Source organism: Ictidomys tridecemlineatus, chromosome 12, assembly GCF_052094955.1.
Source record: "Ictidomys tridecemlineatus isolate mIctTri1 chromosome 12, mIctTri1.hap1, whole genome shotgun sequence".
NCBI lineage: Eukaryota > Metazoa > Chordata > Mammalia > Rodentia > Sciuridae > Ictidomys > Ictidomys tridecemlineatus.
The window spans coordinates 35,610,969-35,671,916 of record NC_135488.1 but is presented as its reverse complement, the minus strand read 5'-3'; the positions used below and the strand labels follow the sequence as shown (position 1 = coordinate 35,671,916).

The 60,948-nt window shown below is 46.6% G+C and overlaps 1 protein-coding gene and 1 pseudogene across 3 annotated transcripts; both read right to left on the bottom strand.

The window, feature by feature from the left end:
* Positions 1-7,597: 7,597 nt before the first annotated feature.
* On the bottom strand, positions 7,598-28,843 carry LOC144369235 (small ribosomal subunit protein uS5m-like; annotated as a pseudogene). The gene is made up of 12 exons (XR_013428709.1): positions 28,694-28,843; positions 24,533-24,613; positions 20,311-20,448; positions 19,573-19,698; positions 17,303-17,536; positions 15,681-15,715; positions 13,798-13,888; positions 11,480-11,526; positions 11,176-11,233; positions 10,833-10,897; positions 8,978-9,114; positions 7,598-7,974 (listed from the first exon to the last, which is right to left on the bottom strand). The product of XR_013428709.1 is annotated as a small ribosomal subunit protein uS5m-like (transcript).
* Positions 28,844-48,923: 20,080 nt separating this feature from the next.
* On the bottom strand, positions 48,924-55,722 carry LOC144369234 (ral guanine nucleotide dissociation stimulator-like). Of its 2 annotated transcripts, XM_078028436.1 has the most exons (5): positions 54,964-55,710; positions 52,561-52,661; positions 52,278-52,394; positions 51,190-51,304; positions 48,924-49,295 (listed from the first exon to the last, which is right to left on the bottom strand). In XM_078028436.1, exons 1-5 carry the CDS (start codon positions 54,980-54,982, stop codon positions 49,090-49,092), a joined length of 558 nt encoding a protein of 185 aa, XP_077884562.1. In that variant the 5' UTR covers positions 54,983-55,710; the 3' UTR covers positions 48,924-49,089. The 2 variants fall into 2 exon arrangements, with proteins under 2 accessions (XP_077884562.1, XP_077884563.1); XM_078028437.1 differs by lacking the exon at positions 52,278-52,394 and having other exon boundaries at positions 54,964-55,722.
* Between the last annotated feature and the right edge of the window lie 5,226 nt (positions 55,723-60,948).

Sequence of the window (60,948 nt, the reverse complement as noted above, 5' to 3'; positions counted from 1 at the left end):
TGGGTTTGAGGCCAGGTTTAGCAACTTATTGAGGCACTGTCTTAAGATAAAGAATTAAAAGGGCTGAGGATGTAGCTCAGTGGCAGAGCCCCTGGTCCAATCCCCAGTACCAAGAGGAGGTGGAGATACCAGAGATGGGAACTTCTGAGTTGGGTCAATGATAACTCCAAGTCCAATGACACTGAATGCACAGGGGAAGCTTTAACCCGCAAAAGAAAAGGAGGAAGGGAGCTTCAGCTCCAGGTAAAGGACTAGGAATTGAACCCGGGTGCCTTACCACTGAGCACACCCCAATCCTTTTTATTCTTGTTTTGAGAAGGGGTCTTGCTACATTGCTGAGGGTCTCACAAAATCACCAAGGTTGACCTCAAGTGATCTTCCTGCCTCAGCCTCCCGAGAATCTCTGGGATTGCAGGCATGCACCACCATGCCCAGCAAGAAAGGAACTTTTATCAGTGCAGCCACACGGGGAAGGCAGGGGACCCACATCTTAGCTTGTTTTCAGGGGGTGACAATGACTTGGAGCTTTTATAGAGAGGGGAATGAGGGCAAGGGCTTGGGCTTTGCACAGCTGCCAAAGCAGGTGGTCCTGACCAGTTGAGGTCTGTCCATCTTCCCAGGATTGGCCAGGTGGTGCCTTGTCAGGAGAGCTGTGTCACCTGCTTTGGCTCTCAGATGCACATCAATCAGACCTTGTTCCTGGGACATGAAACAGACTGCATGGGGGTGGGGGTCTGGATTCTGAATTAAGAGCAACTTTCTTCTGCTGAAAATAGAGACGGGCTGCAACCCTACTCCCACCTCAGGAGCCAGGAAAGCTAAGATGGGTCCTGGCCTTCCTCAGGCCTGGGCACAGGCCATCTGCCTAGGCATTTTCTGTGTTTTTCCCATTTTTGCTTTTCTTCAGGCCAAGGAAATTCACGTATGTAGATCACTTGGGTTTTGTTTCTATAAACTGTAACCACTTCTGTGGGTCAGGGGCTTCTTCCAAGCCTTCTGGCTGCTTCTCCCCAGTTTGATCAAAGTTCTTGATTTTTTCCTTTTTCTTTCTTTTTTTTTTTTTTTTTCCTGTTCCTTGTGCTGGTGGGCACTGATGAAGCCAGCAGGGTCCAGTAACAAATCCAAGGTGACTCAGGCAAAGGGGATGGATGGGCCATATATTGAGGCAGAGATGCTGCCCTTCTAATTCTGCCTTTAGCCATCCATTGGATGTCGGTGGGTAGAGGTGGAGGGCTGGAGTCCTCCTTACAAACTCCCCAAGACTCAAGTCAGCAAACACTGAAAGCCCTGTGGCCCTCAGGGACAGGGCCCCAGACAGTTCCTCGGTGCCTCCCAAAGGCTGCCAAGGGAGAAGTCACTTGGGGCCCGACTCCAGGAGGATCATCAAGGGGCGGGACAGGGGGACTTCAGGTAAAAAGCTGCAGCCAGCTCGCCCTAGGACCCCAGCTCTCACCAGCCCCACCCCGTTCCTGGACAGAAAGGTTTCCTCGAGCATCCTCACTGGGTGTCCCTGCAGCAGGGCCCCAAGACTGCCCTGGAAAGGGATCAGTCAGGTGGGAGCGACCGATTTCCCTGATATATGCTGCTCAGCACCAGTATCCCCTTCTCTAGGCTCGGCAGAGTCCCCTGAACCTGCAATGTTCCCAGATGTGCCTGGCCTGCAGCCCTGGCTCTGAACCAGCCTCGTGGAACACTGGGTGCACAGTGGAGGCCCGTGTGGAGTGTCCTCCTCCCAGTGCGCACCTCCTACTCATCCCTTGGCACATCCCCAACCCTCTTTGCTCCCAGGACCCCTCAACTTTCTTTCCAAAGGCCTTGGAATCCCCAAAGGATTGATGCATCAGGGAAGGGACCTGCATCTGGGGGCACAGACCTCGCTTTGGCATCATGTTGCCTACGTGGTACTTACACCCCTGAAGATCTCGCCCAGCATTTGAAGCAGGATCGATTTAGCCACGCAGCAGGTAAGCACTGATAAGCTCAAAACATTGCATGGACAGGAAAGAGATTTCTTCTGCAATCAATTTCTACATCATAGTCTTCAGTAAAGGAAGAGACCACTTGGGGGCTTCTCTGTCCCCTGTTGGTTGTAGCTAATTTCAAAAAACAGTTTCAATGAAGGGCAGCAACCTGCACATTTCAAGCACACTCTGCTGAGTTCCAATACTATGCATCAGCTGTGAGGGCACCACAATCAATGTAAACAACATGTCTATCACCCTAAAAGTTTCCTCCTGCCTCTCTGCAATCCCTTCACACCTCCACCATCCCCCCTCACATCTCCAGGTGACCCCTGATCTGCTTTTTGTTACTATATACTTTCTAGAAGTTTCAATAAACGGAATCATACAGCATGTTTTATTTTTTTTTTTTTAAATCTGGCTTCTTTCAACATAATTATTTTGAGCATCATCAAGGTTAAGTGCCAATAGCTCACCCTTTCCTATTTTTGAGTGATCAACTGTCTCATAAGGTGGGCCTGGGGAGTCTGCATCCACTCACCTGCTGATAGACATCTACACTGTTTCCAGTTCTTGTCTATAAACAAAGCTGCTATGAAAATGTGTATACTAGTCTTGGCAAAGGCAGGTTGTAATTGATGGATTTCTGGAGGCTCAGTAGGCAAGTTGAATATTGAAAACTCCAGGGAGGGAACCCAGTGGGCAGAGCTTGTTCTGCAGAGTGATGTCCTGAGTTTAACCCCCAGTACCAAAAAAAAAAAAAAAAAAAAGAAAAGAAAAAAGAAAGAAACAGAAAAAAGAAAAAGAAAAACTCAGAACCACCGCCAGATCACAGGGGCCCTCCACCTTTGTGGGTTTCAGCTGCAGGAGTTCAGTGTTCCCACTGAGACTGTCTCCAGGTTCCTCATGTTTCTGGACCTTTCTGACATATGCCAGAGCATTCTGTTCCTAACAAGGCTGCCCTCTAGAGAAACTGCTTTATCAGAGTCTAAACAACTGGGAATCACCAGAGCCTGTGTCACCTGGGGGAAGGCAGGCAACCAGCTCCAGCACCCTGAGTCCTGCTGTTCCACCTAAGAGGGCAACAGGGAGAAGCACTAGGGACATTCCCAGCCCAGGATGCAGGCTCAGGAGACAGGGACCCGCTGGAGGGGCCACAGAAAGCTTGCCTCCCACTCCTGGACACTCCTCAAGGCCTATTTCCACGAGCTCCCTTCCCCAGTGCTAGAGTTACAAGGCAGACTAAAAGGCAAAGGCCTGAGAGAGGAGCAAGCACGGACACTAGACTCCCACCAGGAGGGATGCTGGGACCCTCAGACCAGGAACCCCTCAAACAACCACGACTAACCTGCCAAGGGCTCTCATGGAAAGACAGAGAACAGGCACCAGCAGAGGGGACAAGGCAGAAAGAGATGGAGACACAAAATGGTGGGACACAAATGAGGAAGAGCTTTGATGAGCTCATTAACATACTGGACTCCACTGAGCAAAGAATGTCTCAGCTTCCAAAACACGAAAGCAAAGCAAGATAGGGAGAGGGAGAGGGAGAAGAGGGAGAGGGAGAGGGAGAGGGAGATGAGGGAGACAGGGAGAGGGAGATGGAGAGGGAGAGGGAAAGAGAGAGAGAGAAGGAGGGGGCAACAAGGGAGAGGGAGACAGGGAGAGAGAAAGGGAGACAAGCAGAGGAGTGGGGGAGGAGAAGGGAGAGGTAGAGGGGGAGAGGGGGAGATGGAGAGGGAAAGGAGGAGAGGGAGAGGGAGAGGGCGAGAGGCTGAGGGGGAGGGAGACAGGGAGAGAAAGAACCAACATCTAAGAACTGTGGGAAGATAAGAGGTGTCATGTAGACAAGATGGGAATCCACGGAAGAGGAGAACTTCCCAAATTAGTACCAAATCAAAGTGGCTCAGAGAACTTCAAGCAGAAGGAACAACAAAACAACTCCACCCAGCCTCAGCCTCCAGGAATCCAAACTGCAGCACCAAGAGAAAGCCAAGCCAACACCAAAACAGAACCACCATCAAACACACACACCCTAAAGGGGCCAGTGGAAGAAGCCCTGCCTCTGGGAACAGAGACACAATATATCCAACTGCTCAGAAAGTATTCAAGGAAGAGCGTGGAGCAAAACACTTAGAAGTGTTGAGGTGAAAGCCCCCCAACCTACAGCCATGTCCTGAAAACTCAGCCTCAGAGTGAAGAGAAATAGAGACTCTCAGACACACCACGGAGGGACTGTGTCACCAGGAAGCTGCCTGGCAAGAAATGATAAAAGAAGTCCTTTAAAAGAAAAGGACCATGATCCCGGCCAGAAAGAGACTTACATAGAAAAGAATAACAACTTAAGTTTTCTTGGATAAGTTTGTTCAGAACAAAATTAACAAATGTCCTCGATGAGAACTGTATATGTACATGTGAGATGACAGTGTGACGCGGGGTGGCAGAAGCACCAGGAATGCTTTGTTGCTGTGAGGTACTGACACCAGTCTTGACCCGGCAGTGTCATCCGAAAGTGGACCTGGGTTAGTTATCAGTATACACTACAACCACTAAAAAAGGTTTTTAAAAAGAAGTATAACAGGTGTGCTGAGAAATGTGAGTAGATGGAATCAAAAGGCAGGAAAAGAAGAGACAGACAAAAACAGGCACAAAGAACCAGGGCAATTACACAGAACGGTACCAAGCACAGCAGATGCTATTTCAACTGGATCAATAATCACATTATACGTCAGGGGCCTAAACGTACCAATTATCAGAGATTATCAGAGGGGTTCAAAAAACAGGTTCCAACCCTTTGGTGTCTAGAAGTCCACTTAAAATATACAGTAGTACCCCCACCCAGGGATACATCCCGAGACTCCCAGTGGATGCCTGAGCTGCAGATGGCACTGAGCCCTATATACACTGTTTCCCCCTATATCTACATTCTTATGACTGTTATAAATTAGGCACAGGAGGAGATTGACAATGGTAACTAATAGTAAAATAGAATAATTTTAACATAATTCAATAAACTTCCCACCATCGCTCCCCTTAAGTTTTAAGTAAAATCAGGGGTATGTGAGTGTCAGCACTGATACTGCAACAGTCCATCTGATAACCAAGATGGCTACCAAGAGTGAGTAACAGGCAGGGAGCGTATACAGTGTTGACACACTGGACAAAGGGACGATTCATACCTCAGGGGGACAGTGCGAGACTTCATAGCATTACACACAATGAAATATAATTTAAAACTTAGGAAATTTTTTTATTTCTGGAATTTTCCACTTAACAGTTTGGGACTGCAGTTGACCACAAGTACCTGAAACCTTGGCGAGCTGAACCGTGGGTACGAGGGGACCACCGTAGATTAAGAGTGAAGTGTTGAAGAGGGAAACACGGGACCAACTCTAGTGAAGGAAAGCAGTAGTCACTGTATGAAGCTCAGACTATATTAACTACGTGCAAGGAAAACTGCCAATCATATAGAGGGACACCACCTGAATGATGATGGGACAGTTCTCCAAGATGTACCATACTCAGGGAGCACGCACTGTACGGCAGAACATTAAAATACTTGAGAACTGCGGGGAGAGGTGGAGACGGGACCAGCCTGCTGCCAGAAGTGGACAGACCCTGAAGGGGAACACCAGGAGGACAAAGTTAAGCTCAACAGAACACAGCACAGTGCGCTGACAGGATGTGCACAGGTGTTCAGAGGGCTTGCACTTAGTGCGGTCTAGGAACGGCTGCTTTGAACTTCCCAGGCTTCTCTTTGGGGCCGCCTGTTCCTTGTTCCCCTTCTCCTCTTTTTCTGCCTTCTCTTGGATTGAGGGTTTTTTGAGTTTGTTCTGTGGTGCGGGGGATGGAACCCATAGCTTCCCACATCGATGCAAGCAATCCACCACTGAGCTGGGTCCCAAGCCTTTTTTTTTTCCCCCCAAGAAAACCATGTCTTTAAAAGCTTTAAAAACAAATAATGCTATTTTGCAAATATGACTTTGCTTAACGAGGGCCACCAACTTACAGCACTGTGATGTCAGGAACACAGAGTGTGCAGGGAAACTAACTAATGCTGCTACAGTTGGGAGATTGGCTGCTGTTGCTGACTGAAGTGTGGGTGATACACATTGGGACTTGTGACCCATCAGATCAGCATAAGTTAATGGTCACCCAACTCCCTGCACAGGCTTGGGTCTGATCACATATTCTGCCTGGATAGATATTTCAGCCTCTTTTGTATATAAAAGACACACACATACTCTCTCTCTCTCTCTCTCTCTCTCTCTCTCTCTCACTCACACACACACACACTCTCACACACTCTCTCTCTCTCTCACACACACACACACACACACACACACACACACTCACACTCACACATACATGTATGTCCTGTCATACAAACATGTAAAATTGTCTGCAAGGGCACACATTAAATAAACAAGTATTACGCGCCTCAGGCAATCCTATTCACTATAAATACATACACATTTTTTTGCATTTTGTTTTTTTTGTACCAAATTTCTACATTATCTAGCAACTTGCAAAAGAAAAGTTTATTTTTTTCTGATACAAAATGTCTCTAAAGACTCGTTATGTTTGGACTTTAATCAAAGGATATGTATAATCAACAAATCAAGAGCATTGTATGTTTGCCCAGCCCTTTCTGAGACAGGGTCCTGCTAAGTTGCTGAGGCTGCACTTGAACTTGGGAAACTCCTGCACAGCCTCCTGAGCAGCTAGGATTACAGGTGTGTGCCACTGCACCAGCACAATGAGTTATTTTTAAGATTGCACCTCATTCTCTTTGCTGGCTTAATAGCTACAGCTCTGTGTCACGCTAGTGACTCCTTTACAATAGGGTTTAAGTGCACATCTTTACCTTAACCAGTCCACCTTCAAATGACCCCTTGAGAGAACCAGGTGACAGCATATTTCCAGGACTCCTGCCTGGTCTCTGTGTTGTTATCATACATTGCACATCTACATGTGTAAAAAAAATGTTGGCATTAATTGTGCTTTAACTACTCTATTGTCTTAAAGGCAATAAACTGGGGGACTGTGACAAGGGCCTACCTGGGTAGGCAGAGGATTGGGGGAGGATGGGGGCAGAGAAAGTATTCAAAGAAACAGGAAATGATGATCTGCCCACGGAGGAGGAACATGGTGGGTCACACCCCTTACAGGGGCCTGTGTCCACAATACTAAAGCATCTTTACAACTCAATGATAAAAACACAAATAACTCAATTTTTCAAATGGGCAAAAAGAGGTGAAGAGACATTTCTCCAGACACCACACAAGAGGTGTCAAGCGTGTGACAAGAGGTTCCTGCTGCTGGCACTTGATGTTCAAGTTGGAACAATGAGGCACTTCCTGCCACCAGGGCAGCCTGGGCCCTGCTGGAGGTGGGTGCAGCTGTGAGGGACAGGGCAGGAGGTCACCTCCCAGGGATGGGTCAGCCCGAGCGGGCGTCGGGCACAGCCACCACAGCCCTTCATGTCCCTGTGCACATTACCCCTGGGTGGGTCTTTTCCTGTCTCCCTGCTCCATTTGCTTTTGCTGGTTTCATGGAGTATTTAAAGTAGTCTTGAACTGAGGTCAGTACATAATGTCCCTGTCACACTGCCTGGCACAGATCACGTGATCAATAAATCAAAACTAGAATTATTTATTTGTAAATAAAGAAGGTTGAAATTACCTCAAAAAAGAAAAAAGAGGTGACACAGCAAGATGTGACGGGGGAGTCCCAGGCGCCTAGGGCAGCAGGCACGGTGTTGCAGTAGGGGAGCCAGGTGGCAGGAAGGTCAGGTGGAGGCCCTCTTGAGACCTGACCAAATAGAGCGCTTCATTCCCTGTGCAGCCTTCACCTCTTCCCAGTCCAGCCTGATGTCGGGAACCTCCTCTTCTGGCTCAGGATCCTTCCTCAAGGCCCCCCGGGGGGAGGCGACCAGGATGGGCAGGGGGCCACATTCCTCCCGGAATTCCACCACATGGAGACCTTTCTTGTCGGCCAGCTGTTGGTGGGTTTCCTGGGCAAGACCAAAGTGAGAACAGCAGTTAGGTCTCCGAGGGTCCCTGTGGCTATAGGAGTGAGAGGCACCACCACAGGGGTGGGGTGGGGGTGGGAGTGCAGAACCCACCAGAGAGCTTGGGGGAAAGAGCAGTGCCAGCTGATTCTGGGTGGTTAAACCACAGTGGCTGTCACAGGGGGATGCCTCAGCCCACCTTCCCACCCCAAACTGGGGTACGCCAGGCCTCGCCTTCCAAACTCCCTAAGCACGTGCTTGCCGGGCCAAGCACCAAGCCTGAACCTGGTGGAGCCCTGAGATCTAACAACCAAATCACAGGAGGTCCAGGGGGGAAAGGACATCAAGGACTCCACGGGTGCTCAACCCTGGAAACACTATGGGACAAAACACCTGACTTCTTCAACATAACAGCAGCAAGGGGGGAAGAGAGAGGGACAGACCAAGAGAGACTTAAAAGACACAGGAGAAACTTTAGAAGTGCTGACATCTTCTCAACTGGATTGAATCAAATCAATGGGATTGAATCAAAAACTGTGTAAAAAAAAAAGTTTTTAAATCAGACGAATGGATAGATTTGAATGAACAGATTCGATACTTGATAATACTGAGTCATGATATTTAGGAATGGTAAGGGTACCATGACATTTTTTTTTCCCCAGTGCTGGGGATCAAACCTGGGCCTTAAGTGTTCCTAGCAAGCGTTCTACCATAGAAGTAAACGGATCCTTTAGATCCTCTAAAGGATCAGAATCCGAAACCACTTCTCAGGTTTCTGATTCTGATCCTTTAGAAATACACTGAAATATTTACGAATGAAATAAAATGGGACCTGAGATTTGGTTCAAAACGACTCGGTGAGGTGATGTTGAGAAACAAGATTAGCTCTGGTTGGGCAGCAGAGCCCTGGGGTCACTGCAGCAGGTGGCCGTGGGAGCCCCTAGGAGACCCTCAGCACCTTGGTCTGCAGCATAGCCAGACCTGCTCAAACCCCAGGGAAGGTTACCTGGCGGGAGAGCCCATGGAAGAGGCCCCGGGTGAGGTTGAGCATGTTGACGGACCCAGAGACCTCGGCATACATGTCCTTGATGCCAATGAGCCGGCAGATGGTAATGATGGCCCTGTGGCAGCGCAGGCCGTATCCTAGGAGACAGGAAATGGACTGAGCACCTGCCAGCATGCTGTCTTTCGTGTGGCTCTGGGTTTAGGGAATGACATTTTGGCTTCACCACCCCCAGCTAGTGTGACTTCTAGGACGACATTTATTCAATGGTATGTACAAAAATTAAACAGAATATCTACCTTAAACGTAGTGGGGGGGAAACCACGATGTTACTTACATTAAAACTTTAGTGCCTGAAAACTCTTGGCCCTCTGCCCAGGCCAGCTCCCGTGTCCATGCCTGGTTACCATCAAGGGAGACGCCTGTCCTCACCCTCCTAGACCACTCAGCTGCCCTGGCAGCGACACCACTTCCCTCTCCTGGGAACACCTTCTGGCCTAAGTGGCAGCGTCTCCTGAATTGGTGGCTCCTGGAGTGCTTTCTCACCTCCCTGATGGCCTTCAGTGCTGGGGTGGTCTCCTCCCCTCTAGCCACGTGCCCTGCTCTTGGCCACCGGCAATCCCTCCTCCAGAAGAGCATCAAAAACACAAGCCAGGGCTGGGGCTATAGAGCAGAGCGCTTGCCCGGCATGTGTGAGGCACTGGGTTTGATCCTCAGCAAATCAAGGCTCCGGGGCACAACCTCTCACTGGCCATTGCTCTCTGAATTAAACAAAGACATCTGCAGGATCTTCCCCCCACAATATCATTATCACACACACACACACACACACACACACACACACACACACACACACACCGTGCCCGACCCCACTTACTGCACTGTCCTCACATGGCCTGTGCAGGAGGGCACACTGTACCTGGGGCACGCACCAGCCTGGAACGTTCTCCCAGACCTGCCCCTCTGCTCCTCTTCCTTCAGGATCTCACTCACACTGCCCCTGCTCAGAGGCCACCTCTGGCCACCCTGATGAAGGTGGCCCTCCTCCTCCTCTTGACAGCACTGAGGAAGGCACAAGGCAGTAGCTCAGTTGCTTAGGGCCTCACTAAGTTGCTGAGGCTGGCCTGGAACTTGCAATCCTCCTATCTCAGCCTTCTGAGTGTCACTGGGATTACAGGTGTGCACCACTGCGCCCAGCTCCTGACCTGAACTCCTGAGATTTAAAAAACTACAGTCAAATGAAACAGGTTCTTACTACAGAACTGCAAGCAAAATGCAAATCCAAATGTTTAAGAATTCTGCACCAAGAGTGCACTGGGTGTGACTGTCCCCATAACCAACACTGCCTGTGGCCTGTCCACAAGACAAGAAAGGCCATTTCTGCTCACCCAGTGCCTCAATGAATAGAGATCATAGAAGTTCAACAGTACTCAATGGTGAGGGGCTGGGGGAGCTCCGTGACAGCACGTGCTTCACAGGTGTGGGGCTCTGCTTTAATCCCCAGCACCAAATAACAAGCCTAACACCACGACACTTGTAGAGGAACAGCACGTGACTGGCAGGAAAAAACACCGTCCAGCTGGGTGAAGGCTCCAGGAGGAACCACGTGCCCACTCATCCAACCGGACCACCACCACCTGCTCTGCATGCCTCAGCCACTCCAGGAACAGGCCTGGGCCTGTGCAGCCCGACCTTGGCTTCTTCCCCAGGAGCCTGGCCTTCCTCAGCCTAATTCAGGACTTCCATCTGTCACTCTCAGGATGAGTTCAAGGAGAGGCGAACAACCCCAGGGGGGAGGGTGGGACTGTGGTGCTTTCTCTGCTTTATGTTCAACAGAGAGTCAGAGCTTTCCAGTTACCTCTGGGCTATTTCTTCATCTTGATGTGTGTGTCCTCTTATATCTCAACGAGATGTCATGGAATACTGGGGGGTAAAGCAGACACAGGAGGGTCAGGCATGTGGCTTTAATGTCTGCAAAAGCCACAGAGCACTGGGTGCTGCCCTAAGAAGCCAGCCCACAGGACACACAGACGCTGACCCCACTCATTCTCCTGCCACCCCCCGAGGCCAGGCTGTTTCCTCATTTTGCACATTTGTAAGAATGCAGTCAGAGCAACACAAAGACACCCATTGGGCATGTCACAGACACACCAGGACACAGTGGCATTCTGCAAATCTTACAAGAAAAGACCCACACTCACTTGTATGGTCTTCATACCGCTCTATGTAATGCAAATAGTGGATGGCTTTGTTCTTTGCCTGAAGAAAGGAAGGAACAAATTCTCCTAAATCTCTCGCTGGGTTTCAAAACTATTTTATAAAGTATTTTATTATAAAAAATTCCACCTATGCACCTTAAAACATAAGGACTTAGCCACAATATCATTATCACACATACACTGACGATTCCTTCATGATACGTGACTGTGTGCCTGCAGTGCCCCCATGTGAACACAGAGCTTTTCATCTTCTACTAAATGTTAACAAAGAAAAACATGCACGTACTTTCCTGAAAGCATCCACCCGCTCAGTGGCCTTCCCAATGGCAAAACCTTCAAAAGAAAAAGCAAAACTTATGAAAAGGAAAGCTACTCTGACCCAGCCTGTGCCTCTCCCCAGCTCCCAGTTTGGGCTCTACAGCATTTCACGCCCTTCTTTCAACTGCCCACAGAACACCTGCTCTGCACAACCAGCCATGAAGAAAGCCAGAGATGTGCTCATCTGTTCTGAGGCATTCGACAGACTTGACATTGAGATACATAACATTACCTTTTATAAATCTCTAATAAAATGAAATATACTCAATTTTTAAAATTAAGTATGCTCTATATTTATAAAAGGCAAATGTTTTGGGGCACTTGTGCAAAGAGATTAAAATGACAAGAAGGGATAGGGGAAAAATACATTGTTATAGAGTAAAACTATGATTTCAGTAGAATTTCAATTTTAATTAACCAGAAAAATAAACCTAATAGTTTCCAATTTGTAAATGCTTTACCCTAGGAAATGAGGTCTATCACAAGTTGCAGAAATGCTTCCATTATTTGCTGCCACCATTTATTATTTAATTTGAAAAAAGTACTTTGTTTTAAAATTACACACAGGAAAATAAAATAGGCAAGACATCTGAGGCCTGGGATGAAAAGGGCTTCAATTCCAGTTCCTAGTTTAAACAGAACAAAGTAAACCATGGAAGTCCTAGAGGGAAATATGAGTGCACTTACTTATAATCTTCAAAAGGAGACTTTCTAAGCAAAACACAAACCAGAAGTGACCTAGGACTGATAAATTTGCTATGTTAAGGTTTAAAACTTCTGTGGATTTTAAAGCTTCGATGTGGAAAAAAATTCAAAACTAAGTCAAAAGATGATAAGACAAAAAAGGCTCATGTCCTTAACTTACAAGAAGCTAATCCCAATCAATAAAGACAAGAAAACCACCCAATTAAAACAATAGGCAAAGCACCTGGACTGACAGATGTCCAAAGGGAAAGCGCAACGGCCAATGAACACGCAAAATGGCGTCGGCACTCTCCTAACTTAGAAAGTACAGGTGTAAACTGGGAGAGACGTTTCAGGGATCATACTGACAATCAGTAAAGTCTGATACTACTCAGGGCAAGGATGGGTGGTACAGAGGGACATAAACTGATGCAACCTTTGAGGAGGAGATCTGGCAATACTTGACATTTACACCCAGTGCGGCAGCAATTTCAAGACATTTCTCCTATTTCTATATTTCCAAAAGTTCAACAAGCTCCATGTACAAAAAGGTCAATGTTATTGTTGTTGTTTGTAATAAATGATACAAATTTGGAAACAATAGGGATTGGGTCAAAAATCATGTCTATGCACACACTGGAACACTATGAAACCAATACCAGAAATCTGCTTATGCTAACAGAAGACCTCTCAGGGCAAAACCAAGCAAGAAGAGCAAGGTGCAAATTCATGGCTATAATAAGATCTCTGCTAAGCTTTTGATAAAAAGGTAAAGGGAGGTAACATGGACACAAAATTTCAGAAAAGATATTTTTGAAAAGAGACAACACTAACTGCTAACCATGGTCTCTTACAGCAAAGCACTATCATGTCTTTTGCTTTTGCTTTGAAATTTTCAAAAGGAAGCAACAAACAGTTTTTCAGTTCTATGTGAACACATTTCAAAAACAAGATGTTCAGTAGGGAAACTTTAAAAGTCTAAAGAAGAAAATTTAAATGACTGACAAACCTGCTAACCCAAGTGAACACTTATCAGTCAGTGTACAGTCTTCTAGTTTTTTTCCTTGCATAGAAATGACTTTAAAAAAAAATCATGATTACATGACAAATTTTTAACCAAAATTACTTATTGTGTAAGTAATTTTTCACAATTCTTTAATGGCTATAGAATATTACTTTGGAGGCCTGTGGTTGTGGCTCAGAGGGAGAGCACTCGCCTGGCATGCGTGAGGCACTGGGTTTGATCCCTAGCACCACATAAAAAATAAAGATCTTGTGTCCACCTATAACTAAAAATAAATATTAAAAAAAAGAATATTATATTGGACAGCTATCCTGTAACCAGGCCCGATTGAACTTGTTCTAAGTTTTCACTATTATGCACCATACAATAGTGTCTTAAGCCCTTTAAAATACCCAGTCCTCAGATGTAGGCCTTAAGAGCTTTTCTTTCTTTCTCTGAGAAGCTTCGTGGTTTACCACCAGGTTTGTGAGCCCAGACCTCTAGGCGGCTCTATTAGTAGAAAAAGTGAGACTGGCAGCAGGGCCCTGGCTTCCAGCCGGGCAGCCAGGCCTCTTTGTGTCCAGCGTCACCCCACTCACCTGCAGCTCCCTGCCCATTCCCCACAGCCACCAGGACACGGACTGATCTCTTCCTTCCCTCTTTGGCTGTCATATTGAAAACATTTCTGACCTAAAAGACAAAATGCTTCATCAATAGGACAGCTGAAGAAAACTCTGAGGTAGAGGACGAGGACCTGCTGGCTCAGCCACACAAGGCTTGGTGCAGGACCCAGCACCTCCTCCAGTCTGTAGGCACAAAAGCAAACTTCCCAAACAAACCCTCCCTCTGAAGCATTTCGGGAACACAATGGAAATAAGACTTTCTCTTCCTATTTCATTGGGTTATTAGGAGAGTTAACTAAGATAATCTTTAAAGGAATTTACAACTACACAACTCAATGTACCCCATCTTAATAAATGTACACAGGAAAGAAAACACTATGGATTAAACTTTGAAATAGTTTAACACTGATTATAAGACAAATTCCAGTATCAAAGGTACTAAAATATCTTAGAAATGATGAAATGCAACGTAAGGAAAAAACTTCGCAGGACTGGACTGCTATGTTAAGGATCAGGCTTAAACAAGAATACAGAATTTGGAAACACCTATTCATTATAAACTTCAGGAAAATCTCCCATTTTTTCAGCCTATTTTAAAGGCCAGGAATTATGAAACTATTAACTAAACTGCTTAAATGACAGTTGTCCCCTTTCCTTCCTAGGAAGAAGTTTAAGGAAAAGGGAGGCTGAGGCCACACTTTTGAATGATCTTATAGGAAACAACCTACATATGAAAGACTCTTTCAGTGGGATTAACTTTCAAAAGCTATGAACTGGGGTGTGTGTAGGGGCACACGCCTGTAATCCATGTGACTCAGGAGACTGAAGCAGGAAGAAGGCAAAGTCAAGGCCAGCCTGGGCAACTTAGCGAGACCCTTCTCAAAATAAAAAGTTAAAAGGGCTGGGGATGTGGTTTGGTGGCAGAGTGCGTGCCTAGCAATGCACAAAGCCCTGGGTTCAATCTCTAGAATTGGGGTGGGGGGAATAACACACAATGGGATACCAACATTAAACACTTGTAAACATATTTTAAAAATTCCATAATATAACTGATATTGAAGAAATAATATACATATTCAGAGAGGCTTTGTCACAAATTTGATATATAAATTATTCCACAATTTGGGGAGGTACTGGGAATTGAACTCAGGGCACTTGACCACTGAGCCACATCCCCATCCCTTTTTCGTATTTTATTTAGAGACAGGGTCTCACTGAGTTGCTTAGGGCCTTGCTTTTGCTGAGGCTGTGGAACTCACCATCCTCCCTCCTTAGCCTCCCAAACTACTGGGATTTCAGCTGTGCACCACCGAGCCCGGCTCTGTTCCACATTATGAAACACTGATTAAATGCACAGTGCCAGCTCCAAGGAACACTGGCCATCAGAGAACCACCCTGGAAGGGTGGTTCAAGCACACCTGATACAGGATCTGTGAGCAGCCCAGAGACCACTGCCCTAGTCAAACTGCACACTGGCCATAACCTGAGGCTTTCTGCCCCTGCCCCTGCTCCTCCCAACCTGTTCTCTGATTGTGTCCTAGATACAACTGGTGTACAGCTCCACAAGAGGCCACCACATAGCACACTCTAGCTCCAGGAAGAAGGAACTTAACATAATCTCCAAATTGTGCTCCTGAATTTGCCCCTCACAAACCTCAATTTCATAGTCCCCACAAACCAAGGCAGCAGTGGGGACCACCAACATGAAGGAACTGAACTTCAAATTGTGTTAATTCCTCCCTGAACTTGAGTCTGTGTCCGAGAGATCACTGTCACCACAGCTCTGCTCAGCTCCTCCTGCCCACCCGACCCCGGCAACCTCTCCAGAGGACCCTGGGAGTTGAGCTCGGCAGGCCTACCTCGAGTATCCTGGTATCAAAGTCCTCATAGGTCTCTACAAGGAGAGAAGAAAAAGCACACAGATAAGAGCATCCACGCTGCTCACGTGGGACAGCCTTTCCCAGGTGCCCTCAGACTTCTAATGGGAAGAACCTGAGCTCTCTGGTGCCGCTCTCCAGGCTGCGCCCCAGTTCCCATCATCCACAGGGACTGCCTGGCCTGACTTCACGAGCTCAGCCACGGCTCTCTGACCGCAGCCTCCCTCTCTCCAGCTCCCTGCTGCCGGCTCCCGAGGCACAGGTTCCTGGAGCGCCGACACCTCCAGAGCCTTCCTCGCTGCTTTCCCATCTGGTCTCCTGGGCTCTTCACAGCCTCTCTCACCAAAGTCCCTCAAAGACACCAAAGTCCCTCACTCCTCATAGATCTCGCCAACGTCCTCAATCCCTACACTTTTGTCTCTACCGCCCTCTCCAGGCCAGAACCCACGCAGCTGTCTGGTCACAAGTGGCCTGCTGCTGCTGCCGGGAGAGATCAGAGCCTGGCCTACGCTCACCACTCTCAACTGCGGGTCTGACCCGCTCGGGAACTCCCGGCTCCTCAGCTTTCAGTTCTCTTAATTCAGCCTCCGCTCACCACCACAGCTGTTTCCAACACTCCCAAATTCTCTTGCTTTTACTTATTACAGAAAATCTCAATTACAAAATAAAATAGGAGAGCAGAATAAAAGCTTCTGTACCCAGCAGTCGGCTTTGAAAGCGGTCAGCTCAAGAGTCAATCTTCTTTCCTGGACACTGCCAGGGTCCCACCCACTGGGTGATAGTGAAGCCAGTGCCAAGTGCCACCTTCTCATCAAGAAATATTCTGGTGGCCATGTTCACCAATGCCACTATCTGGCTTGATGACTCCTCACCAAAGCTACCAGATACCAGGTGACCTCCCCGCCTTTCCACCCCCATTGCACAGGCTCACCCAAACCTGCACCCTGCCCCTGCTGGTAACAGCAGCCTGTCTGTCTAAACTCTGGATCTGGTTACTGGGGACTTGGCTCGTGGGCAGGTCCTCTCCCTCCCAGACCTCCACCCTCCTGCACGCTCGCCCCATCCTCTCCAGCCCAACCGTTCCTCTACTTTGAGCCAAACTCCTGTTTGCTTCCTCTTCTCCCACTCACTGGCAAGAGCAAGATTTTCAGGTGAATCTGCCTCTGTGGGGAGGGGGAGGCTTTGTTTTCTAATTCAGCCTAAGTGTCGTCAGTTTTTGTTTCATGTTTGCTTTTACGAAGGCTTAGTGACAGCTCTCTGGGGTCCCTCAACTCTGCTGTTAAACAGCACTCCAAGCCTGAGGCCACGTGTTTGGGAAACGCTGTGCCCTACAGATCTATAATGCACACCACCATGTCTAAGGCACCTGCTAAGGCACTGGGACCCAGGGCTTTCCATCCTGTTGGAGGAACACTTCCTGGTTACAGGCCTCTAGTGTCCCACAAATGCAACCGGGATAACAATGTGGAAAGTTCGTCAAAGAGGTCAAATTCTTTTTTCAGAAAGGGTAATCTAAACAGACAAGTAAACAATAAAATTATTTTCAGAAACACTGTAGGACGATACGTCCTGTACCAAAGGCAAGCAAACCAGGCCTCCACTACCTCCATTGGGACCAGGGTCCGGGGGACCGACACTGAGGCCACCCCATGTGTTCCCGCTCCAGCCTCGCTCCCGCTTCACTTTCATCCTCCGCTTCCGGTCCCACTCTTCCCTCTGCTGGAGCATGTCAGCCGCCACCTGCTCCTGCTCCTCCTTGCTCCTCTGGGCAATGGTCTGCACGGCTCCATTTCTCATGAGAGGGGCATTCAGACCCGGCCACAAGAAGCCGGAGCGTCCTGAAGGGTAAAGATTATAGGTAAGTGACAACTTCTAAAAGGTGCTCACTCTTCATGTTGCTAAGATGCCAGGGAACGCGTGCACAGACACCAGCACAGTATTGTGGAGTTGGAGCTGATGCGATCACTTGGCAGGTGACCTGGCACTGTCACAGTTTTATGCACATCTACCCTACAGGCATGTGACCGCATTTTCACTTTTACCAAGAGAAACACTCGTGAGGCCTGTGAGCGCTAAGATGTCTGCTGAAACACGACCTGTAATGCAGGTCGGCAACAGAGTCGGCAACAGAGGAACGGCTGAACGCACAGCCAGCAGGCGCCATATCCTGCACAAAATCAAAAGCCGTTGCTCTCGGGCTGGGGATGTGGCTCTCAAGCAGTAGTGCGCTTGCCTGGCATGCGCGCGGCGCGGGGTTTAATCTTCAGCACCACATACAAATAAAGATGTTGTGTCCACCAAAAACTAAAAAATAAAATATTAATTTCTCTCTCTCTCTCTCTCTCTCTTAAAAAAAAAAAAAAAAAAAACGTTGCTCTCCAGGTTCTGATGTGGAATGATTTCTAAGACATGTTATTATTATTACTTTTGGTTCTGGAAACTGAACCCAGTGGCGTTCTACCACTGAGCCACATCCCCAACCCTTTTTATTTATTTTGAGACAGGGTCTCACTAAATTCTTGAGGCGGGCCTTGAAACTTGTCATCCTCCTGCCTCAGCTTCTCCAGTCGCTGGGGTTAAGGGGTTTGCCACCATGTCCAGCCCTGAGACCTCTTATTGGGTTAAAAAAAAAAAAAAAAAAAGCAGATTATACAATTGCATGTACCATATAGTATAATTATCTTTTTCTTTTCTTTTCTTTTTAAAGACGATATCTATTTCTTTTAGGGAATTGATACAAAAGCGCGCACCAGCACACACAAAAACAACTGAAGGAAATACCAATATGAGACCAGTGGCCCCTCAGGGGAGACAATGGGAATGTGGACGGCAGGAAGGACATCAGGGGCTTTTAGTTTTCTCTACACTCTGCGTTTTTACTGAGAAGGTATGCATACGATTTTTATAATTTGAAAACATAAATTATAGTCAGACACAGTGGTGCATGTGAGCAGTCCCAGCTAGGTGGGAGGCTGAGACAGGAGGGAGGTTTTAACCTGCAAGTTCAAGACCAGCCTGGCAAGACCAGATGGCAAGACCTGTCTCAAAAATAATAATAATAATAATAATAATTATTATTATTAACATTATTAAAAATAAATAACAAATGCTTAAAAACTAAAACAAGATACAAGTAGTAAAAGCACCCAAGCAGATGTGCAATCTTAGAAGTGCAGCACAAGGTGCTTCCTTTATTTCTGAAAGGTTGTTAGTATCAAAAGCGATGAGTCTGCACAACAGTAAAAATAAGCCAATTCAAGTTCACCTATCCTATTTTTGCTTTCAAAAGCACAAGTATAAACAATCACATCAGCACGTGAAGGACCAAGGCCAAGTGCGGCCCACCAGCTGATTTGTAAATAAAGTTTTACCGGAACACAGCTGGGCCTGTCCAACCATGCGCTATGCAGGGCAGTTTCTGTGTGACAGCAGCCCAGTTGAGTAGCGGCAACAGGCCCTGTGACTACAGATCTGCTCTTGGTCACTGTCTTCTCTGGGCAGGGGAAGCCTGCCAGCTCTCTGCGAGCTCCACCTGCCTGCACTGGGCTGTGTGCAGCACAGGACCTATCACAGCTGTGCCCCATGGAGTACGTGACACTCTGGGGCAGCTGGTAAGCCCCCTGGTTGGACTCTAAACCATGGATTCTTATGCACTTAATGAGAATGTTTCCAGTTTGCCAAATATCCATAAAATCGGGGGAAAACACTTTAAAAGCACATAGACTCTTTTTAGAACAAAGTTTGCCGTTGGGCCCCCCCAGGCCTCCCTCAGACCCAGCTTGCTTGCTATTTCTCCCCTTCCCAAGATCATCAGTTTCCCACCCCAAGTTCAGGACCAAATCTGAAAACTGTCAAAACAACCAAACACGTTTACCTTCACCAATGACCTGACCCCTGTTCAGATCCTTCCTTCTCTTTTTTTTGCTTCTTTTGCCTCTTCCTTTTCTTGCCCCAGCACCAGTCTCTGCTAAAGCACCTTTCCAGAGCTCATCTGCTGTCACTGTAAGGAAACGGGGTTTTGAAAAACTCTGTAGTTGTAAAGCAAAGATCTACACTCTCCTAAGAATAAGAAAGGCCAGAAAGCCCAGCTTCATCCATGTCACTGAGGGAATGAAAATAAAATAAAATCATACAGTGAACATAAAACATGATTACATTTGGAAAACACAAGAGGAGACAATTCCACTTTGTTTCCACAAAAGATGGCTAACATTAAATCCCAGTAAGTCCCTGACCAGTAAGTAGACTTGCTTCCCTGATGTCTGCCAATCACAACTCAGGTCTCAGTAGTGACGTCTCTTGAACTTCTCCAAATGATATGTCCTAGCAAAGGCCCAGCTAAAAACAGTAAGGGCCTTCTTGGTGTGACTCTAAATCAGCAGGGTATCTGGGGCACAATTCAATACTTCTAGGCCTTGGGTGCCCCAAATGAGGGGCTCAGATAAACTAGTGCTCTCCAAATACAGCTGTAGCACATGAGATAATTCTAGTTGCATTTTTAGTTGAATAATCACTAAAATGTTAATTCGTTTATGACAGAAGAAAAATTAAGATAGGAAAGCACCCCTACTTTCCTGTTGCAGGAAGTGGAAGTGTGTGCCAGTCTACCTACATTTAGTGAAGAAGCTGTAGGGTCTGTACTGCTGGCCTGACCGGCTGGTGGGAGGAGAGATACAGCACTGTGTCTGTAGCGCATGACTCAAGCTGGTGAAGTGTCGGCTGTCTCTGGTTCCCTGCAGTGACAAAGGGCCTACAGAGAGATGAAACAAAACCAAGTTAGATGCTCCCTGGCTGTGGAGCTGCCAGCACCAAATAACTGTGACTTGATGAAAATAAGTCTCTAAAAATTCTAATCTTTTAAGAATCATATTTTGAGGACAATTGTTATTTAAAAAATAAAACCAAACTTTTAGGAATGAAAGCCACCTAAATGCCCTTCCTAGAGAGGTCATGGTTCATTTCCACAGTGGATGTCCCAGTCTCAAGAAAGCTCTGTACAGCCAGGATTTCTGCCCTGCATTATCCAGCCCAAGCTCCTGGGCTGCTCTGGGCAAATGGCGCCCTCTGCTGTATGCAGCTGGGCAGTGGACAGATGAGGAAAGACCTTCAAGTGAAACTCTTCAGAAGAACAAGACTCAATGTGTAGAGGGTACCCTGCCCTTTATGTTCAAAACACAAGGAAGCAGGGAAGGCATGCTGTAGACAGCTCCAGAAGATCAGGCAAGAGACTGAGGAGCGGCTGCCTCTGTGGAGAAAACAGGGGCACTTAAGGTTGGATGTGAAAGACCCGCATTTTTGTATTTTGAGGGATTTTTTTTTTTTTTTAACCACATGCATCTATTACTTGAGAAAAGGTTTTAGAACAGCCATGTCTGAGAGGAAGCCATCTGACCAGTCCCAGGGATGGCGGTTTCACGTGAGGAAGAAGGCAGAGGTGACAGGAACAGGTGGTGATGAAGGAGTGGGACAGTGCTGGCAAGATCAGTGCATGCACAGATTCTTGAGCTCTGTGCTTCACTAGAGAAGTGACAGGATCCAAACAGCCCTGGAGGGAAAGTGGCCTTTAGGGTATTGGCTTGATAAACACAAAACAAAAACCTGACAACAGCTGTTTTCAAGTCTGAGTGAAGCCATGCAGAGGACAGTAACTGCAGATTCATCAGCAGCATCAACCATGACTCACAGGACCAGAGAAAGAAAGCGGGTAAGGACAGGGAGAGTGACATCTAAGGGTGGTAGGAAGCCATCGAAATAGTTCCACTGAATACAGAGACCCAAACACAAAGGGATAATCTTTGATTACTGGACAGCACTTAATACGACCATTTTGTTTCAAATGTAGGCCTATGAGATACATTTGCCAATGCCACAAGGAACTGGATGACTGGATGAGATTTCAACACTAATTTCGATTCCAGATGATTTGCTCACCTGTGGGGAGGGAGATCGCACCTAGCACACAGATGTCCTCTAGACCTGTAGCCCACCTGATGAACTACCAAATAAAATGTAGCCAGAAAACATTGGGTCTTCATTTTTTTTGAAGTTGTTGATGGATCTTTATTTATTTATATGTGGTGCTGAGGATCAAACCTAGTGCCTCACATGCTAGGCAGGCACTCTGCTACTGAGCTACAACCCCAGCCCTGGGTCTTCATTGTTTAACAAACCAGAACTTTATCATTACAAATCTCATTCTGCTATACACAGCATTTCTTGTAAACACCTTCATCTTCAACACATATCTAATATTAAAACATTTCATCTTGCTCTGTTCAGCATTATAATCTTTAATGTAGTTCAAGAAGTGTAAAAATTATTAACAGATTTTTTGGAAAGACTGAAATATCACTCATAGCTAATAATGTACCCAGCCTAAAAGAAACCAACTGTCAAAAATAAAAAGAAATCAACTTTAGAATTTAGAAATAGCCACTTGTTTTTTGTTTGTTTGTTTTAATGGGAGGCAGGGAAGAACTGGGGATTGAACCCAGGGCTTTGTACACATTAGAAATAGTCACTTTTTCTGGGTGCATGGCACATGGCTGTAATCCCAGTGACTCAGGAGACTGAGGCAAAGGATTGCAAGTTCGAAGCCAGCCTTAGCAACTTAGCAAGAACCTGTTTCAAAATAAAACATAGGTCTGGGATATACCTCAGTTGGTAGAGTGCTTGCCTTGCATGCACAAGGCCCTGGATTCAATCCCCAGCACCATCAAAAAAATAAACAAAGAAAAAATATATCAAAAGGGCTGGTTATGTAGCTTAGTGATAGGGTGCCCCTCAGTTCAATCCTCAGTACCACCAAAACAACAGTCAATTTTCATGCACACTTGTATAAATGGTTTTGCTTACATTGTGTCACGATTTTTTTTTTAATATTTTATTTACATTTTAGTTTTCGGCAGACACAACATCTTTGTTTGTATGTGGTGCTGAGGATTGAACCCGGGCCGCACCCATGCCAGGGGAGTGTGCTACTGCTTGAGCCACATCCCCAGCCCCGTGTTATGATTTTTTAAAGAAGAAAGTTCAGTAGTTCAGGCTGAGTCACGTTCTGAAGCTCACTTACAGATCACAATCCACCTCACTTATCAACTCTGTTCTGATCCTTTGAGTTCTTATTAAGTTTAGGTCATGAGACCCCAGACTCAGGAAGCAACAACCCTGCAGCCTAAAGTGGGATAGGCCACAACCCCTCAGGTGGGGACGGAGAGGCCCCCAGGGTTCTACCTCAGCACACATCACGTTCTACACCAAGAACTCCTTCCTTCTCACTTGGGTCTCTTCTAGGAAAACTGGTTGGTGAGAGATTTTAGAAAATTTATTACTATGTTTCTGACTAATTTGTTGCAGCATTTAGAAAAATAGAGTGATAAGGAAAGCAATCAACTTCTTAAAAGTCAGGCAATTATGAATTTCAGGAAAAAATGTAACAGTAGAATACTACCTAGCTCCACTCTGAATGTGCACATAATTTAATAACAAAAACAATGCCCAGAGATTCAGTCCAAACTCGGCTTCTACCTATACTGGAAGAAAGTAAGGGTAAGGATAGACTGTTACATCTCCAATTAGCATAACAATGTTGTTTAAAGAAGACTGAGTGTATTTAGAAATATAACCAGAGGAAGGTGAAAGAATTAGTGTTCCTAGATGATGGGAAGGAGCAGAAAAGGACTAGGAATGAAAGCTCTGAGCCTTTTACGACCTTTTGGAAACTCAATTTTTTTTTTTTTTTTTTTTTTTTTACTTCCGGTGTGGAGCTGGGGATTCAATTTCGGGCCTTGGGCACCCTAGGCAAGGCTCAACCTCTGAGCCGCACCCCCAGCCTGAAAGTTAATATTTTAATGAATAGCACAGCAACCTGCAGTGAGGACAGCTATCCCTATCAGGCCCTACACCGGCTCAGGTCAGGGCAGTGCCTGGCACATGTTAAGGGGTAAATAAACTGTTTATAAATCAGTGAGTGAATCAACCAAGCAACAAATCAAACTGGTTGATTCACAGTGGGTGTGACAGGTCGTAGGAAATCTGCCATTAGGGAGAAAGCCCTGTCAGCTGGACTTCTCCCAGGATCTCCAAGGCATCTCACAGGTGGGTCTACAAGAGGAAAAGGCAGGAGACCCACAGGGAAGCCCAGCACTCAGGAGTCCCAGAAGCTCAAGGTGAAAGGGCCAGGCTTCCTTGCACAGCAAGGTTGGCCTGGACTTCCCAGAAGGCAGCTGAACAGAGGCCCTGCACTATGTCAAGGAAGTCTGTGTCCACAGGAGGGGGCATCACAACAGCCAGAAAGCTCTGGGACCAGCCCTGCTTCACTGGCTGTGTGATTTCTTTCATTCTTTTTTGGGGGAAGGTACTGGGCATTGAATTCAGGGGTATTTAACCACTGAGCCCCATCCCTAGTCCTTTTTATTTTTATTTTAAGACAGAGCTGGCCTTGAACTTGCAACCTCCTGCCTCAGCCTCCGAAGTCACTGGGATTACAAGTGTGCACTACTGTGCCTGGCCTGGCTGCATGATCTTGAACAAGTCACTTGGCTTCTCAGAGATTCACCTTATCATCTCTAAAATGCGAATAAGCTCATGAAAGCCAGTGTGAGGGCTGAACAAGGTGATATGTTTCAAGCCTAGTGCACAATACCTACTCAAAAATGGCAACCATTATTTTTTAAAGCCTTGAACTACAACAATTGCACTCATAAAAAATTTGAAAAATACTCAAGACGGTACAATACCATCATCAAGGACATGCCTTGTCCATTCACATTTCCAAATCTACAGAAACTCTTATTAAATCTTATGAGAACAGATACTTCCCAAATGAATCTCACCATTGCTGAGAGTGGTCTTCAGCGCCAAAACAGAAGCTGTTGGAAAGGTGTTCAGGGAAAGCTGCCAGCACCAGAAATGACCTGTCAATTAAAAATAAGTAAATAAATATTTTTTGGTTCCAGTGCTGGGGTTGAACCCAGGGCCCGGAGCCTGCAGGCACGTGCTTCACCACTGAGCCACATCCCCTCTTCGTTTTTTGAGAAAGGGTCTCCCTAAGTTGCCCAGACTGGTTTCCAACTTGCAATTCTCCTGTCTCAGGCTCCCAAGTTGCTGGGATTACAGATGAAGGCCTCTGCACTCAGCAAAAAGTGGAGTTGTTTTATGGTGTGGGCAATAGAACCCAGAGCCTCACATATGCTGGGCAAGTGCTTTACCACTTAGCTATGTCCACAGGCCTCCAACAAGAATAAATAAATTTTAAAGATACATTCCTACATGAAGAGGGACATTTAAAATAATAAGGTGAGCCACCTACTGTGGCACAAACCCGCAACCACAGATACCGAGGAGGCTAAGGCAGGGGAAGTGCAAATTCAGGTCTGGAGATATAAAGGGTTGAGGATGTGGCTCTGTAAAGCACAATAGGGTGCAATGCCCAGTACCCCAAAAATAAATAAAACAGTAACATTCACAGAATAATACCATCCACAGAATTAAAGAACTAAGAGAAGTGGATGAGTGATTTCCAGGCTTAGTGACCACTGGCCAGGTAGCTGCCATCATGCTGCACCTTCTCTTCACCCTCCCATCAACCAGGCTTCATGCTTGGCAGTCACCTTAAAAATCCCTCTGCCGTGGGCCACACCTCTGCTGTGGTCCTGTTGCCACTTCTTTGTTCAGGCCTTAGCATCACTCAGACACAGGTTCAAGGTTTTTTAATGGGTCTCCCACCTCTCCCCTTGTATTTACCACCTTTCTACAGTAAGAGGCTTCATCAATTAACAGCCCTGACATGTCCTTCCCTGGCTTCCTGCTGCCAAGTTACAAATTCTGGGCACAGCCTGCAGGACTGCCACATGGCCCCAGGCTTCCACACCAGCCTCCTGCTGCCCCTGCCCCACCCTCCCCATAGCCATCCAAACACACAGTTAGTCTTGAATTCGCTCTCATACACTTTTGTATATGAGATCCTGGATCCACCAGATCCTGGATGCTCAGCAGCTCTTGTGAAACCTCCACCCTCTGGAGCCCCCACAGCACCAGGCTGACTGTACCTCCCTGTGCAACCCTTCATACAGTGTGGTTCTCCAGAACACACTTAGACAGCATTTGTGGGCAACTGGTTTTTGGCAGAGGGACCATGACCATTCAATAGGGGAAAAGGAATGTGTTCAATAAATGGTGTTGGAATAACAGGGTGTCAACCCATAGAAGAATGAAGTTGGGGGGCTGGGGAGATAGCTCAGTGGTAAAGTGCCTGCCTAGCACACATGAGGTCCTGAGTTCAATCCCCATCACCACATAAAAAAAAAAAAAAATAAACAACAACAATAAAAAAGATATTAAAAAAATACAACTTAATTATTTGGGGCTGGGGATGTGGCTCAGGCATTAGCGCGCTCGCCTGGCATGCGAGCGGCCCGGGTTCGATCCTCAGCACCACATACCAACAAAGATGTTGTGTCTGCCGAGAACTAAAAAATAAATATGAAAAATTCTCTCTCTCTCTCTCTCTCTCTCTCTCTCTCTCTTTAAAAAAAAAAAAAAAAAAGTATGAAGTTGGAGCCCTACCTCACACCTTATGTACAACTTAATTCAAAATGGACTAAAGACCTGAAGGTAAGAGCTACAACTATAAAACTCCTAGAAGAAAAACAGAGGTAAATTATCATGACCTCGGGTCTAGCAATGTTTCTTAAACATAACTCCAAAAGTACAAGTGATAAAAAGAAAAAAAAAGAAAAAAACCCATAAACCAGACTTCACCAAAATTTAAAACCTGTGTTTCGGGGATGGGGATAAAGCTCAGCTCAGCGGTAGAAGAACCAGCATGCCTGGGTTCAGGCTCTAGCACTACAAAAACAAATAAACAAAAACCTTGTATGCCTCAAAAAAACACTATCAAGCCAGGCTTCGTGGTGCATGCCTATATTCCCAGCAGCTCTAGGGGCTGAGGCAGGACGATTGTTGAGTTCAAAGCCAGCCTTAGAAAACCCCTAAGCAACTCAGTGAGACCCTGTCTCTAAAAATATATATATAAACAAGGGTTGAAAATGTGTCTCAGTGATTAGGCACCCCTGGGTTCAACCCTCAGTACAAAAAAAAAAAAAAAAAAAAAAACCCACAAACTATTAAGAAAGTTAAAAAACAACATATGGAATAAAATTCTGCAAATCATACATCTGATTAGACATCTTTAGAACTCCTTACAATTCAATAATAAAATGAAAACCCAATTTTAAAAGAGCCAAAACACTTGAACAGACATTTCTCAAAAAAACATGTAAAAATGGCTAATAAGCACATGAAAATACATTCATTATCCATCAGGGAAATGCAAATCAAAATTTCAAATTAATACCATTTCATACTCACTAGGATGGCTATAATCAAAAGAACAGATAATAAGAAATGTTGCTAAAGAAAAATCAAAACCCTCACTGTACCCTCAGGTACTTTGAAAACATTCTGGCCATCCCTCAAGTGTGGAATTACCATTTTATCCAGCAACTCCATTCCCAGGCACATACTCAAGAGAAAAGAAAATAGACACACAATGTAAAAACATGGCATGCTGATGTTTACAGCAACATTAGGCATAATAGCCAAAAGATGGAACACAACCCAAGTGTCCCTCAACTGATGAGCAGATAAAGTGTGGTGATGGACACGTTACAATTCAGCCCTAAGAAATTCAGGATGATACATGTTACAATGTGGATGAATCTTGATGACCTTGCACTAAATAAGCCAGCCATGTATGTGGTTCTACTTACATGAAATGTCTAGAACAGGAGAGCTAAGAAGAGTGGAAAATAGATCAGTGGTGGCTACAGCTAAAAAGCTTCCTTCTTGGAGTGATAAAAATGTTCTAATTAGATTATAATGATAAATGCACAGGTTTGTGCAAATATTGTGCACTTCAAATAGATGAACTGTATGGTATGTGAATTATAGTTCAAGAAAGCTGAAAAAAAAAACCAAAAAAAAATAGTTATACACAAGAAGACAAAAAAGGGGGGGACGGGGAAACACACTTTGGTGTCAGGAATTTTGGGTGCAAAAACCTATGTCCCTTGCTCAATCTATGTGGCTCCCTCCACCACCTGTATAAAGAGTATAATAACAGAATCTACTCCATAAAGGGACTGGGAAGGCAGTGAGGGAAAACGCATGAACAGAGGAAGACAGTGGCTGGCACACAGTTTAGACTCATGAAGGAAGACAGCCTTGAAATACTAGGAGATGGGGAAAGAAAAATAAAAGGGAAGAGACAATCATAAAGACAAAAGAAAAGAATATTAAGGTCAGATTTTCTGCCAAGATTGCTGGTGAAATTTTTTGCTACAAAATGAGTTACCAAAAAAAAAAAAAGGACTTTGAGGGTTTTAGGGGGCTTTGAGTTCCACAATTGGAAATGCTGAACTGTGGACTTAACAACAAAATAGGGCAGAGAAGGCAGGCGGCGGCCACGCAGCGGCCCTGGAGCCAACCTTAGGCAACACAGCAGCAGGGCGCCTTCCTAGGGTGCACACAACCCACCAGGGCCCCGGGGGACAGGAAAGGCGACACTGAGGGCTGACGTCCGAGTCATCCGTCTCTGCACGGAGGCCACCGGCCAGCTGGAATTCAGCTGACGGAGGCCAGTGCTCTCCGACTCCACCTTGACAACCACCATCACCTTCAGAGCCCCGCGGGCGCCTCTCAGCCCCGAACCCGGTGGGCATCACCATGTGACCAGGGGGGTCGCGCCTGCCCGCCGGGAAAGCAAGGCTCGCCAGTTCCCTCCTCTTCACCAAAACGAACCGTGAAGAACCCACTACACTTCACGTCACTTTACAGCCAAGCGCCCCGACGCCAGAGAGGCAGGGAACGCGCGCAAGGTCACCCAGCGGTCCCGGGCTGGAAGGGAGAGCCGCGGGACGCTGCTCACTTCCCTCCGCCCGGACTCCCTCAAGCCCTGGCGACCCCCGGCTCCCGCGCCCCCTCCCCGCGCTCACCGGTCGACACACCGCACACCGCAGGAAAGCGGCCCTCAGCGCGCACCGCCGCCGCCATGCTGAAGCGCGAGCCCCGCCTCCTCCCTCCGGGGCAGCCGGTCCTTCGCCTGCCACGAGGCTCCTCGTCAAACGGCGGGCCCCAGCCCTGGGCTGGAGGTTCGAGACCCGAGGACCACGCCGTAGCCCATATCGCGTTGGAAGGATTATCCGGATGGGCCACAGGGTAGGTTGGATCAGGCGTAGCCGCGGACAGCTCCGCGGGGTCCTCGCGCTAGGGCCCGGGGGCGGGGCTGGGGCGGGGCCAGCCCCGGGCGCGGGTCGGCGAGTTGGAGGCGGCCGCTTGTGAGCGCCTGGGAGGTCGGGCTGGCGCAGCGAGCTCTCCAAGCTACCCCTGGCCGGGACCCACGAAGTGTAGGGAGGATCCACAGGGTGGATAAGACAGGGTGGAGAGATTGAAACCCGCTCCAGGAAAGCCCTGGAGTTTTGCAGATGAAGTACTTTGCTCGAGTTTCACAGGCATTTCTGCATTTATTCTGATTCCAACGTGTGGTCGTCACACACGCGTATCCCAGGGTTTTCCCGTTCATCTCAGGCTCCGCTTTATGCAGTCTGTTCTTGCACAAATGATGCACAAACCTGCCACAAAGGACGGCAGGAATGTGTTGTGAGAAACGGACTCCTGCTCAGATAGTCTTTAACGATCGATCGGATCAAGGTTAGAATGTTGAGATATACAGAAAAGTAAAAATCGTGGCAGAGCCTACCAAGACTGACATAGTTGGCTTGGGGTTGTGGCTCAGCGGTAGAGCACATGCAAGGCCCTGGGTTCGATCTTCAGCACCACGGAAAAATGAATAAATAAAACAAAGGTATTGTGCCCAACCACAACTAAAAAGTATATATTTACAAGAAAAAAAGTGACACAGTTGTTGTGCACTGCTGACCTTTGGGGCTAAGTGAGACAAAAGCCAGTTCAGTATGGACAGCCCAGGTCAGATCGGTGGCAACTTTCTGGTCTGTGTTGTGGTCAAGCCTTCAAATGCTGTAAGGTCACTAGCAAGTTTGTTTTTTATTTTGGTTGGCATGTTGTTTATACCTAAATAACTATACTTTTGAAATAATTATACATTCACAGGAAGTTGCAAAATTAGTACAAAAAGATACCCATACACCATTCACCCAGTTTCCCGAAATGGTAATATTTTACAGAACTATAATGTGAAAACCAGGAAGTTGGCATTGATGTAACCCACTGAGTTTGTTCAGATTAATCAGTTTTGCATGGACTCATCTGTGAAAGTGTGTGTGTGGAGTTCTATGCAATTGTAGCAGAAGTAGACTTATGTAACCACCACCACCATCGATGTACAAAACTTCTATCTCCACAAAGATCCCTCCTTTCACCTGTAGAGACACTCATCCACCCTCCCAACATCTGGAAGATGGCAACCACCAATCTATTCTTCATATCTATAATTTTGTAAACTTGAGAACATTTAGTTATTACCATCCTACTCACAAAAGAAGAAATTCATGTGTTGATATAAGATGAATAAAATTTATTTATAGATACCATTCAAATGTAGAGAGAAGAAATTGAAATAAAATATGTATTTCATTAAAGTTTAAACTGAAACAAATACAAAAATAAAAAATAAAAAAAATAAATGGAGTCACATAGTGTGTGATGTTTTGAGTTGGCTTTTAGACTGTTGATGTCTATTCAAGTTGGTTTATAGTTTCTTACTTTTATTACTAAGTACTTATTATTACTGCCATTTTTTTAACCATTTGCCCTTTCTAGCATATTTGGCTTGTTCCCAGTTTGGGGCTATTCCAACCAAAGCTATCATAAACACTCATGTACATATTTTAGACATTTAAACTTTAAAAATTGTAGCAAATACATGTAAACTTTACCATCTTAACCATTTTAAGTGTGCAGAACATTGGCATTAAATAAATTCATATTGTTGTGCTATCATAATCACCTTCTGTTCATAGTATTCATTTCCTCTGTGCTGGGTGTGGTGGCGCACACCTGTAATCCCAGCTGCTTAGGAAGCTAAGGCAGGAGCATCACAATTCAAGGCCAGCCTTAGCAGCTTAATGAGACCTCATCTTGAAATAAAAACAATAAAAAGAGCTAGTGATACGGCTCAGTGGTAGATCACCCCTGGATTCAATCCCTAGCACTGGGGGGAAAATTCTTTACATTTTGAAAAACTGAAATTGTACTTACCAAATGTTAACTCCCCCTCCCTGTTTCTCAGCCCTACCATTCCCCTTTATGTCTCAAGAAGTATGCCTACTCTGAGTACCTCATACAAGTAGAGTCACACAGTATTTCTCCTTTTTCTCGTTGATTTCACTTTAGTAGCATTTGGCAGAATCGACCTTTAGAGATCAATAACATTTGCATGCACATGCGTGTGCACACACATATAACTCCATATATATGTCATGTATACAGCTGTTGCCTATATATAACTCCATCCCTGTGGTGTTTATATAGTCACTTGTCAAGGGACAATTGGGTTATTTCCACCTTTTGTCTATTGTGAATAATGCTGCCATGAACATGGGTGTATGAGCATGTCTTTGAGTCCCTGCTTTCAATTCTCTGAAGTGTATACCAACCCCATACCTATTTCTGCATGGGCATAAGATTTCATTTCTCTGGAATATGCCAAGTTCTAAGATTCCTAGATGTATGGTCGGTATATGCTCTGTTTTTAAAGAAACTGCCAGCTGGGTGCCGTGACATCTGCCTGTTCTCCCAGTGGCTTGGGAGGCTGAGGCAGGACGATTATGAGTTCAAAGCCAGCTCAGCAACTTAGCAAGGCCCTGAGCAACTTGGTGAGATCCTAGCTCTAAATAAAATATAAAAAAGGGCTGGGGATATGACTCAGTGGTTAAATACCCATGGGTTCAATCCCTGGTACCAAACAACAAACAAAAAAACTGCCAAACTGTTTATTCAAAGTGGTCTTAGCATTTTATATTCCCATCAGCAACGTGTAAGAGATAGATGCTCTCTGCATGCTCACTAGCATGTAGTATTATCACCATTTTAAAAGCTGTTCTAGCGGGTATATAGTGACATCTCCTTATGGCTTTAATTTATATTTCCCTAATAGTTAATAACACTGAACTCCTTCCGTGTGTGTGTGTTCTTAAACATCTATCTGCATATCCTTTTTGGTGAAATGTCTGTTTGTATGTTTTGCTCATTTTCTAGTTGGATTATTTGTTTGTTTATTTTTTCTTTCTTTTCCCCCCAGTACTGGGGGTTGAACTCAGGACCACACACATGCTAGGCAAGAGCTTAACCACTAAGCTACAGCTCCACCCTGATGATTTCTTTTACTGTTCAGTTACTGTTCATTTCTTTATTTATTCTAGGCAATTCCATTTTCAAATAGATAATTTGCGAATATTTTCTCACAATCCACAGTTTGTCCTTTCATTCTTTTAGCAAGGCCACTTGGCCATTCACCAAGCAACAGGTTTTTATTTTGATAGTCCAGTTTATTAATTTCCCTTCATGCATTGTGCTTCTGGTGTCGTGTCTAAGAACCATATCCCTAATTCATGGTCTAAAGCTTGTCTCCTGTTAATTTATAAAAGTTTTGTAGTTTGGGGCTTTACACTTAAGTCTGTAATCCATTTTATTTTGTTTTGTTTTCTTTTTGTAAGATGTGTGAGGTTGAAGTCGGCTTGCAGAAGGGTTCAGACAAGCTAGTCACTTCCTCCCCCAGGAGCCAGGGGTCCCCTTATCCTCATTTCTACAAAACTGCCTCCCACAGCCACTGCTAGTCCACTCTGCACCCACATGCATCCCCATGTTGCCCAGTGGGACATTCTGTATCTTCCTTTTATAAACTACTGTTGAGCTCATCTGTCATTGTGTGGTCAGCCATCCACATGGCCCTGGAGCCATTTTTAGTGTATTCCCAGAGCTGTGCAACATCATCACTGTCAATTTTAGATCACATTCATCACTCCAAAGAGAAATCCCCATACCCTCTGCCACTCCCCCGATCCCCATCTGCTACCCCAGCCTGAAGCAATAGCTAGTCTACTTTCTATCTCTATAGATTTGCCTCTTCTAGAAAATTCCTATCAATGCAGTCACACATGGTCCATTGTGGCTGGCTTCTTTCACTTAGTATAACATTGTTGCGGTTTACCCATGTTGTCGCAGGTATCTGTACTTCCTTACATTTTATGGCTGAGTAACATTCTGTTTGCTTGGATATACTACATCTTATCCATTCGTCAGTTGATGTACATTTGGGTTACTTTTGCATTTTGTCCATTATAAATAATGCTGCCATATACACGTATGTACAACTTTCGTGTAAACATGCTTTTGTTCTTTTAGATATGTACCTAAGAGCAGAATTGCTAGGTCACATGGTAACTCTGCCAGACTGTTTTTCAAAGTGGCTGCAATATTTTACAGTCCTACCAGCAGTGCTTAGGATTCTGATTTCTCGCCAATAGTTTTGGAGTTCAAGCATTGCTGTTTTAATCTGGTTGTCTTTTATTATCCAGTTTTATTGGTTCTTTGAATATTTTGGATATAAGTTCCTTATTGGTACATGATTTGTAATTATTTTCTTCCATTCTGTAGGTTTTGTTTCCATTTCTTAATAAGTATCCTTTGAAGCACAAAGACTTGAGTTTCAATTGTGTTTTTCTATTTTATTGTCATTGCTTATGCATTTGGTGTCATGTCTAAGAATTTACTGTCAAATCTGAGGTCGTGAAGATTTGATCCATGTTTTCTTCTAAGAGTTCTTACATTTAGGTCTTTAATCTATTTTGTATTCATATTGGCGAGATGTGGTCCAACTTTATTCTTGTGCATAGGCCCTCCAAGTGTTCCATCATCATTGGTTAAGGGAAGGGAAAAAAGAAAGAAAAAGATAAGGAGAAGAAAGGAAAGACTATTTTTTCCCTATTGAATGGTCTTGTCACACTTGTTGAAAATTAGCCATCCATAGACATGTAGGTTTACTTCTGAGCTCTCGATTCTATTCCATTGATCTACAACATCTGTACCACACTATCTTAACTGCTGTTGCTTTGTAGTAGGTTTCAAAGTTGTGAAGTATGGGGTTTTCTACTGTGTTCTTCTTTTTAAAAGTTATTCTGGCTACTCTTGATATCTAGCAATTCCATGTAAATATTAGAATCAACATGTCAATTTCCACAAATAATACAGCTGGGATTCTGATAGAGAGTGCTTTACTGTATAGATCAGTCATCTTGACAATAGCATGTCTTCTGACCATGAACATGGGATGTTTTTCCACTTCTCTTTTATAACTTCTTTAATTTCTTTCAACCAGTGTGTTTAGCTTTCAGAATATAAATGTTGCACTTCCTTTTTTATTTTATCCCTAAGTATTTTGTTCTTTCTGGTGACATTATACATGGAATTGTTTTCTCAATTTCATTTTTGGATTGCCCGTTGTGCATGTACAGAAGTAGTAGTGATTTTTGTATATTGATCTTGATTCTAGCAATGTTGTGGGACTCTTGTATTCGAATAGGTTTTAGTGGATGCTTAGGATTTTCTGCGTACAAAATCATGTCATCTGTGAACAAAGAGGTTTTCACTTTCAGCTAGCTAATTAGCCTCTTAGGACATGTGTTGTTCTCTCCCTCTCACATTTCTTTTTACCACTCTAGTGCTCTGGATCCTGACATTCTCTAGCTTTTAACAGAAGGGGACACTCACAGTTGTCTTTCCTTAATCACAGAATCTCTGTAGCTCACTTGGATTTATTAGAAGTTCCAATTAAGAAACCTGTCTTATTATTTGTTGATGAATCCTCTCTCAGAACTGAAACTGGAGGTTATCAAGCAGAATACGTGATCACTAATTTGAATTCTCTTTAGAATATAGTCGACCTGAGGGGATGTCAGACCAGATGGCAAAATGCACTGCATTTACCACACAGAGTTTGTGAACTCATGTGCACTGAGAGTAGGTTTGCTTGGCAGCATCATGTGACTTTAGGATGCTTTGAAAACAAGGAGGGTTTCCTAACCTCTGCTAGAACCCCCATAAAAATGAACAAATTAAGGAACATGTAGATGCAGCTTCCTTCCTTCTTGGAGGGCCGGCTATCATCAGGGCTGTGGCCCCTGCAAAGTCAGAATGAGAAATGGCACCATGGATGTGAAAGGAAATGCTCTAGCAAGCAGTTATGCCAAAGTAGCAGCCTCAGCCAAAATTATGCTCCTAAATGGACCCCAAAGAGTAAATCTAGAGTGATTCAAAGAGAGTATTACACATTATCAACGTGAAGACCCTGGTTCTGAAAAAAGAATAATATTAAAAATTATAACCTTCACTTGGATAATCTCTAGTGCTCCCAAAATGGCTGCTTTCTGGTATCAGATTATTTCAGATGGATATTATCTAAATTTCTCCATGTAGTTGCCCATCATAATACAGACAACTTGGTCACTATCTTAAATTAGTATTGGAGAAGGAACTTTTAAAAGGGAACTTTTTAACAGGTTATTTTCAGATTATGGATCACCTGTCAGCATAATTCTGGAAATCCTGTAAAGGTGGGGCATGGCCAGGAACCAAGGCCTCCGGGGCCACCCTGCGTACCTTCGGGTGGGTCTTACCCAGCTTCCATTCTTAAAGAGTTGGAATATGTATGCATCAATGTATATCTGTTTTCAGGATGAGCTGAAGCATTTCCTTGTTAAACATGCACAGTCCTTACAACCATTAGCAGCTGCTTGGTTTTTTTCCCCCAACCTGAGGCTCCTAACTTTCATATCAAGTGATCAAGGCACATATTTTACAGGAATCATTAGAACTCCATAAGGCATTACCCCACGTTTAAAAATGACACTGTTTTTACCATACATAATCTCCCAGAAAGCTTGAAAGAACCAACATTATTCTTAAATTAAAATGAGCAAATTTTTCAGAAACCCTTGAACTCCTAGCTAAAAATTTTACTCAGAGAATTCCTTATGGCCATAAGATTCACTCACTTGGGACACATCAGTTCTTCCCCTGAGTACTGGTACAGTAAGGCCCACTTACTTAGGGGTTTTGCCTCCAATGATAAATCTACACTGCTATTCTCAGGCATGGAAAAGTACTGCAAAGGACTTGGGTCTAGATCCTTCCCACAGCATCTTCCTAAAGACCCTCTTTGTTACATTAAACCACAAGATTTTGTCTATTAAGAGTCACAGGGGAAAGGTTGAACCTCCTTGCAAAGGACCTTTCAAGGAACCACTAACAAAACTATCACTAACTCTGGAATAAGTTATTGACAGCAGCTCTCCCTAGGATACAGATCTGTGTCTGTGCATTGGCAAAGGAAGTGATGGGCTGCTGCATTGCTCTGGATTTCTCATTGGCTTGACGTGGTGGCATCTGCGCTTGTTTCTGAACTTGGATCAATGAACAGGCTAGACGTCACATTAAAGAGAATAATTTGCTCCATTCTTCTGCACTGCTATCATTTCTTATCAGATATTATGAAGATGATATTACAAGATCATGTGCTACGGTGTACATGAACAATGGAACATTCCCCACGTGGTGAAGATAGCATCTCTAGTGGTCCCTGAATTGGCCAGCCTCTCTCCAGCAAGAGAATGTGCAGAAGGGGGATCCATAAGCACACAAGCGGAAGATGGCCACACCACTGAGCCACAGGTCTGGCTCACACTTCTTCAGCAACCAGGAAGCCAGAAGGTGACGTGTGCAGCAGTCATCTCAGACATGGCCTGAACTTGGTCAATCACTGCAGCTCCTCTGTCTTTTGCCCCCACTACCAACTCAGGACCAACCATGGAAAGTCACATATCTCCCTGAAGCAGCCACATGAGATGTCCTGCTCCCAGCTAGGTCAGCCCAGTTTTCCACGCCAATAGCTCTCAACCTGGGGCACACCTGAGCTTCCTTTTATTATTTTTTTTTCATTGTAAAGGTGTCTCACTCCCTGCATGCATTTGGATGTCTGCTGCAGGTGGAGGTGGCTGATGACTTGGTTATAGGAACCTCTGAATCATCTCTGACTGCTCTTATTTGAAAGGCCTTTATTTCCACATGGGCAAAGCCCTTCCTCTTCTCGAGAAGAAAACCAAGTCCCAGAGAAGGTCATTGAGGGGACCTCCAAATGTCTTGGAGTATTTGGCACAGATTCCTGTCCCCCTCTTCTTCCTTAGTAATTGTAGCTGAGCTCACTCCTGCTGTGTTAGACAAAGACTTTGGTTTCCAGTCTCCTCAACAGGGAGTCTATAAGCAGGAGTGATACACTGCAGTTGTTTATTGAGGAATGTCTGTAATCTTCATGTTTGTTACATGTTTGTTGGGGACCGCAAATCAAGATGGCGCCTGGCAGTTTGCCAGGAGGAGTGGTTTGTAAGACAACGCCACCGAGCCATTAAGTTGGTGGGGATTCCTTATTGGCTGACTGTTGTATCTAGATAATGCTAATTGAGTCAAGCTGTGTGTAATCAGTTAGGTATGTATACCTCTGCTGTTCTGCAATAAAGTGGCTCTTACTACCTTGGGTGCCCACTACTTGAGTTCCCACTCAGTTCCCGCTGAGTTTTCCCGAAATGAAGCAGTTGCCGCTTCAACCTTCAAGTTGCTTGTCACCTCCCAGTTATTTGGCCCAGACAGACTGCGGTACATGTTTAATTGAATAATAAGTGAAGAAGGATTTTTGACTGATTTGTTTTAGGGTGGGTGCTATGTAATAAAGTATTTGGCCGATCCTTGTTGCTGGTTCCTTGGAATTTCCTGAGCAACAAGAGAGCCCTTGGACCATGCATGATATGCAGAGTGGCAGCCTGGCCTTGCCAGAATTACCAACCAAATGATTCGAGGGTTGGGGCTTTGAGCCATGTGGTATCAGTCATCCTCTAGGGAAAGGAAGGGGGCTGGTGACTGGGTTCAACTGAGGGGTCAAGGATAGAATCCACTATATCTGTGTAATGAAAGTCCAATTAAAACCCTGGACCCTGATGCTCAGGTGAGCCTCCCTGGTTGGCAGTACTCTGTGTATTGTCACACATAAGTGTGCAGGTAGCCTAATGTGCTCCTGGGAAATGACAGGAGCTTTGCATTTGGAAGTTCCTAGGCCTTGCCCAATCTACATCTCTTCCTTAGGCTGGTTCTACTGGGTCTCTTTTAGCTATCATTAAATTTATGATGACAATGTAATATTGTATGGTGGTGCATATCCATGATCCAGTGACTCCAGAGGCTGAGGAAGGAGGTTCTCAAGTTCAAAGGCAGACTCAGCATCTTAGAAAGGCAGCTTAGAGAGATCCTGTCTCTGATAAAAAATAAAAAAGGGTTGTGTTGGGGATGTGACTCAGTGGTTAAGCACACCTGGGTTCAATCCCTGGTACCAAAAACAAGCAACAAAAACACACCTTTTTGTCCTGAGTTCTGAGAATCATTCTAGTGAGTTACCTAACATACAGGGGTAGTGGGGAGCCCTGAATTTGTAGCCAGCTCTCAGAAGTGAAGGTGGTCTGGGGACTCCTCAATCTGTGAGGGCAGCCTTGTAAACTACCATGTTTTTAACCCATGACGTTTATCCCAATTCTGAGCAGTTGGCATCAGAAACTATTACAGTGCAAAATCTAAAAGCACTCAATTTCTATTACACACACACAAAAACACACCACACTATCCTAAAGATGAAACTATGCTAATCTAGTTCTGAATTTGAAAAACAGGAGGCACCATTACATTTTTCTAAGGAAATGTTTAATTGGCAGTTTTCTAGAAGGCAAGCTTTTCAACTAGTACAAAAATATGAAATCAGCCAGGTGCACTGAGACAACGTGGGAAAGTCAAATTCTTTTTTCAAAGTAACTCCCAACTGGTGAGAACCCACTGGGAGCTCCCTTCTCAGAGGAAGCATGAGACATGACCTTCAGCAACTGATAAGAGTGGTGTGATGATGAACAGAAAATTACTTAAATGGTTATCACAAGACCAGAGAACCTCTGGAAGGTGTGGTCATTCATTGTGGCTCTCCACACTTTAGAGATTTGTAATTTACCAAAACATTGAATCATCTCCGTAATTCAGTTTTAGAACCACCACCCCCCCGTCCCCATAACATTGTGGTCACTCTCATTTGCCATTCTCAGGACACCAATAAATCTCATTTGTCTCTGAAAAATGTCCTTTTCTGGACATTTCCTAAGGATAAAACCATATAATATGGACTCTGATATCTGCCGTCTTTCATTTAGAAAAAAGTTTTTGAGGTTTTTATTTTTATGACAGCCATATTTTAGTGGTTTTCATCTTAAAAGAAGATTTCATTCCAAAAATTCCAAATCTAGTAGCATGCAGTTGCAATGGGAATTGCTTCTTGCTCAGATACAGACTACTTGTGGCCTCACAGAGAAGGTAATGTGCTACAGAGAAACAAGGACACAGGGTGTCCTATAGCAAGGGCCTTCAGTCTCATCCCCAAACTACAGCTGAACCCACGGGAGGAGGCCAGCCCAGGAAGGTCTGCAGGGCAATGCTCTCTAAAGATCCATCTCCTTAGCCTAATCATGGCTGGGCTAGGTCACTGATGGCTGTCCACCTGCTCAGCCTTGTCACTCTGGCACCTGTGACACCCCTCCCCGTGATCCACAGGATGTGGTGACCAAGGACAGGCACAGTTAAACACTGGCCTCCGCAGGTAGAAGGCACCGGGCAGGCCATTTTCAGCTTCCTTTCAGCTCATGTGGTGGATTTCAAATCTGAAAGGAATTTTCCTCACATTCCTTCAGCTCCCAGGGTTTTTCTCTGGGGTGAAGAATTGATGTATGCCGAGTTCTGAGTTATACTAGTGGGTTTTCTCAGTTTTACCAAATTCAAAGAGTTGCTCTAGAGGTAGGCACAATGGCATGCACCAGTAGTCCCACACACTGAGGCAGGAGGATTGCTGGAATTCAAGACCAGCATGGGCAAAACAGCAGGATCCCATCTCAAAACAAACATCTTAATAATACTAACTTCTAGCATGGTAGACTAGGAGCTTGATAGACCCACTTGCCTAAAAGGTGACTGTTCTACAAATTATCCAGTATAACAAAGAGCAGAAGAGCCAGCAGAGGCTCCCCACATGGTCCACATTCCAGGGTTGTAACCAGCAGGGGGAGCTCTCCGGCTTCTGAAGGGATGGCTCCACCCCCGACACACACACCCCAAGGTTCTCTCCAGTATGAATTCTCTGATGTGTAATAAGGGGTGAGCCCTGATGACGGCTTGCCACATCCACACCTCCATCTTCCAAAGGGTATATGGCTTTGGGATTTTTATTTTATTTGTTTTGATACTGGGGATGGAACCTAGGGCCTCACACATGCTTCATAAACTTTAGGATATTTTAAATATAAGATTTAAAGGCACTTTTTTAGATGGGAATTTTAGATTAGAAATAAAGTACAAGCGTACTTTAGATTAATGATTGGTTAGGAGAATTAGAGTCTGGTTACGTAGCTTGGCATTAGTTAATAAGAATATAACATATCTCGGGAAAAATAGTAAATCCTGGGAAAATCTGAAAAATGTAAATTAGTGACGTATTTTATTAATGATTCTGTACTTTGAATAATTACACAACTGAAGGTCATATCCTGGAAAAATGTAAATTAATGTTACATTTTTTGTACCCCCAATCATGGTCAAGGAAATGTCATGTCTCGGCAAAGTTTTAAATTATATAATCAATGACGTATTCTGAATCTATAATGATGAGAAAAATTGTAATAAAAGATGACCCAGAGAAAGCTGCATCTCTCTCTGGAGATTGCTCCAATGGAACGACTCCTGTCTCATCTTTTCGCCGACGCCACTCATCCTTCAGGACTCCCTGAACCCCGCTAGGGCAGGACCCCGGCAAGAATGCATTTGGATTCACTGTACACTATTGCAACACAACTTTTCATTTACCTAATTGGACACGATGTAGCATTGCACCCTATGTTACTCATCCATGTACCTGGGGGAATAATGTCCATCTCATTCCACCATCTATCCTGCCCCATACATCCTTCCCTCTCCTCCCTCCCATTTGATCAAAATTTCTCCATTTCTCACATTCCCCCCATTTTGGATCAGCATCTAGTTCTTAAGAGAGAACATTCAGCCTCTGGGTTTATGGGATTGGCTTACTTCACTTAGCATGATAGTCTCCAACTCCATTCATTTACCTGCAAATGGTATCATTATATTTTCTTTTAATGCTGAGCATTAGTCCATTGTGTTTATATAGGATAATGTTTTTGTATCCACAGCAGAACATCTAGGTTGCTTCCACAGTTTAGCTATAGTGAATTGAGTTACTATAAACATTGGTGTGGCTGCCTTTCTACAGTATGCTGATATTAAGTCCTTTGGGTATAGACCGAGGAGTGGGGTAGTTGGGCCAAATGGTGGTTCTAATCCAAGTTTTCTAAGGAACAATGGAGTTTTGAACTGGCTGTTGGTCACCTGGTGGTACTCCATGGGGTCCTCCAAGCCTGGCTTGCATCTGCCTCCCCCTATCCTCTGGGATGAGCCAGATGCTCAATCGTGTCATCTGCAGTAAATGGCTTTCCTATGTCCTGTTCCTCATCAGCTTGCAGTGCTGGGTCTGCCCCCAAGATGGAACTGAGCAGTGGATGCACAGGCATTGCTCCAATGTCCTGCTACCTCCTGACATGGAAAGAACATCTCAGAGGCTTGTTGTATATTTACCCTCACCCCTGCTTTTCTTTTTAATAACTTTATTTATTTATTTATTTATGTGGTGCTGAGGATTGAACCCAGGGCCTTGCACATGTGAGGTGAGTGCTCTACCTCTGAACCATAACCCCATCCCCTACCCCTGCTTTTGCTATGTCTCATTGAAGTCTTAAGTGACCTCATTCCACTCATTCTAACAAGCCTTTAGACATTCCCCATCTCCAAAACAAGAACTTTTCTCCTCTGATGGATACCCCTCATTCAACACCCACATCTGCAAGTGCCTGCAAACATAAAAAAATTAGGTGCTGTACTAAAATTCTCAGAACAGATGCTCTAGCATTGAAAATGCTGCAGAGACAACTTGGCTACACCATGAACAAGCTCTGCCATTGACTTCAGGTCCTTCCCTGCTAGGAAAGGAGGCCAAGTGCTATCCAGATGCAGCTAATAGAATTATCTCTGTTCTCTGGCTTTGTTTCTTCAGAATCAAACACACACACATTCTCTCTCTCTCTCTCTCTCTCTCTCTCTCTCTCTCTCTCTCTCTCTCTCTCTCTCTCTCTGAAATACAATTTGGACCACAGCACACATATCAATATGGTAAATACTAATTATTTACAGAAGAAGGTTCTAGACCATGTGTTTGCTTGATGTTATTGTTTTTATTATTTTCTCAAGAGGCTAGGAGCAAAGAGGATCCTGTGGCTGTCCTTCTTAAAATCTTCCATGGCTCTTCCTTTCTGGCAAGTCTCATGGGTTGTACAGCCAGGAAGGGGAATGAATTTGGAGGCCAGAGCTAAGGACAGCCCAATCTGTGAAATCAGATTTGGTGTTTTCTGGCACAGTTTGGAACACTGACACCTGAGCCCAAAGATCTGTCCAGAGAGTCAATTTTGAAAACACTTGTTTTTACACATGAAAGGCACATCTTCATGGAAAGATTAAAGGAAAGAAATGTGACTTATAATTACTGCTAAGCATCTGTTAGCAGTTGTGTATACTAATATGGCCCATGAAGAAGGCCAAATTTATGCCCTGTTTCCAAACCTCATACACCACACACACACACACACACACACGCATGCACACACACACAAATTCTAACAATTAAAACATTCATGACACCTATCAAATAATTGTGAAAATGGGTAAAATTATATTTATACAAAAAAATTTCAGAATACACTGCTGCTCAGAGCTTGTCAGAAACGCTGCCACTCAGAGGTGCTGGAGTTTTGCACTGACAGAAGCCACATTTGAAACAAGTCCCGAGGCCATACCTGAACACACCCAAGCTCATGTGCTTGTACTCCACACTGGGTTCCTCACCTTGGCGCCCTTGGCCCATCAGGCCACATCCTTCTTAGTCTGTAGAGGTCTTCCCCATGCAGTGTAGACATTCAGCAGCACCCATGGCCTCTACCTGAGTTTTGCACCAGCACCCCTGACTTGTGATAACTCAAAAGGTCTCTAGGCATTGTCAAATGAACCAAGGGGAGGGGGAAAGTCACCTGTGTTGAGGGAGCCCTGCCTGGCCTGGACCAGGCTCTCAATGAACATCAGTGGAGAAAGGCATTGCAGTGCCCATGAGGACATGAGGACAACAGCAGAAGCCCTCTGTCTCAGGGGCTTGAATTTGCTGTGGATCCTGTATGTTCTGCAAAGGGACCCCAGCTCCCTAGATCCAATTCTATTAGAAGGTGTCCTTGCAAATGTGGCAACTGAGCAAAAGTGAGCTTCTCCATCCGTGTGGATTAGACACGACCTCAGGTAGATCTGCAGGCATGTTGTAACCAACAGCCAATCAACATTTGCTTAGAAAATCATGGAAAGACTAATGACGGGGGTGGGGTGCTTCACAGATGCCAAACCCACACCTGCCTTCTTAGTCTGTAGAGGCCTTCCCCGTGCAGTGGAAGACATTTAGCAGCACCCATGGCCTCTACTTGAGTTGTGCACCAGCACCCCTGACTTGTGATAACACAGAAGGTCTCTAGGCATTGTCAAATGACCTGAGGGGAGGAGGAAAGTCACCTGTGTTGAGACCCATCAGCTTCAGGGTCACCTGGGACCTTGTTACAAACACACATTCTCAGACCCCGCCCCAGATTGGCAAAACCAGGAACTCCAGTGGGGCCCAGGAAACTGGTTAACTCTCTGTGAGACACAGGCACTCTGAGGTGGAAGAGGACTCGGGAAAGGCCCTGCAGTGAATCACTATTTGGTGACAGACAGGTCAGAGGGGCCACAGCATGACCAAGAGGTTGCAGGCCGGGGGGGATAAAGAGCCCAAAGCTGGAGCCACATGGGAGGGTTTGCAGCCAACACTTCCCCCTGTGCTATCTCCATGACCTTGGCCAAGTGACCTGATCTTTCAGTGCCTCAGTTGTCACCTATGGAAAATGGGGACAACCAAAGGACTGTTCCTCGTGCAACTATTGAGGGATGAGGAAGCTTTTATGAAAAGGTGCTTAGAAGAGTGCTTGGCTAAAAGACCTTCGGACAAGTCAACTAACTGGTCTTGTCTTCACCATCACTGGCCTGTCTTGCCCCCGACTGTTCCCCTACAAGCCAGCCAGGCATGTGCTTCATTCTCTGCCACATTCTCAGCAGGGAGCCCTGCCTGGCCTGGACCAGGCTCTCAATGAACATCGGTGGAGAAAGGCATTGCAGTGCCCACGAGGACATGAGGACACCAGCAGAAGCCCTCTGTCTCAGGGGCTTGAACTTTGCTGTGGATCTTGTATGTTCTGCAAAGGGACCCCAGCTTCCTAGATCGGATTCTAGTAGAAGGTGTCCTTGCAAATGTGGCAACTGGGCAAAATTAGACGGGCCCTCAGGTATTCTACAGGCATGCTGTTACCAACAGTCAATCAACACACGCTTAGAAAATCATGGAAAGACTAAAGGTGGGGGCGGGGTGCTTCACAGATGCTGTGTGTTTTCTTCCTCTACTTCTAGGATTCTCTCTACCCACCTCCTGAAGTCAGTCATACAACTATCCCCATTTCAGATATGCAAACACTGAGGTCCCAAGAGGTTACAGAACATGCCCAAGGTCATTGTCCAGTAAGCAGTGAAAGTGTTCTTCTCATGCTGGTCTCTGATTCCAAACCCATACCTGCCTTTCTTCCCAGGGCACTTCCTGGTCTGCACACAGGGATGACATGCCTTAAGATTGGGAGGAAAATCCTAATTTCAAACCTTCTACCTCACGTTATGCTGAAGACCATCCTTAGCAGCAGAGCACGTGTCTTATTTGGCTTAAAAACTCCATCTCTGGTAGTAATGAGATCTCTCTGCCACAGCCCCACCACACAGCCATTTGGGACCACAGGAGTGTGGAGAAAGAGTGACCAAAGGAGTGTGGAGAAAGAGGACACAATTCAGGAAAGCGAATTACGAAGAAGCAAGAGCTGAATATACTAGAACAGACAGGACCAGCAGAGAGAGCCCAGCTGAGAGGCCTAGAGAAGGGCTGGGGCGAGTCGGAGCATTCCACGGGTATTGATGAAGTTCCGTTGTGTGCCTGGCACTATGCTGAGAAGTAGACGCTGCACTGAGCACAGTCTCTGACCTTGCCCTGCTATAGATCCCAGTCTGGGGATTCAAAGCTGGATGACATTGTCCAGCACTATGCCATTTCTTCACACCCAGCTGACCTCCAGCCCCCAACACCATGGCCCATTTGCCTACAGTGAAGGCCAGAAGCAGCTTCCCACCATGGCTGGCAGGAGTGGGTGGAGAACACCCCAGCTCTCTCACCCTGTAGGAGGGCTTCTACTAGTAGCATGATCTACATGGACCCCAGCACTCCTTATCAGAACTGTGCTTAGTCACTCAGTGACAACAACTGGCTGGTACACCCTGTCTTCCAGTTCCTAATCACTTCCTGTTCCCACCTGGAGTTTTCTAGCATCACCTCCCAAGAAAACTACTTGCTAACAAATCTGGATCACAGAGTCTCCATTTTACCTCAGGAAAGCCAGAGCATGAAAGAAGGTTCTAGAAAGATATACAGTGATCCCAGTCTATCTGGCCATTTTGTGCCTGAATTTATAGTACTCCTTGGCTGCTCTGATTGCCCTGATAGGTTTAGGAGAAAAGACAAGCCATATTTTGGGATGTAAAATGCATTCAGGCCAAGTCACTTTCACTCAACCTACCAAGTAGGAGTAGAATCTCATGAAATTTTAAGTACAACAGAATGCCAAATGACTACTCATTCCAGTGAAGACATGCTGCAAACAAGACTTAGAGAAGTGTCCTCAGAGAAGATTCTGTCATTCTGCATTTGTTTCTGAAAGTTGAAGCACACAGTTCTAATGAGCCCAGGAAGAGGTTGATACCCATTTGAGTTGGCATATGATGTGCCAGAGCTCAGGACTTCAGGGCTGCTGTCAGGTGGTTCCCGGGCTCTTCTGGTCCTCACCTTCACTCAGTGTCTTTTTGTTGGTGATGTAGTTCAGCAATGGATTACTGGCCCAGAGACTTGTTCAGTATTGCTCCGTAGGAGCAAAACACTGTCACCAGTTGTAGGAAGCCAACTCCAGGTGAGAAACTTGATAGATGTTAATGCTCACGGCTTCACACCAGCAACCTGCCCCTCAGTGATCATGCTCTCTAAAATATACACCATGCTAAATTGTGTGGAAGCATTCTAGGTCTAGCCAAACCACACGATCTTTCAAAAACAGCCCAATAACATTTAGAGGATTCACTCTCCAAAGCAAGCTTGCCAATGCCTGAGCGCCCACACACTCTATTGGTGCCAACCTCACCTCCTTTTAGAATGCACACATCCACCAAGATACCACTGCCTGTGGTGGTTGAGCAGCCTTTCCAATGGACGAGGTGGATGTGAATGTAACACGTGAATGAATTAGCATTTACCAACAACTGGAAGAAAATAACCCATTCTCTAAGATGACGGAGCTGCTCTGTGATCTAGACCATCCCCCTCTCCTGCATCCTCTCTCTTTTCCTCTGCCTCGATGGACCTCCAACTGAGCCCAGAAAGATGTGTCCTTTCTAGTCAGAAGCCCTGTCATGGCTTCCATTTCCAGGCCCTGATTCCTGGTTAACTGCAGCCAGAGCTCGCTTTCAAGGTAGTCTCTTCAGATCCCTTCCCTACCCTAACCACAGTGTGGGCTCTGGCCCCACCCTTACTCTCTACACCACCATTCCACATTAGGGTCTTCCTGTCCCTCTCTGTGACCCAGGGACAAAACTGTCCATGACCGACCCCACCCAAGAACAAGCTGTTGAACCAGGTGCCATCAAAGGGAAGAAATGACCAGAGATGGCTAACTTGAAGATTTCACAGAATAGTTCATGAGACAAGGAATATCCTGAACCAGTGAAATGACATAAGAGGAAGTCAATGAATTCTAACCTCAAGGGCAAATCCTACAGTACACTGGCTCTCAAATTCAGCTACACACTGGAGCCACCTGGGAGCTGTGCATAGTACTGACCGCTGGACCACCCACTGGCCCTGGGCTGATGGAATGGCTCTGGGCTAAGATGGGACACTGGGGTTTGTAAATTACCAGTTGAGTATAATATAAAGCAAACTTTGAGAACATTGCTTTTTTCCCCACATGAAGAACTGTGTGCATACAGATGCAGAAGTACACAAATCTGCAGCATAAACCTCCTTGAGGGCCATAGATTAAATGCACTGCAGTCACCAGCATCCTGGCTAGGAACACCACCAGCCTCCTATTTCCACCTTCCAGGTGATTGCAGCCCCGCCATCCAAGCATGGAGGAGTCCTCCCTGCTGAGAAATTTCAGTGTGCAGAATGGAGAGCCCTCTCTCCTGGGAGTCCCTGCTTTTACAATAAGTGCACTGGAGAAGTTGAAATCAAGTGGAAGGCACATGGGCAGGCTTCCTGGATGAGGCCCTATTGAAAGAAGGATGGGATCTGAGGAGTGGACCAGAGAGAGGAAAGATGGGAAGTACAGCAAGTACATTCAGAGCCGAGGTCAGGCCCAAAATACAATGTTGGCTGACAAGAGAGCCCTTGCACCAGGATCAACAATTTTGAGAAGGCAATGAGGACTGCCTGAAAAGATTAATTTCACAAAATTCCATGGAAACCCACTCATCACACCTTTCTGAAAACACTGGAAATGTAGGTTTCATGCAAGGAACTCTGGGTGGCAGATGGCAAAGTTTGCCAAATGCAAACATGCCTACCAGCTCTGAGAAGCCATTCTCATTCACACTGCTTCAAACAGGGAAAATCCCCATGTGCTCACTGAGAACAAGTTAGCTTGTGCCACTTGAAGCTGCTTCAACAAACAGCTTCACTTCTGCACTTCTAAGCTGTTCTCCTCAAGAACTTTCAGAGCACAGTTCAGGCATGAAACACAAAGGGTGCCAGAAAGAGATCTCTTGAATGTAGCATCACCAACGTGCAGTGGAAAAGAGGACCAGCTGAGAAGATCAGTTCTCCAAAGTCTCACTGACATCCATTTGTCACACTCATTTACAACATTCACTTGAAGTGCAGGTGCCCACATGAGTGAACTGTTTTTTTTTATCAATGGCACAGAGGCTTCAATGTGTAAGCATGCCTGTCACCTGTAAGAAGCAGTTTTGAATTCTTCTAGGTCCACAGGAAAAAAAAATAGCATGTGCTCACTTACAACAAAGTTAATCAACAAAGCAAATTGAAACTGCTTGCAGCAAACAGCTTCCATTCTCCCATTCCCCAGCTATTTTCAGCAATCGCATCCAGAGTCCAATTCCAGCTCAATATAAAATGTGTGCTCCCAAGGAAGCCTGTATAATTGACATCACCCAACTTGGGTAGGCAAGGGGAATGCTGAGAAGATCAGTTCTTCAAAACTCCTACTTTTTCAGAAAACTCATTGAAAGGCAGGGTACCCACTTGCAGCCATCAGTGGTTGACAGATGGCACAGAGGCTTCAATGTGAAACCGTGAATGCCAATCATTACAAGTGCTTCTGACACACTCTAGTGCAACCTGGGACACCCCAAAGTGCTCAACGAGAACACACTTTGTTCCTGCAAGTGGAAGCAGCTTGCATGAACTGTTTCAATCAGGAAATTCCAAGCTCTTCTCAGCAATCACATTCAGAGCACAGTTTTGGCCCAATAGAAAAAGGGTCCTAGCAAGAGGGTCCCACACCTACGATCACCTTCATAAGGTAGCTTCCCATCTTCTGTGTGGAAGTGGGTTTCTCCTTGGCCCTTATGCTGTAGAGGAGACCACTAGGAGCTAAGCTTCATGCAGGACCATCTGACCTGGACTTTTTGCAAGCCCTATGAAGCCCTCACACAAGCTCAAATGCTACAGGACTCTGCAGACCAGTCCATGCAACAGTAGACATTCATTCATTGTCTAGAGTCTACAGGTTCCTAAATGCATGGCATTCATTATCATCAAATGCACAATTTGGATCAAAAACCATCACAGTAGATCAGGTAACAAATCATCACAGTAGATCAGGTAACAAAAACATATATATTTTAAAATAATAATATATTAATGGGAACAAAAAATACAGGATAGAGTAACAACTGTGTTACTAAACAAGGTCAAAGACAATGGCAAACTATAGATTCAAACTTTGAAGCAAATAGTAATCAATGTAAATATTCCTGGGCTGCCTCAGCCCCGCCCAGGCACACAGCAGCAGAATGGTTTTGCAAGCATCCTCAGGAGGGCTGGAGCCTTCTTTGCAGGACGAGAGGGAGGTTGAGGCTGGATCCACTCATCATTCTTTTGGGAGAGGCTCCTTTTCCTCAGCACGAAGTTGGGTTTCGTGTGAGGGTTCTTTGCGCAAAATACGTTGGCCTGCGCTGGAATCCTCAGCTCTGGGGAGAGAGGGGTGTACAAAATAAGGTGGCTCAGGAGGTGCTCCCTGGGACACCCCAACATCTGAGAGCCTGTGGCAGAAACGAACTGAGCCACACACCTGAGAGCTCTCCAATTCAGCACCAATACCAACAAGACAGCCTCCACAGTCCTCCCTGAGGAAGAACTAGGCAGAGCACTTCAACAGACCTAATGTCTGTTCCTACCAAAGGCTTTGGACTCCAAAACATCCCAGGTCCTCTTGCGTCTGCCAAAGCACACCACTAGGGTTTGCATCTGAAATCTCCCACAAAAGTGCCGAAGATTCAGACCCCACATGAGCCATCTTCACAGGTGGGTTTGGAAGGAAGCATTGGATGGTGAGTGCTCTGATGTCAACATGAAATTCTCATTCAAGATGAATACACTACTGGGAGGTGGGAGGGACTGGAAGAAAGGTGGAGCATGCTTGGAGGAAGACCTAAACAGGAGTGCGCCCTGGGCACCAGTACCTTGTCCCTGTTGGCTCCACTGAATCCTCATTCTCCAAGTAGAGGTCTTCCTTCTCCTCTCCGTCTTTCTCTCTCTCCCTCTCTCCCAGCCTTGTTCTCTCTCTCCCAGTCTATGCCTTTGTGGCAAGGGCTGAGGAGCTCTCCACTGCCACACACTAGAGCTTTATGGACAGCCTCAGTGCACAACCAAAGAGAAAGTTGTGAAACCCAGAGAAAAGGCCTAGGATTCTCAAGTATGGCCACGGTGAGGACAGGCTGACCAGCACGGATACCACATTAGAGCCACGCTTCTGTGTTGGTGGAGCCTGCTTCCATGTGAACCAGGCTTCTGAGAATGGAGGCCACATTCCAAATGCTGCCCTCCTGAGAACAATGATTCCAAAGACCAGCAAAGGGACTGCTTCCCTCCGACATGGTGTATGGCCCAGTGGTGCCATGACCCCGAGTGGGGGAATACAACAGCCAGCTTCTTCTTCCTCTGAACACCTCTTTCCTGTTGCCCTCCTCTAACCTAGAGCCTGTTCTCTATCCCTTCTGGGTTGGATGTGGGGATCTCTGCTATGAATTTCTTAGGCTACCAAGGCCCCAGACAGACTTCCTCTTCCATAGACTCTACTAACCTAACAGAAGGTTAAGATAGGAGACAAGTGATCCTAGAACTCATTGGGATGGTGGTCTTCAGCGTACATAGGCTGGGATAATGGCTGCTGAGGTGTTTGGCTCACAAAAGCCAACCAACCAACCAATGAAAAAGCGCTGACATTATTATCAGATGAGCTCTGTGGCTACGTGCTCAGGAAGCCCTCATCTGACTCTAGTTAGGGATCATAACTTGGCTATTGGGATCACTCCTTGGCTAGTGGACTCAGGTGCGGAAGACCATGGAATTGATGCAAAAACAGATGATTCAAGCTGTCTCCCAGGCTGTGTTTTCTTCCCAATTTCATCCTGTTACTGCTTGCTAGAATCTTGGCAATGCTCTGCCCAGGCAGTGGTTTTCTGGTCACACAGAAGGCTTTCAATCCTACTGCTTCAGTCCACAAAATGCCAGTTCCATCTTTAGCCCATGCATTCCCATGTTCCTCTGAAACCACTCCTATCTCAGACCACAGAACCATACTGCTCCTGGAAAGAGGCTTTCCTCCTCACTCCTCAATGATGTCAGCTTTGCATGCGTCTTCATGTCCTGGGCAGGGCACCTGGTGGGGAGCCGCACTAGCCACTGGGGTATACCAAAACACCTGGAGAGCTTACACCAGCAGAAGTGCAGTTGGCTTTGTGCACGAGCCCAACACACCCTGTTAGAGTGTTCTTGGGGGTCAGAGAATGCTCTTTGGTGCTAAGAGTTGACCTGAGTCCACATCCTGACCCTTGCTCTCTGTCATCTGATTGTCCCACTTACTCTGACGGTGAGAGATGATTTGGCCCAGCTCATATTCCTCCGGCTTCTCCTGAGTAAGCAAGTGTAGCTCGAGGGCCCTGCGGATGACGACAGGAGCCCGATCGTGGCAGGTCACCTGGAGCAGCATGGAAGACAGGCCTTCAGGAAATGGGCCTTGAAGTGACTACTCAAGGACAGTGGGCAGGGGCATTCTGGAGGCACCTCCACTCTAAATACAAGGGCAACATCCATGACCCTACTACCTGAGGCTGACCTCCTGCTCATCGCGTGGGCTCTTCCCATAGGCTACTAGCCCAATCCTGTACATAGGACTTCCTGGACCTGCCATTGCTCTTTGTGGAGCTGCACTCCTCTCCAAGTGAAAGGACCCCACTACCTGCATACAGATGCAATCTCATCCCACAAGTTGGGAGGAATGGGACAATAGCCTCCAAGATCCTAGGTCTGCCCGAGGATGCAGGCGGCATTGGGAATGGCCTAGGCACAAAACCTAGAGGCTTTGGTCTGGATTGCCAGGGCCCAAATCAGACCCAGGAACGTGACCACACACAGGAGTGACGAAAGAGAGCCATGAGAGCTCCTGGCCTCCAGAGGCTCAGTGCTGGCTGGGGTGTACGAGGGCACCTGTTCCGCCAAGGGTAAACATTGGGTTACCTGGACATTTAGTGTGCTTGCTCCACATCCATACTGACTCTGCAGAGAGACCCTCTCAGCTCCTTGTTCAAGGAACATGCAGAACCTCATACTGGTGTCCTGCTCCATAGAGGCCAGCATCCCATACAGAGGAACCTGCAACCTAGGTCCTGGCCTGTTCTCATCTGTCACCCATACCTGCCTCTGCCCTTCTGGACTGCATGCTGCCACCTGACACACAGACTCCCTCAGACATGGCGGTGGACAAGCTGCTGCTCTCCCTCATCTCAGCTCCAGCCCTTCACACTGACCTCTTCCTTCTTGATTCCCATCTATCCTCCTGATCATCCAGAAGCTCCAAATTCAAGAGGGCATGAGTAGTTCATGGTATTGGACCAGTGTCTGCTCCCCACCCAGGTGTAAGCACCAGGGGACACCCCTGCTCCCAGGCTTACCAAAACAGTCTTGGCCATCTTTGGACTTTGTGTTTCTAAGTGGACACGAATTAAGCAGGTGTCTCCCACCTGCTTGTGGGAAAGCGGCCTGGAGGACTTGCAGGTTGATTCTGAGAACTGTGGGGGATGGAACATCAGCAAACCCAGAAACAGAAAGCCACCCCAGCCTGTCAGTTGGCTCTATGGGCTTCTAGCACATATGTCCAGGTGCTCAGGCTTCTCATTTCCCCAGGTGGGAGTGGAATGGCAGCACAAGTACAGCTTGAATAAGGTAGGTGTTTACCTCCTTTCCCTTGACCTCGCGGCGTTTCCTCACGATGAAATAATATTTGATTTGTGGATTCATGGACAGATACATCAGTGAGTGGTCAGGGACCTTGATTTCTGCAGAGCAAAGTGGAGAGAATTGTTAGGTGGCACTCAAGGATTAGACCACAAAACACCCACAACCCCTGAGAGTCTCCGCCAGGGCGAGCCTGCACCAGAATTGAGAGCCCTCCTATCCAGCTACAGTGCCACCAAAGACTCCCTCAGTGATTCTTCCCTGGAGAAGATGATGTACAGGATTCTAAACCAAAAGAGCACCTGGCAATGGAAACAGCACCTTGGGCCCAGAACTTCTCAGTGCAGGTTGGATCTGCCAAAGGGACACTGCCAGGATCTGCATCAGGATTGGCAAAGGCTCCTGTGCTTAGGCCTTTCTCCCCAGGGCAGCCATGCTCACACATGGGCATTCAGGGAAGCGTTGGATGGTGGGGGAATTCATCCCCTTGCCCTGGATGAATCCACTCATGGATGAATACACGGAGGGGAGGTGGTATCCATCAGAGGTGTGTTGGGCATGGACATGGGAGGACTTGAGCAGGGTGGTGCCCTGGAGAACTCTATTGTTTTCTAGGATCGCTCTCCTTCCCCTTGTTTCTCATCAGGAGCTGTCTGCTTGGTACTTTTATTCTGGTTCTTGTTCTACTTCTGGCTCTTCTTTCTGTCCTGCATCTTCTTGTAGTTCTTTCTGGGTCTTTTTCCTGTTCTTACATGATTCCTTCTTGTTCTTCTTCTTGTGTATCTCCCTCCACCCTTCCTTCTGTTCACCTCCTTCTTTTTCTTCTTCTGCCTCCTGCTCTTTATCGTGTGATCCTCTCCCCACTCAGGAGTGTCTCTTTCTCCTCCTCCTCCTTCTCCTTCTTTCTCTGGCAATGGTGGGGCGTCCTGAGGAGTTCAAATCTATCACACTCTTCTGCCCAGATGCAGCCTCTGTTCAGTAGTCCAAGATGAAATCAGTTCTCAATCAATGGCCAGGAGTGAAACCAAGACCAAAGACAAGTGACTTCCTTTCTTTGTCATTGTCACAGTCAGGAAAGACTGAATAACAGACACCGCATTCTGGATAGGCTTCTACCTGTGGTAGTCAGCACCTCATCTGGACCAGGATTGCTAAAATAGATTCCACCTCCATAAAGCTTCCCCAATGAAAACAAGGTTTCCAAAATCTAGGAGAGGGCCAGCATCACTGCCACCCTCCTGCCATAAGGCATAGATGCCATCACACCTAGTGGGTTCCAGGCCCCCCGTAGTCCTCCCTTTTGACGTCTTTTACACACAAACCTCCCCTGGTCTGGAGCCTGCTCTCAACTGATGCTTGGGTTGAAAGTCTGTTTCTGAAATCACCTTTGTAGATTCTCGGTTTGGTAATTCCTTTTGACTGGCTTATTTTTTTACTAGGGATAAAGCCAGAGGCACTTAAGCACTGAGACCATTCCCAGGCCTTTTGACTTGGGTACAGGGTCTCCCTAAGTTTCTGAGGCTGTTTGGAAATCCCCTTCCCCCTGCACTGCCTCCCAAGTCCCTGAGATTCGCAGACACTGCCCCTTGCCCAGCTCCTTGCACCTCAGTCTTCCTCATGTGTGAGACAGAGCCAACTCAAATGAGGCAGTGTGTGAAAATGGGAAAACTCACTTACGTGCTCGACAGATGGTGGGTTCTACTGTGGACAGGCTGGGATGGTGGAGGCTAGGAGTGTCGGGCTCACAAGAAAGGAAAGAGCACTGGCATTGTGGACAGCTCAGCATTGTGGCCTCTGTTCTTCAGATGCCCTTCTTTGTTGCTGGAAGGAATAATAACCTGGCCATTCTGATATCTTCAGGAGATGGGCACCCAGGCACAGAGGACTTGGAGTTGTTCCAAAAAGAACCCAAACAGGCTGTCCCCTGGCCTTGACTTCCTCTTCACTGAGTCCTGTTCCCAGTTGCTGCAATCCTGACATTCTTGAGTAGGCAGGACTTCTCATATCCTGGCCATGGATTGGGACCTGTGCGGCTTCCGTCCATAGCAATGCTGATCCAATCAGGACCCATGCTCTGCTCCTCTTCATTTGAAGGCATCCTTATCAGTGAGCCATAAACCAAACTGATGATGGATTGAGCCTCTCTCTGCCTTGCCCTCATCGATATTAGCTTTGCATTGCCAGACCAGGTCCAGGGGAGAACACATTTAGAGAGGTCCAGCAGCCGCCTGGGGCCTCATTGAACTCGTCCACACTGGACACGCCCATCACTGCACTTGGTTTCCTGCACCAGGCCCACCACACTCTGGCTATTTTAGGGCCAAGGCCCACTTTCTCTTGGCTGTGAGTTATCCTGAGCCCACTGTGGATCATGTCTCCCCACTGTCTGATTGTCCTACTTACTGTCATGCAGAGACATCATTCTCAGCAGCTCAAAGTTGTCCACATCCTCATGCTGCAACAAATTTTGGTCCAAGGCCCTGCGGATGAGGCTTGTCACCCTCTCCTGACACGTCACCTAGATCAGGGTGGGACAAATGTCATCAGAGAATGGCTTTTAGAGGAGCTACCCAGAAGACTGTGGTCAAACATTGAGGAGAAATCTCAGCTACATATACAAGGGCACAATCTTGTTATCCTGCTACCTGAGTGTGGCCTCCATATACCGCCTGGGTTCTTGCAACGTGCTACTAGAACAATCCTGGTACAAATATCTGCCTGTACCTGCCATCTCCCCTCCCCCTGGGGAGCCACATTCCACTCAGGTCAAAGGACCAAACTGCCTATGCACAGACACACTCTCATCTCACTGAGATGACAGCAATGGGCCAGGGATCTGCGCACCAAGTGTGCTCTGGGATGCAGGCTGCCTTTGTGGGTGGAAGAGGCAGATGCACTGAAAATTTTGGTCCTGACTGCCACTACACAAAACAGACTCAGATACAAGAGTGTGCACTTGAGTGCTTCATGATAGCCTGGAGAGGCCCTGGGCTCTGGAAGCTCGGTGCGGGTCTGGTTCTAATGATGTACTTGACTCAGCACTGGCAGTCACTGAACATGTCTCCTCTGCAGCTGGACACCTGCAGCATTAGCGTGTCTACTGCACATCCATAGAAATTCTGCCAAGAACCCCTTTAGCTCCGTATTTACATACATGCAAAGACTGACATTCCGAAGTTTGGCATGACCCCCCAGGTGATCCCGACCCCAAATTTTCACACCTAGTCATGCTAAGGAGGTTCTCTTCCCTGCCACCAGGAACACACCCCCTCCTACACATGTGACAAGTCACTGCCAGCTCCGCTGCTCCAACCTCACTCATTGAGAATACCAAGTTCTAGGCACTGCAGCCTGCACCCTGGACATATCTCTGCCTTCATCTGTCCACAGCACTTCCGTCTGCACTTCTGGCCTGCCAAACCCACAATACACAGGCCCACTCACCGCTGCAGCTGGGCATGCTGAGGCTCTCCCCACTCAGGTCAAGCCCTTAAGACTGACCTCTCTCTTCTTAATTTCCCACCACAGCCCCAGGGTTAGCTGTGTCTCCTGCCTTCCACTGTGGGGACACCCAGGAGGCAGCCCTGCTGTCGGGCTTACCAGGATGCGCTTTGTCTCCCTCAGGCTCTGTCCCTCTAGGAGGACGTGGACAAAGCGGATGTCTTCCACCTGGTCGCTGGAGTGAAGCAGTGAGGAGCTGCTACTGGTGACTTTTCTCACGCACCACTCATTGGTTTGGGTGGCCTGGGGCAATGGTCCTGCAGCCACCGCAGAGCTGCTGCTCACAGCTGCTGGGATCCTGGATGCCACTGCCACAGAAGGCTCCAAGAACTGTGGGGGATGACAACATCAGCAAAGCCCAGCACCTGCACCCCACCCAGCCTGGCAGTTGGCTCTGTGGGCATTCTAAAACATCCATCCAGAACCTGAGGTTCTTGTCCCCTTGGAGGATGTGGAGTGGCACCAGGAGTAAAGACTGAAGAAGGTGGCTGTTTACCTCCTTTGGCTTGACTTTAAACAACTTGCTGGCAGCTGTTTCCTGAAGAAGAAAGTTATAATCCACTCTGCCATCCAGGGCGTAATATACGTTTCCATCAGCAGGGATCCTCAGCTCTGGAGAGGCAGGGGCAGAGGCGTGGTAGGTGACACTCAAGTAATACACTACCCAACATCCCCCACAACTGAGAGCCTCTGCCAGCTCAGGTCTCACACACAGACCTGAGAGCCCCCGAATCCAGCTACTGTTGCACCAAAGACTCCCCACTGATTCCTCCCTGAGGACCCTCTATGCACAGGAGGTCCCCTACAGGAACACCTTTCAAGGAAATAGCCCCTTGTACCCCAGACCTTCTTAGTTCACGTTGGACCCACCAAAGACAAACAGCTAGAGTTTGTATCTGGATTGGTCCCCAAAGACTCATGTGTTCAAATTTTTCTCCCCACTGCAGCAATGATCACAGGTCGGTTTATGGAAAAGCACTTGATGGTGGGTGCCTCCACCTTGCCAGTGGATTCATCCACTCATACAGGGCTACACTAATTGGAGGGGTATGGTTTGGAGGTGTGTTGAGCGTAGGTGGAGGATGTCCACAGCAGGGCTGTGCCATCCAGAGATATATATTTCTCTTGAGTTCCCCACTTCTGCATTTTCTCCTCATGAGTCTAATTCTCATTCACATTTTTAATCAATTTATTGTTATACTTCTTGTTCGGCTTGTGTTTCTCCTTCTTGTTCTTGTTCTTCTTCATCTTCTCCTCATGCTTCTTCTTAAAGTCATCTTGACCTTCTTATTCATGGTCTCCTCCTTCAACTTATTTTCATTTTTCTACTTCTCCTTCTCCTCCTCCATGTCCTCCTTCTCCTCGTCCTCCTCATCCTTGTCCTCCTCCTCCTCGTCCTCCTCCTCCTCGTCCTCCTCCTCCTCTTTCTTCTTCTTCTTTCTCTCTCTCTCTCTCTCTCTCTCTCTCTCTCTCTCTCTCTCTCTCTCTCTCTCTCTCTCTCTCCAAGAAGAGTTTACAAGCTGTGAAGGGTTCTATTCTACCACACTCTTCTCTCTAGAAATGGCCTCTGGTCCTAAGTAAACTCAGTTTGCAATGAATAGAAAGATTGGAAGCCAGAAATGATTCTTCATTGAACTGCTTTTCTCATGTACTCATCTAGGTCAGGAAAGGCCACCAAAGTAGGCACCCTGTGGTTGTCTGTCTTCTTTGACACAAGACAAAGAAGCCTCTCTTCTTGGCCCCTTGTGGATAATAGCTTTGCAATGCCTCCTCAGGCCAAGGAAAGAACACATGATAGGCAGGTCCACAGCCCCTGGGGAACATGAAGAACCTGCAGATTTATGCCCCATCATTACACTTTGTTTTATGCACAAGTCCCACCATACTCATCCTGGGCACTGGGTCAATGCACACTGTGTTCTGGCTCCCAGTTATCGTGAGCCCACTGTGACTCACTGCTCCCTACCCTCTGATGGTTCCACTTACTCTGATGGTTCGAGAGAATTTGCAGAAGCTCGTAGTTTTCTGGGTCCTCCTGCTGGAGCAAGTGTGCATCTAAGGCCCTGCGGATGATGACTGGAGCCCTGTCCTGGCAGGTCACCTGAGCAGGGTTGGAGAAAGCTCATCAGAGAGGGAATTTGGGAGTAGCTACCCAGAGGACAGTGCTCAAGGACAATCAGAGACAAGTGAGCTCTCAACACAAGGGCACCATCTTGATACCCTGCTACCTGAGGCCTTCATGTGATCATGTGGGGGTCTTCCTATGAGCCTCTAGTCCAATCTTGGTACAAGAGTTTGCTTCAACCTGCTATGCCCTACAGGGACAAGGGAATAAGGACCAAAAGACTTTGTACAGACACACTCTAGTCCCATCAAGATGGGAGGAATGGTCCAGTGCACTTCCATATCCCTGCTCTGGTCTGGGATGCAGCTGCATTTTTGTATGGACCAGGCACAAACCCTAGGTGCTTTGGTCCTGACAGCCAGGGCACAACACACACTAGGACTCTTTAATGATAGGCATGGAAGCTGCTGGGCTCGAGAGTGTCAGTGCTTGCTAGGGTGTCAGGAGGTTCGGACCCAGCAGGTGCAGTGGTTCAACATAGCTCCCCTGGAGGTGGACACCAGAGTCTCATGATGGATACTCCACACCCAGGAAAATTCTGCAGAGAGAGCCGCTAAATCTCTATTCACATACATGCAAACTAGGACACTAATGGGGCCCTCCAAGGCCCCCAGTTCTCTGTGACCCACACCTACCCACCCTAATCATTCTACAATGGCTCCCTTCCCTTCAACCAGCAACATATCCCCTCCCACACACAAGAAAATGACTGCCAACTCCTGTGCTTCAACCTCCACGGTTCAATATACTCCTCCTCAATACCAAGGTCAGTAGAGGATGGCCTGTACCCTCGATATTTCTCTGACCTCCTCTGAACCCAGCACTCACTCCTGCACTTCTGACCTGCACATCCCAAAACACGCAGGCCCACTCGCACCCAGACCTGGCATGCTGCTGCTCTCCCGCCTCTCTCTTGCTCACTTTCTGCTCTCCTTCCTGACCTTCCAGAAGCTCCAGTTCAAGAAGACAGGCCTAGTCCAAAGTGTTTGCTGTGGACTCGGTCTTCCCCACTGTGGGCTCCCAGGAGACTCCCCTGCTCGAAGACTCACCAGGATGCTCCTATACTGTGTTGTCCTTTCCTTTTCCAGGTAGACGTGAATGAGGCACCTGCCTCTCATCCGCTTGTTATATTGGGGCCTTGGGGAGGACCGAGTAGAGACCCCTGATGTCCTGGACTCCGGCTCTGCCCCTTCCCTGGGAGAAGGCTCTGGCTCTGGGGTTGGCTGAGGAGCCGTGACAGGAACTGAGCTTGTAGCTAGAGGAGAAAAGATGCCAACATGACTGCCTTGCCCTGACCTTCCCACAGACAGACAATACCTCTGCTGCCAGGAAGAACTCAGGCCCTTGGCCCACACAGGACCTCTTTGCAGACTGGGGTCACTTCCTGAATGGACAAAGGCTTGTCCTAATTTCCAGCCCAACACCAGGCATACAGACTCCCTGCAGTGGGACAACAGTCGGACCTTTCCTCATATACCCTTAGGTACTCACCACAGTCCGCCTGGCTCTCAGGCTTTGCCTGGCTTGATTTGCCATCTTCAATTGCGGCCAGGAGGTGGTGTGCTTGGTGTTCCAGGTTCAAGCCTCCCAGCAGGAGCCACATGGATAGCAGCTGCTGCAGACTCAGAAAGCCTGGAGGCTGATGGGAAGCCTCGGAGTAGAGGTTCACCCAGGTCCCCAGGAAGGAAGGTGAGGCACTGTGGGGAGGAAGGTGTGGAGTCAGCAAAACCCTGGCCTTGCCTTCACCACGGCCTCCAGAGAAAACCTCTGACCCTACACTGGGGAGAGCAGTCTTTCCTCAGCCTTCCCAAGTCAAATCACCTTGCAGGTCCCTATTCTGGAAACAGGAGCCCACCCTCTTGACCCCAAGCCCATTCCATGTTGAAGTTGGTCCAGGGGTCCACCATAGTCACTGAAGAGGACAACGTGCACTTATGCCCCATGGAGTCAGGGATGCAGTCACATGTAGGATATGTACTCATGGCACCTGCGGTTTGAGGCTGACCCCCATGAAAAGGGACACAATGGCAGTCATTTGCACCCTATTTTTCAATGAATTATGAAATGTGACTGGAAACGTGTCTTCACACAGTGGGTGCTTTCTCCATGTTCATCAGTGAATGAGCCCAAACTGCTGATTCCCACATATCTCTGGGTGTGGGAGCCGCCATGTCCAAAGCCCCTGTCCAGCTATGTCCCAGCTAGGATGCTCTGTCCCACTATGGAAATTAACATGTCTTTATTAACCCAAAAGTGCTTTTCCCAAGGCCTGAGTTTTGAGACGCCTCTGGCACAGATCTACGTTCTTCACAAAGCCAATATCACACCAGAAAGACCACCTGGCCTCGCTGAGTCCACCTGGGAATGAGCTCAGTGCACACCATTGAGCTGTGGTGCCCAGTGTGTGGGGACTGCTCCACGGACCTCTGTGGATCAGCTGGAGTCAGGATGGTTTCTCTGCCTGAGAGCGGAGTTCACTCCCCTTGCAAGGCTGTGGCAGGCACCTCCAGGACTCGTCCCATTCGGGACTGACATTCCACTATGAGTGTGGTCCTCTATCTCATTAGGTATCACAAACCTTTGGGTCCCTGAGAGGTACATGGCAGCCCCAAGACCCAGGCATGAGGGGGCTACACACTTGGGCTTGGTGGTCTGGTGCTTACCTTGGGAACAAGAGATCCAGCACCTGATGGGTGGGGATGGAATCCCAGGAGATTAACCCCATGTTGCCGCTGAAATGTAGGTTCCTCCCACAAATGACA

What these genes read in the sequence shown, in the direction of transcription:
- LOC144369234 (XM_078028436.1), bottom strand. An exon ending in GCGAGGTCAAGGGAAAGGAG is followed by an intron (nt 52,395 to 52,560) that starts GTAAACACCTAC and finishes CATCCCCCACAG; the next exon opens with TTCTCAGAATCAACCTGCAA. An exon ending in AGATGGCCAAGACTGTTTTG is followed by an intron (nt 51,305 to 52,277) that starts GTAAGCCTGGGA and finishes ATGCTGCTCCAG; the next exon opens with GTGACCTGCCACGATCGGGC.